This window comes from Phaseolus vulgaris, chromosome 7, assembly GCF_051622355.1.
Source record: "Phaseolus vulgaris cultivar YP4 chromosome 7, ASM5162235v1, whole genome shotgun sequence".
In the NCBI taxonomy this organism is placed as follows: Eukaryota; Viridiplantae; Streptophyta; class Magnoliopsida; order Fabales; family Fabaceae; genus Phaseolus; species Phaseolus vulgaris.
In genome coordinates, this window is record NC_143504.1 from 15,003,461 (window position 1) to 15,075,549 (window position 72,089).

A 72,089-nucleotide genomic window follows, 5' to 3' on the forward strand; every position below is an offset into this window, starting at 1 on the left:
TAGTGCGATTGAGCAATGAGTTAAGAAGCGTCCTAAAAGGCTGGTGCTCGTGCCCATGAGTCTCCTGCTTTGTCCCACCTTGCATGGAACTCGGGGGAGTTCCCCTCCAAGATGACCTTTTGGTGGTAGAGTGAGACTTTTTCCTCTTTTGTCGATCTGAGTTTTCGAGGGGACTTTTTGGGACTCGGCGGTACGTTCTGAGTGACCTTGGTTATCCTGGGTGTTGTTGTTGTTGTCCATACGAGCTATCTGATCATGTAGTACCAACAATTTTGCCCTGTGTTGCTTTCTTAGGGATGCCACATCTCGTTCCATTTTTCTCGGATTTGGCCCAGAACATCTCTCACAGTTCTAGGTAGGTTTTCCTCATTTGTTTTGGGGGGATCCCCTATCGTTTTCCTGTTGGATACTCATATTGAGTGTTGGATACTCATATTGAGAGTGTATGTCTGGATTTTTATAGTGGTCCAGGGAAAAGTTTTACCAAGGCCCCATGGTGGGCGACAAATATTCCCACTGGAAATGAACTCGGGGATTGCAACTCGGTAAGGACTGTGTATTCCTCGGGGAACGAGTTTTCAATTGGTCTCTGATGAGAGAGGAAGGTCCACCTGCAAAAGACTCTACGATGTTTAAGTATGTTGGAGCATAAAGATGATGACAAATTCTTAACAAAAAGCTAAGAGCAAGAGTATAGAATAAAATTTTGTGTGTCCTGTTACTGAGAGAGTCGTCACCTATTTATAGGTCTTGCTGGACTCAGATCATTAAGAAAAACATTGAATGGTTATCATGAGATATAAATGGATTTTATAACAGTAACATATAACCACTTTATGGTCTAATTTATGTGTCTTAAATATAATACGGTTAGTTTTTGTCTGATTTATGTGCCTTAAATATTATATTAAATAAGCAATTATTGGTCTAAATGTACCAAATCTAGGATGGACTAGCAAACTTTAAACTTGTCTTCTGAAAGGAACTTGTCCTATCTTATATCATATTCAATCATCCCTTTCTCTTAATACTTTTTTTTAATATCAATTGGGACATTGTTATTAGATACATGACTTAATAGTACTTTGGTTGATAATTTTGGCATTGAGTTTGCCTTGTATAAATATCTACATGCTACTACATCTGATTTTTGTTATACATTGTACATTCAGTGTGCATGTTTCTATTTATAATAATAGAGTTTATATTTTTAGACAAAATTCTAAAATTAGTTATATATCAAATAGCTATGTTTGATTTTGTTAAGTGGATACTTTTGTTAATGGTCAATTCATTGTAAAAGTAGTTTATTATTGGATTAAATATTTACCATCAAATTAGAACATCACAGTTCAATTGGGAATTATTGAAGACAATCTTGAATAATAACTTGATTCACCTAACTTTTATCACATGATACTAGATACAACAATAATAATTTTTTCTCATATTATTAATAATCAAATTTACGACCTTAACTCAAAAGGAGATCTAATCAGAAAAAAAAATAGCTTTAGATTAGGCTGCTTTTATAGCTTCCAGAATGATCCCAAATAATGTAAGCGAGTGTAATGTCTTTGATGAATGAAATACTCTTCTTTCGTGTATGAATAAAGCATGTATTTACAACAAAAGCATCCATGTTACTGTTGAATGGTATTTTCGAAAGATAAAAAATGAAATTAAAAAATCCAGTACTATCAAAATATATTAGAAGTTATTTAATAAATTGTCCAAAAGTTACTTAATTTTTTTAATCGATAAAAAATTAATAGATTAAAAGATATAAAAAAAAGAACTATCTCAAAAGCACCAAAGGAGTAGAGTACCCTCCTAACACACAAAAAAAAAACCCTGACGAGAAATAACACATCTAAAAATCAAAGGAAACCAACTTGGTAGCCTCATAAAATTGCAACTACCCCAAAAGTTACTTAATAAATACATTATTGCAGTTAATAATTAAAAAATCTAACTGCAATTTACTAATTTAATCAAAATTAAATTAAGGCAATAGAATTTTCAAAATATAAATTTTATTTGATTGTCATTTAGTTATTTTAGTAATGTTGCTTTATTTTATGCAATGAGTACATCCATTGTTTATCTTAAAAATATAAAAAAAGTCATTTATATGTGATTTGTAAATATTTTGCTTAATTAAGTAAGATAAAATATTTTAAAATTTCTTTATTGTTCGCTAATATATTTGTAAGACAATAATTATTTATATATTAAAAAAATCCAGTAACTTTACTCCGAATAACCTTGAACTCAGATAAGTATTTTCTCTTTCAACATTTATTTCGTATTTAAAATGGTTGAACAAGAAATCCAGCTTAGATATATAATATGATTGATTGAGGATACAAACTGATGTCACTTTTGTCCATTAATTTCAATACACATTACAAGATATTTAATAAATAATTGTAAAAACATTTTGACAAATATACTATACTTAGGATTTTAAAAAGTTAACAATGAACCAAATCATAAAAAAAATCTAAAAGAAATTTAAACAGTTAAAATTATAAATATTTAAAATATCAAAATTCTGGCTAAATATATTATTTACTCGTTATTAAAACGTTCTTTTATTTCATGTAATGAAAGTAAATGAAAATAATTAACATATTTTAAAAAAAGAAATTTTAAAATAAGATCGCTCATTAAATAAGTATAATTTAAAAGAAATTAAATTAGAATTATTTAATAGGACAGCTATACTAGGACACTGTGGAGAATATATATTTTGTATGGTATATTGGAATATATATATATATATACATACAAATAATTTTCATAAGATTTGTGTGAATAACCTAACACAGACCCAATAAAGCATAACAAATAAAAGATATATAAATATGAACAGCAATTAGAATTTAATAATTATATATTTTCAAAATCCAATTCATTTTGTGAAATCTAACATTTCTTCTTTTATATTACGCAATTCAGCTGTTACTACAAGTAAGTATAATTTATGTACATTTAATAGAACTTTCTATATTATTGTTATAGCATTCCAAACAATAATTAAGTTTATCTTTTATATAAGTACCCATTATCTTATTATCAGCATTAAGACTAAATACTCATAGAGTTACTATTCATTACTTATTTTGTTCCTTTTTAAATGTTCTTCATTACTTATTATGATGTAAAAATGAAAATAAAAAAATCTTATAAATATTTTATTAAAATCAATAAAATTTATTGTACTTTTTTTAATTTTTCAAAAAATCTTAAACAACACTAAAATTTAATTCAAAGAAAAAATAGCAAGAATTCATTAGTAAAATTTGCATATAAGATAAAACAAAGTCATTCCACTACCTCATCCTAACAAAAACAAAACAAAATCAATTTCACGCAGTTAAGCAATAGATTATTTAAAGAATTTGAGTTAAATATTACTTAAACCAATAACTTAATGGATAAAATTTTATTAAAGAGAAATAAATGAAAGATAAAAAACTAGATTCTGTAAATTGTCAAACATAACCTTAACGGGATATTTGGCTCCATTATTCCTAGTACTTCGAATTTGAAAAACTTTGCTATATATATTTTTATAAAATATGTTATGGATTTTTGTTGAAATGGTTAAAGATATTTTCTTTTTTTAATTTTTGGTTAAAAAAGAATGCATTTTAAAGTTGGAGAGATTAAAAATGGATTTTTTTTTAAATATTAAATTTAAAGTTTTAAACTTTTTTAAAGGGGAAAAAACTCATTTGACCTCTTTTCTTATTATGAAGAAGCATGGGCAGGTAAAAAATCAAATGTAACCTAGAACTTAGAAGTTGGCATGAATTTTAGGTAAGATCCTGTTGTCGATAAATTACATCTGAGACTCTTTCTCTCTCTTTGTCTTCTTCAATTACCTTCCATTCCTTGCGCACTGCGTCTAGCATCAGAAACACAGCCAAAACTTGCTGTTATTCCTTGTTCTTTCGGTGATCCAGCACTTTTACCATTCTCTTCACTTTATACCCGGAAAATCTCCTCACGAAGGTTTATGCTTTTCTTTCATTATGTGTTCCAAATCTGTTTTTCTTGGTACATTTTCTTTTTAGGTATGTTCATTTGCTTGAATTCTGTTTCCTATTTCAAAAACAATATTTTAGGTATTTCTGCTGCCTCTTCATATTTTCGGTCACATTCTTCGTATCCTATTGATTTGTTTTTTTTGCGGTTATGACAGGATTTCTTCGGGATTGATCTAATCTCGGGCACTAGTTACCTAATCTTTGTGTTTTTCATCGCTGAAAGCTTAGATATTTTGTATGGTTTTGAAAGATTTCGTGCTTGGGAGTTTAGTGCTGAGCTTGATTGTATTGATTGAATGACATGGCTTGGACTCCTCTCAAAGGTTCTCCCAGAGCGTCTTCCCATCCAAGGCCTCTTTCTTGGATTGCAGTTGTGGTAGGAGCACTGGCTGTTTTCTTATTTTGTGCTTCCTGGGTTCTTGTATCATCCCCAATTGGTGCCACGGTTCAGGGTTATTTTTATAGTGTAGGTAGTTCAGAAAAGTTAGATTTACCTGTGTCTTCAGGGAATGAGTATTCTATTGATGATGGTCACTTGAATACAAGTTTAGATCAGGTTAATAATAAATCTCCGTCGGAGAATCTGCAGTCTTCCTCAATTTCCAATGAGGTGTCTAATGATAGTGAGAAAGAACAAACTAATACTGAAACAAACTCGCAATCGGACTTGACTGAGTCTACTCCAGTAAACCTGCCAATGACCGAGGAAGTGAAACAAGATCCCGCAGTTTCTAGTTCAGGAGAACCAGTGACTACGGTTGGCGACAATGTGGATGTATCCAATAGTAGCTTACCTGCTCAAGAAAGTGCAGATATAGCCAATAGTAGCTTGCCTGCTCAAGAAAATTCACAAATTGATTCGAATTCAAGTGAAACTATGCCATTGGCAGGTTCCAACTCTTCCAATGAGACAGATAATATTAGAATGCAAGAACCTGCTCCGGTGGCTTTGATCAATCAGTCCACAGTTGTAAGTACCGCATCAAATGAGACCTCTCCGTCTTCTGATGATTCCAGATCAACTGCTGTTCCAGCTTCCATAGAGAAGCAAGAAAGCACATCTCCTGTAGGTAAGCTGGTTTGGTAAATTCAGGTTGCACTTGTAATCTTTAACCTACACTAGCTTGTTGTCCATGTGTCAATGTGTATTAACCTTCCTTTTATTTTGATCTGTGTGGATTTTCAGTAAGGTTAATTAAGAGTGAAGATTTTTTCCAGTTTGCACGATTCATAACTTGGATGATGATGATTCCTATCTAGGAAACTTGTATTTGACTTTTATTTGTATTTTACTTGTATGTTTTGTTTAAGACGCATGATTTTATATTGTTAGTCATAAAATGATTGTTTTATAGGTTTTATCATTTTTAAGAATTTATTGTATATAGATAGTATAAATTATACGGACTGTATGTCAAATCTTACATTAGCAACTATCTTGCTATCTGCTATCTTGTAATAGGGCTTTTGGTTTCAGCCACTGTGTTTCTTCTCAAGATTTAAAACACTTTTTACTGCTAAATATTGTTGTTTAAGGATATTTTTGGGTAAAATTTTGATTTTTCCCTAATTTTATGTGCAATTTGTTGGATCAAATAATAAGTGTGATGTTATTTATCACGAGTTTCTTTATTTTTTAGTATTTCTATATGTAGTATAAATTATGTATCTTTTGTTGTAATATTTAAAGTAACAGCCATCCCACTTCCTACCTTAGAGTTTTTAGGGTTGGTTAAATATGATGGGGAGCATAAAAGTGATTATGTTGTGAGTTGGAATTTTGCCACTGTGCCTTGAGTAAGAGAGTGCTGTCTGAATCATAGTATTATGGAGCTCCAGCTGTCAATGACTTTACCATAGTGGTATATCGTTATACTGATACATTAGAACTTTACTCTTTTAAGGAAAAGGTGATTATGAGGGCTTGCAGTCACATGCATCAGATGCAAATTGTTGAACTCAATGGCCCATTCATTCCCATGGAGATTCATCATTCAGTTCCAGCCAATTTTACCCTTTTTATGGTTACAAGGTTATATGTTTAGACCATAATTATTTTCTGAGTTCCCATTAATTTACCAGCTTTATTGGGTGGTAGTGAAAAATAGAAGGATTTGAATCTCATTGTCAACAGCACTGAAATGCCTAAAAAGAACTTACCAGAATTCTCATAATAAGAATGTAAAGAAAGTGAATTGTTGGAGATCAATGAATTAAAAATATGATCAAATTATAATATATAAGTGAATGTAAATTTTATCTTGCAACTCACTTTTGTAGGGTTAAATTAAGACTAAATTCATTTTCTAAGATAACATCAAAGTCTTATTTGGGCATATCATATTACTTGATGATGGTCCACTATAGGACTACCCACAAATATTGGTCAACACATACAGAGAGACATAGAGTCCGAACCATTGATCTTGCTCTTGTACTTTTTGAAGTGAAGATATTTCATTTGTGTTGCTTCATGTTTTTAAATGTTCTCAAATATATTAATTGTTGGTTATTGGATCTTGTTACTACAATTCCTCATATATATAGGGATAACCTTTTTTCTCAATAATATCGTTTGGTATTACTGTATATTGTGTATTTTTTAATTGTTCCACATTCTTATGTGTTGTAGGTTGCGATCTGTACCACGGACATTGGATACATGATCCATCGGGACCATTATACTCAAACAATTCATGCCCTGTATTGACACAGATGCAGAATTGTCAGGGTAATGGGAGGCCTGACAAGGATTATGAAAATTGGCGATGGAAGCCCTCTCAGTGTGACCTCCCACGGTTTGATCCCAAAAAATTTTTGGAGATGATGAGAGGGAAGACCTTGGCTTTCATTGGAGATTCAGTAGCCCGAAACCAGATGGAATCAATGTTGTGTATTCTGTGGCAGGTTATTTTTTTATTCCTTATTGATCTGATTTGTGTGGAAAATAAAATGATTCCAAGATGATACATATTTTCAGTGTTTTGTTGACTTGTCAGATTAATATCTTCTTAAGGGTGCTACATATTTTTTGTGATTACAATCTTTTAGATACATGTTACTGTATGGACCTAGGTCCATCTCTTTGTAATTCAATGTACATTCTATATATAATATGTTCCTTGGTTGTGCTTGTGAGATACAAGTATTCCATCATATGACTATCTATCATTTATTTATACATGGTAACTAGAGCCTAGTCGAATCCTTGCCCGCCTGGTGGACCTTCATTAGTGCCAAAATTTTTTCTTTCCAAAAATCATGTTTCTTTCTGATTTCTAGCATTCTCTCATCACCGAGACTCCTTTTTTGGCCATTTTACACCATTTCCACCACATCCCTGTCGCAAGTTATAGACAATCTAAAGGCAATAAACTCTTTCAAGGGAAGGACTTCAACATAATAATTCTTTAAAGAAAGATATGGATTGGATAGCTTTAAAGAAATTTGTATCTGGAATTATTGACTTAAACATAATAATTCTTTAAAGAAACAGATGGGATTGTATCATCAGCATGTGAGCATAGTTTTGAGTTTATATTTGTTTGGTTTGGGGTCACCTGAAGAAATAAATTGTCTTTCTTATTGTGATAGATGCTTAAAAAGTCATACAATACTAGTTTAGATTTTAAAATTTCAAGAAAATCTCGCGGCACTCTTCAAATACATCCTTTTTGCATCTTGAAGCAACACCTGATTTCTTTTATTTGAGAAATCTATCTGTGATGCTTGTCCTTGATAAAAATATTTAGAAAGTAAAACAGCTTCAAGTGCATGGAGTATATTTTTCCGAATATTTTTTTGTTTATAAAATTTCAGGAGATGGTCCTCCAGTCCTTGGTTTCGTCCTGACTTTGTTTTCAACTTTTATGTCTTCCATAGTCTTACCCATCCAAATAATATTAAAATTAAAAAAGAGACCTTTTTGCGCACTAGTTGAAGAATTGTCATCGTTTGGTCGTGGTGCTGCACCTGCACCATGCCATGTTCATGATAAAAAATGGTTTGTTGTTGGCAGTCAGTTTCATGCATTTCATCTTTATATATTCATATACACATACGTAGGTTTCTGGATATCGGGAATTATGTGTTAGCCATCCATTTTATGACGGTGAGAAGCTTAACTAAAATTTTGTACTTTCAGGTAGAGACACCGAAGAATCGGGGAAATCATAAGATGCAACGATATTACTTTAGGTCCAGTTCTGTTATGATTGTCAGGATATGGTCCTCGTGGCTTGTAAAACTAATATCCGAACCATTTGATTATGCTCCAGACGGTGTAGATAAGCTCCATCTTGATGCCCCAGATGAGAAGTTAATGGAGCACATCCCAAACTTTGATGTGGTGGTTCTTTCTTCTGGTCATTGGTTTGCCAAGAAGTCTGTGTATATTTTGAACAATGAGATAGTGGGGGGACAGTTGTGGTGGCCAGACACGTCTCGGGAGATGAAGGTTGACAGTGTTAAAGCTTATGGTATATCTGTTGAAACAATTCTAACTGCTATTGCTACCATTCCAAATTACAAAGGGCTTACAATTGTGCGTTCCTACTCACCTGACCATTATGAGGGTGGGGCATGGAACACTGGTGGATCATGCACCGGGAAGGTTAAGCCTCTTGCACCTGGTGAAGGGGTGGAAAACGTGCACACAAACATAATGCATGAGCAACAGGTGACAGGTTTCAACCGTGCTGTTGAAAAGGTGACAAATGGATCGAAGTTGAGGCTAATGGATATTACTGAAGCTTTTCAGTTCAGGCATGATGGTCACCCTGGCCCCTTCAGGAGTCCTGACCCAAATAAGATTACAAAACGTGGCCCTGATGGAAGGCCACCACCACAGGATTGCTTGCACTGGTGCATGCCAGGCCCTGTTGATACCTGGAATGAACTTGTGTTTGAAATTATTAGGAGAGAATATGAAGGTGGAAGTGCATCATGAGATTTTTTATTTTATTTTTACTATTAAGCTGTGGTGTGCTTCTGCACTCGAGTCAATAGGGTGTGACTTGTGTAGAAATGTAACTGTCTTTATTAGAAGGATAAAGGTAGTTGTACCACCACTGGAATCTTTTCATAGAATGATATATATATTTATTTATTATACATAATTTAATTTATTTTTAAAGATTGGGATGTTTCCATGCTGTTTTGAAGGTCAAATCTAAATATTGTTCTTCTTTGGAAAATTGTCTGAAGGGCGAAGAGGAAAATGGTGAATTTCCAATAACCTTTCAAAATATTTTGCTCCCTTTTTAAGCTATCCAACTTTTCGATAATTTGGCAAAAGAAGCCAAATTAAGTTATTCCTTGGTAGTGTTTGATATAATCTATTCTTTGTTTCTTTTCAATAAAATGAGAGGTGAGATCAGGTAAAGGTAATTTGTTTTATGAGAAAATGAGTACTTTTTGTAACAATTTTTTTATTTTTAAAAACTAATCTTAGTAGTTTCTAACTTTAATGTTTTTATATTTTAAATCTTGAGGTATAAAACCTTTACCCAGTAATTATAAAATTTAATTATATATTTATATGTATTAAAATTATCAAACATATTTTTTTAACTTAATTTCTTACTTTTTAAATATAAGTTTCAAATTAAAAAAGAAGTAAGTCAAACATTATTTTATTATTTAAATATGATTAATATAATGTTTTATTGATAAATAATAAACATATAAAAAAATATTGTTTATGTTTTTAATTAAGCTTTGTTTTAAACATCTTAATATGCTGAATGAAAATCAATTGCTTTTTTGTTATCAGTTATCAGTCAATTGGAAATTATTACATGTGTAACTTTTAATAGACAAATTCTTCCTACAGCGAGTTTGTTGAACCTGCATCCTACACATTTTTAAATTTTAAAAAATGTCCTTTATTTCAAAAAATGAAAACCTAGAATTGAAAAAAAAAATATTTCTGAAATAAAATTTAAAAATTAAAATCTCATTTCAAAAAAGTAATTCCAAAATAAAAAAATACAGTTTGAAAAAGAAAATGAAAAAAAAATCTAAAAAGTATTTTTGTATGTATCCTTTTATTTAAGAACATTTTTATCATTTCAATAAAAAAAATGATGAAGTTTCAAATTTGATAGGATGCGAGAGTAATTGCACTTTTAAAGATGATTGTAAAAGGTAAATAAATTTACTATTATGATAATATGTTAGGATCCAACAGAGATTCATTAATTTATTGCCTCCTGAAAGTTGTTAGACGTTACTTAGTTATCTCTTACTCTCACCTATAACTATTTGAAATTCTTTCAGCTACATTTTCACTGGCCACATGCTATAAATTGCTTCTCATTTTTCATCACTTCGTCTGTTTATTTCAATGAGTGGATTTGATCCAGAAGAATAGGATGGAAATAAGAAAAAAAGTGTTGCAATTTCAATTAAGGAAAAGAGAATGAAAAATAATGGGAAAATTGATAGAAATTTTTAAATGATATGAATAAGTGTAATTGATAAAACGAATTATAAAATTGTAATTTTTGTGATTAAAATTAATTTAAAATCAAATATAGTTATTTATATATAGAAGGTGTGTGATTAAAACATTTTTTTGGTTATGACATGTGAATTTAGTTGAAAAAAAATATATAAATTGTGTGATATTGTGAAAAAATGAAGGTAAATTTTGTAAATAATTTTATTGATATAATAAATAAATAAAAAATTATCTGATAAATGTCTAAGATTACTATATTATCTTTGTATTTAAAATAAATGATGATAAATTATTATACATACTGTCTGTATATTTGATTAAAGCATTATTTCCGACCGTGAATTCGGTTATAAAAGACATGCAAATTATTGTGCATATAAAATGTAGAAAAAAAATCATAAAATGAAATTAAAATGAAAATAAGAATAATTATAACATAAATTTATTGACTAAATTATCTTTAATATTATATATGAATTTTAATTACATATAAATTATAATTTTATTATTATTATTATTATTATTATTATTATTATTATTATTATTGTACTGGTAGGCTAAAACCGAGAGGTTCATGCCGAGAACTACATAGTATAACAATTAAGATGTTAGGTTAAAATCGAGAGGTTTTGACCGAAAGCGATGAAGACAAGAATAAAACAAAAATATAAATATTATAAAAGTCCAATTAGATAAAAACTTGCAAGAGGGGTGCACAAATAATAAAAAAGGTGCAGAAAGAAAGCCCAAGAGTAAAGGGGAAAGCCCATTAAAGAAACTCTATAAATAGGAGTTCAGAGATAGAAAGAGGTAAGAGTGATTTTATCTGATAAATATTAAACCTTTTCTGACTTTGGCATCGGAGCGACTTGCAGGTACCCCCCACCTGTTGTGAGGAGAAGCCGAGAGCACCAGCTTAGAGGAGAAGCCGAGAGCACCAGCCTAGAGGAAAAGCCGAGAGCACCAGCCGAGAGGAGAAGCCAAGAGTTCCCATCAAGGAGAGAAATTAAGTACCCAGCCCAAGATAGTGTTCAGCCCAATATTGAAGGATTTGTCTTGTTAACCCATTTCGAGTGTTCTTGGTCCCTGTTGTAAGAACATTTTGGCGCCCACCGTGGGGCCGAGGGTCAATTGAGAAGGGTTAAAGGCAAGATGAGTCAAGGAGGGGAATAAGGTGGAGACCGGGAAGACAATGTTAACATGCCAATGGCGATGTTGGTCCAATTACAAAAAGAATTCGAGATGTTAAAGAAGAATAATGAAGAAGAATTAAGTATGTTGAGAGCCAAAAACGCACACATGAGGAGAAAGTTACAAGAGGAAACGGTTTTGAATTCATCTTTCGAAACTGTTCAACCTAGGATACAAGTGAATGAAAGGCTGTGTCACAACGGAAGTTCCCAAACCAGAAGAAGATGGCTTGAAAATTCTGGGGTTTGTGTAGGGACATCTTCTAGAAAACATCCGTTTTATGATGTTATAATCGATACTCCGTTGCCTGACAATTGGAAGAACTTGACCATTGACAAATATGATGGGAGTACAGACCCTGATGAGCATATTGCAATATATACTACTCAAATCAGCTTGTATACATGGAATGATGCTGTTATGTGCAGAGTATTTCCTACAACTCTGAAAGGGGCAGCATTGAGTTGGTTTACACGCCTCCCACCTTTGAGTATAGATTGTTTTGATACGTTGATAGAAAAGTTCGGCGCTCAATTTGCAACTAGTCGTTCTCATCATTTAACGTCAATCGCCTTAGTGAACATAAGACAAGAGAAAGGAGAGTCCTTAAGAATGTTCATGGAACGTTTTGGAAAGGTTGCTTTGGGAATCCGAAATCTTAGCCCAGAAGTCACCATGCATCATATGATAACGGCATTAAAACCGGGATCGTTTGCCGATAGTCTTTGCAAGAAACCTGCGATCAATTTGGATGAACTAAGGCAACGAGCATCAAAATTTATGCAAATGGAAGAATTAAGGGAGTTTCGAAACCAAGTAAGGGTTGATGGAGGTGAGAAGAGGGTGATAGAAAGAGAACACCCACCTGCTGCAAGAAGAGCCCGAGAAGAATTCAGAAGCCGAAAATTCCAACAATACACACCTTTGAATGCAAACAGAGCTAGAGTTTTACAAGAAGCTATGGCAACAGAAATAATACCACCACCAAGAAAAGCACGAACACCAGAAAGAGCAGATCATACCAAGCGTTGCGAGTATCATAAAAATCATGGCCATCATATAGAAGAATGCATCGGGTTGAAGGATAGAATAGAAGAATTAATTCAAGCTGGGCAATTGAAACACTTCGTCCAAGGAGGAAATGCGAGAATAAGGTTAAGTCCTGAGAGAGGATCGAGAGGGGGAGAAATGGGCCAGAGAAGAGTTGAAAGATTTGAAAGAAGAGATGAAAAAAGAGTTGAAAAAAGAAATGATAGAAGAGATGGGAGGTTAGAAAGAAGAAGTGATAGGGATCATCATAACACTCAATCAGTAAGGCGGAGTCGGGAACGAAGTCTGGGTAGGCCGGTCAGAGGATTTATAAACACAATTTCAGGAGGTTTTTCAGGAAAGGAATCCTCATCAGCAAGAAAGCAACATTGGAGAAGTATCAGAACCATTAATCATATTTTCAAAAGAAGAACCTTGCCACCAATGCTTTTCACAGATGAAGATTTTCAAGAGATTGATCCCGATCACGACGACCCCATGGTGATAACGGTAGAAATAGCCGAATACGCCGTTATGAAAACCTTAGTTGATCAGGGGAGTTCAGTTGATATTTTGTTTTGGGATACTTTCAAAAGATTACATTTAAGAGAAGAAGATATTGTACCTTTCCGAGAGCAGATCATTGGCTTTTCGGGAGAAAGAGTTAATACTAAGGGGTACATTGATTTGATGACCACGTTTGGAAGAGGTAATAAAACTAAAAAGATCAAAATCAAATATTTGGTGGTGGATGCTACTACATCGTATAATGTGTTATTAGGACGATCCTCTTTGAATAAACTGGGAGCAATAGTTTCAACACCGCATTTGGCTATGAAGTTCCCAACAAAAAAGGGTGAGATAGCAACGGTTTATGTCAATCAAAAAGATGCTCGGGAATGTTATGCAGCAGGTTTAAAGATGAATTTAAGAGCAAATCATGATACTGAAAGAATGGTGGCAATGGCCGATTTGGACCCAAGAATAAATGACGAAAGGATAGAACCAAAAGAAGAGACCACAACTGTGGTATTGGGTCAAGACGAGAAGCAATGCACTTATGTAAGTGGAAGTTTGCCCAAAGAATTATTGAGTAAATTCATCACAGTGTTACGTAACAACAAAGATTTGTTTGCTTGGAAACCATCCGATATACCTGGGATTGATCCGAAAGTAGTTTGTCATAAATTGTTTGTATGTCAAGAAGCAAGACCGGTGTCTCAAAAAAGAAGAAAGTTGGGAGAAGAAAGACGAAAAGCAGCAATGGAAGAAACTGAGAAGTTAATGCAAGCTGGTTTCATAAAAGAGGCTCAATACACAACATGGTTATCCAATGTAGTGCTTGTCAAAAAACCAAATGGAAAGTGGAGAATGTGTACAGACTATACAGACTTAAACAAAGCTTGCCCGAAAGATACATACCCATTACCCAACATAGACCGATTAGTGGATGGGGCGTCTGGACAAGAGATGATGAGTTTTCTTGATGCCTATTCGGGGTATAATCAAATACAAATGTATGAGCCAGATGTTCCAAAAACGGCTTTCACCACAGATACCGCGAATTATTGTTACACAGTCATGCCTTTTGGTTTGAAAAATGCTGGAGCAACATATCAAAGGTTGATGGACAAGGTGTTCAAGGATCATATCGGAAAGAATATGGAGGTATATGTTGATGATATGGTTGTGAAATCAGGGGAGATAGAGAAACACTTGGAAGACCTTGAGGAGGTGTTTGCACAGATAAGAAAATACGAAATTCGGCTTAATCCAGAAAAATGCGTTTTTGGGGTAAGAGGTGGAAAATTTATGGGTTTCATGTTGACAAACAGAGGCATTGAAGCGAACCCTGACAAGTGCGAAGCAATAATGAAGATGGGAAGCCCAAAGAATTTGAAGGATGTACAAAGACTAGTGGGAAAACTTAACTCATTATCAAGATTTTTACCAATTCTGGCCGAAAAAACCAAACCAATAGTAAACTTACTAAAAAAATCCGAAACCTTTGAGTGGGATGAGCGATGTGAGCAAGCCTTTTCTCAAATCAAAACTATAGTGGCCGAACCACCAATCTTGGTTAAACCAGTGTTAACCCAACCCATCATAGTCTACCTAGCAACCTCAGCTGAAGCCATAGGAGCGGCCTTGATACAGGAAACCCCAGAGCAAAAACCAGTATATTTTGTGAGTAGATCCCTACAGAGTGCCGAAACCAGATATCCCAAGATTGAAAAAGTTGCCTTAACCCTGGTGTATGCTGCAAGACGTCTTCGACCATATTTTCAGAATCATCAGATAATTGTGAGAACAGATTATCCAATATCCAAAATTTTGAGAAAACCAGAACTTGCAGGTAGGATGGTGACGTGGTCGATGGAGCTATCAAAATTTGGAATCAAGTACGAGCCAAAAGGACCTATCAAAGCCCAATCCCTTGCGGATTTTATTATTCAAATGCCGAAAACAACACAGCAGGAGCAATGGACATTGTATGTAGATGGCGCATCAAGCAAACGAGGCAGCGGAGCAGGAATAGTGCTTGAAGGACCAGATAACTTCCAGGTGGAGATGGCGCTAAGACTTGAGTTCAGAACATCCAACAACCAAGCCGAATATGAAGCTCTTGTTGCAGAGTTACTATTAGCCAGAGACATGGGAGTTGAAAATGTCATTTGCAAAAGTGACTCTCAACTTTCGGTGGGACAGGTGCAGGGACAGTATCAGGTAAAAGATCCATTACTGATGAAGTATTGTCATAAAGTGTTAAATATTATGCAATGTTTTAATAAGGCCGAAATGAAATATATTCCAAGAGAACTAAACATGAAAGCAGATTCATTATCTAAGCTAGCAAGCCAACAACGACAGGGGCAACACAACTCCATCATACAGCAAACTCTTAGTCAGCCGACAGTGAGTGTGGAAGAATGCTTGAATATTGCAACTTCAAAAGATGAATGGATAAAGACGTACATAGAAGTAATAAAGAGCCAAGAACAAGGAGTTGAACCGGATGCAAGAATGGCAAAGAAAGTAGTTAGTTTTGTGTTAATTAGTGATGAATTATACAAAAGAGGATACTTTGTGCCTTTGTTAAAATGTCTTTCAAAAGAACAAGCTGAATACGTAATTAAAGAACTCCATGAAGGAATTTGTGGGTTACATTGCGGAGCTCGAACAATGGCAACAAAGGTTTGTAGAGCCGGTTACTATTGGCCAACAATCCGAGAAGATTGTGAATTTTATGTTAAAGCATGCAAAAAATGTCAAGAATTTGGAAGTTTGAATCACATACCGGCACAGGAGTTGCGCGAAATTGTTTCCCCATGGCCATTTGCAAAATGGGGAATGGATATACTTGGACCATTCCCACTTGGACGAGGACAAACCAAGTTCATGATAGTAGCTGTCGATTACTTTACAAAGTGGATAGAAGCAGAAGCATTAACTAAGATAACAGCTCAGCAGGTCCAATCGTTTGTATGGAAAAATATAATATGTCAATTCGGAATCCCACACACCATTATAACTGACAATGGCAGACAATTCATTGACAAAAAACTTATGGAATTTTATGCAGATTTGGGGATCAAGTCAACAAGCACGTCAGTTGAGCATCCACAAACAAATGGACAAGCTGAAGCCGCAAACAAGGTTATTCTCGGACAGTTAAAGAAGAGGTTAGGAAGTGCTAAAGGACTATGGGCTGAGAAGTTACCAGAAATATTATGGGCATACAGGTGCACACCACAAACATCAACAGGAGAAACACCATTCAATCTCACGTACGGAACAGATGCAATGTTACCAGTAGAAGTTACTGAACCAACACTACGAAGGCAAATGGAAGATTGGAATATCAACAATGAATGCTTAAGAACTGACCTTGATCTTATTGAAGAACTCAGAGAACGAGCAAAAATAAAAGAAGCAGCAGTAAAAAGAAGAGCAATGAAGAGGTTTAATGCGAAAGTAAAGTTCAGGGATTTTAAGGAGGGGGATTTGGTCTGGAGAATGCGTACTGATGCTCGGAAAGATCCACGACATGGAAAGTTGGCATCCAACTGGGAAGGACCATTCAGGATAATGGAAAACTTACACAACGGAGCTTATAGATTAGAAACTCTAGAAGAAAAAGTGATACCAAATACATGGAATGCGAGTCATTTAAAGTTCTATTTTAGTTGAAACAGAAGATGTAAGCCAAAAACTTGTATACATACCGATCATCTAATCAAGAAGAATTATCCAGTAACATCATCTTATTAGACTCATGCTTTTCTTTTCGGTCTTGGATGTTTTCACTACAAGTGAAATCCCTTCCGAAACAATACTTACTACTTTTCGGTCTTGGACGCTTTTCATTTCAGGTGAAATCCCTCCCGAAAAAATTTACATCATTCTTTTCGGGCTTGGATGTTTTCACTTCAGGTGAAATCCCTCCCGACAAAATTATTGACATAACTCTTTTCGGTCCTGGATGCTTTCACTCCAGGTGAAATCCCTCCCGAAAAAAGCGGTCTTTTCGATTCTTTCTTCAATTAGTTCACAAGACATCTCCAAGCAATGGATATAAAACCAAGAGAATCATAGCGTTTAATTCAAACATCGGCAACTAAAGACAAGAGTTAGATCTATCCAAAATAACATTAAGGTCAAGCCCCAAGCTGGTCCACGTTTTTGGTTACTCGCAACAAATTGCAGAGTAGGAAAATTCTCTATTTTGCACTAAAAAATAAAAGCCGAAAAGTAGTTTTTTACTTTTTACGTAATAAAAACCGAAAAATAGTTATGATTTTCAAGCAACAAAAACCAACAGATAGTCATGTTACTTTAAAAGTAGTACAAACCGAAAGGTAGCAATTATTCCAAGGCAATAAAAAACCGAAAGATAAACTTAATGCTTGACGGTAATAAAAACCAAATAATAATCTTGTTACGTTTCTAAATTAACATTTAAAACATTTAACTAAAATAACCGAAAGCACAATCCCAATAGCGTTCGACCGAAAGGTTTATCATACAACCGAGAAGACAAAACCAAGAGGTTCTAATAACATTCAGTACAGTGCCAAAAGTAAGAGTCAACAAATAATACCTAGTGAGTAACAAACAATAACTCAAGGGGAATAATATTCTTTAATTTCTGATAAGATTCCAAGAGGAGATTACAGAAAGGACTCAAACTTCCATATATAAGTTCAACATTTCAAAACCAAATCAGTCTCGTCATGTAAACCGAGAGACTATAAACAAAACATTAACATCTATATCTTTCTAATTTTCGATATTGATATCTTCGGCATCATTATCCGGAATTTCATTAGCAGGAATTAATTCACCATTATAAAAATCCTTCTTAACATCAAAATTCCCTTCATCAATAGGAATCTTGTAAAAATATTTTGCTTGTTGAAGAGCCTTCTCGAAACCCAGTTTATGTTGTTCAAAGATAAAGCTTTCGGCTTCAAAAACGTTAGTCCTCAACTGATGTATCTCCTCATCCATAGCTTTGATGGTGTTTTTGTCGGAATCATTCGCAGAAGATAATGCCGATACCTTTTTGTTCAAGCCTTGATTTTCTTTACACAGTCGAACATTCTCTTCGATAGATTTCAAGTTCTCGTTCTCCAAATCAGAAATTTTCTTCCCAAGACCTTCTATTTCGACTTCTCGTTCTTTTTTATGCTTTTTAATCTCTTCTAACTGCACCGATAAAGAGCTCATTTTTTCTTTATACTCAGCAAAATCATTCTTCAATTTGTCAAACTCAAATAAAGCCACACAGTTTCTATTCTTCTCCTTCATCATCTTTCCAATCAAAAGATTTCTGCTTGATAATTCAAATAACAGAATCTGCCAAAGAAGCAGCATCCATAGTCTTCAGCATGTTGTAAGACGATTCACCAAAAGATGTCTGAACAAACTTCGCATATTTAGTTGTAGCACTAAATATCGTTTCCGAGAGAGGTTCGGAAGAAACATTTTCACTATGGCGATGGCGCCGAGAAGACGAATGCGACCTCTTGCTATTTCTATCACGTTTTTTCGATTTCTTTGAAGGACCAGCAGCCTCAACATTACTTACCAGTTCAACCACTTCAACATTCACAATGGGTTCCACGACTTCTTCCACCACAGGATTCACCACACTTTCACGACGGGGAGTTACATCACCCACCTTGTTCAGCAATTTCGAAAAATACGAGCGAGCTTTCGGATTAGTGCTCGCCATTAAAGCTGAAAATCAATAAAACATTTAGCTAAGTTAAAAAACTCATCCTATAAAGAGCGAAAATGTGGAACAACCACGTACCAATCAGATCTTCTCGAGGATTTGGTGAAGTGTACAGTTGTAGTAAGGCGCGAGTGGGAACCTGGTACGAGAGCCGACTAAAAACTTCGATAACATGACGATCGGCCACACCCATTGAATGAAACGAAATTGAGTTAAACTTCACAGGATCTTTTGTCCAGTACAGAGGAAACCTTGGAGAATCTCCATCAAAAAAATACTCTCTTCCTACAGGCTCTATTAGAATTTTAAAAAAACTCCCCTTAAAATTTTTGTATGATGATGTAAAAGGTTTAAGGAAACAAACATTGGATTTACTAATAAGGGATAACCACCCTGGCCGCTTCCCAGGCCGAGAGCTATAATAGTACAAGAAGGAAGCAGGACTGGGAGAAAGCGATAATAATTTACACAAAATGCTAAATGCTTGCATCGCAGCCCAACCATTCGGATGAAGCTGAGTAGGCGCAACATTAAGAAAGTTAAGGATGCCTATTTGAAAGTTGTTCAAAGGCAACCGAATATGAAGATCTCTAAAAAAGCAAGCATAAAAATAAAAAAAAATTCATAACTATCACCCTCTCGACCATGACAAACATTATCGGCATCTCCAACACGCCGAAAAGAAATAATATCATTTTCAATGTCAGAATAATAAATCTGAGAATAGGAAAGGAAACTACGAAGTTCGATAGCAGAACGGTATTTGGACAAATACTCTCGGACTTTAGGATTAACCCATTGGTAACCTGGACGAAGATTTCTCTAAGGCAATACAATGCCGAATTCTTGAGGAGCATCAACAGTCGGTGCTCCATTTGAATCATTCATACAAGAAGGGGTAGCAGATGAAGACTTCGAGTCTTGACGATCCTCTTCTCGCACCACTCGCCCAGTTGATTCACCACCCGCGCTTGAAAAATCATCAGAAGCAGAAAAACTTGAAAGAGACATTACCTTTGCAAGAACTGGTTACAGATTGAAAATAAGCTTCTTTTCTCAATACACAACGAAACACATTCGTAAAAGTTTGAAAGAAGACCCTATTTATAACCCAAAGATACACCCTAGAATTTGAAACGTTGCAAGCAATCTGAAACCGTTCAAAAATGTATAATCTAACGATTGCAACAACAAATTCACGTCAAATCAACTTAAATCGGCAAGTTAAAGCACAAAAACCGAGGCATTCAATATCAAATCAAATCAAATGTCAAATTTACTATAATTTATTAAGACACGAATATTTTTTAAAAAAAGCTTAAAATATTTTTGTCTTGGGGGGCTAGTGTACTGGTAGGCTAAAACTGAGAGGTTCATGCCGAGAATTACATAGTATAACAACTAAGATGTTAGGTTAAAACCGAGAGGTTTTGACCGAAAGCGATGAAGACAAGAATAAAACAAAAATATAAATATTATAAAAGCCCAATTAGATAAAAACTTGCAAGAGGGGTGCACAAATAATAAAAAAGGTGCAGAAAGAAAGCCCAAGAGTAAAGGGGAAAGCCCATTAAAGAAACTCTATAAATAGGAGTTCAGAGATAGAAAGAGGTAAGAGTGATTTTATCTGATAAATATTAAACCTTTTCTGACTTTGGCATCGGAGCGACTTGCAGGTACCCCCCACCTGTTGTGAGGAGAAGCCGAGAGCATCAGCTTAGAGGAGAAGCCGAGAGCACCAGCTTAGAGGAGAAGCCGAGAGCACCAGCCTAGAGGAAAAGCCGAAAGCACCAGCCGAAAGCACCAGCCGAGAGGAGAAGCCAAGAGTTCCCATCAAGGAGAGAAATTAAGTACCCAGCCCAAGATAGTGTTCAGCCCAATATTGAAGGATTTGTCTTGTTAACCCATTTCGAGTGTTCTTGGTCCCTGTTGTAAGAACAATTATTATTATTATTATTTTATAAACATGTTTTTATTGTTATAATTATTTTAATTTTAATTTTATTATTATTATTTCATTACTAATATTTCTAAAATTAATATTATTAATATTTTATAAAAAAAATCAAATTTATTAATTTTATTATTAATATTAATAATAACATGATTACGTTTAATTATTTATTATTATAACTATTTTTAATACTTTTATTAATATTATTATTATAATTTGATCTTATTTTTAATTTTTTTTTCTTATTATTATTTTTAATTTTATTTGATCATTATTATTTTTAATTATTATTATATTATTATCATTTTTTATTATTTAATAATATTATTATTTTATTATTTTATTATATTATTATGGGAACATGTCTAGAGAAAAGGTTAAAGATTATATTTTTTATAAAGATTGAATCACCCTATTTATATTTATTCATTTTTTATTACTGATAAAAAAAATGTTATATAACATAATCAATCATCAATTATCTTACTGTAAACTAGAATAAAATTATTTTAGTATCTAAAATAATATTTAATTTAGTTAATATTATAATTAATTAAAATTCATCTCTATTTAATGATTTTTTTTAAATTGATTTTTATTTAATAAATTTTTTTTAGTAATAATTGATTATCTTCACCCATTTGTTTTTCTTTATATTTCATTTTCATGTTGTGTTTTAACCACAACATTTACCTATATATGGTCAATCAAGTTAGTAAACTTAATTCTTAATGTAGGTCAATGAAAAAGCCTACCTGAACAACAATTTTCTTTAAATTGAATTCCACGAACCTTAGCTCACCTTAATTTTACCCACAACACAAACTCAACTCAAACCAAGAATCAAGAATCATGAATTATACATGGTACTTTTGTCTTTAGATATAACTTTACCTGAATTTTTTTCCTCTAATTCTTCACACAAGATCAAGATCCTCGCTGAAATATTTCTTTACAGTTTCACGCTTTCACATTTTCGAAAGTTATCATATACAACATGTGAGTATGTGAGTGTAACCCAAATCCATCTATATAAATAGTTCTCATTTGAAAATAAGCAAAGTGTAAATTATAATGATTTATGATTGAATATGATAATATAATTTTTTATATATTATCAATAAATTTCAATTAAAAATATATTTATTCTAATGTTTATAAATATATAATGAATCATAAATGAAAGTTATCTATGTTGCTATAGTGAACTATTTATTATATTTTCTAGAATACGTAATATGATAATTCAACAATCATTTATAATTCCACTTAACTTCATTTTCTTATAATTTACTATAATGCATGATTTAGTATATTGTAAAAAGTACCAAATACAAATTATACAAATATATTAAAATATAGATCTGGTTTTTAACAACAAAATATACATCTAGATATTATGCTTTAACTTCGATATAAATTCCACTGGAATTATCCATGAATGAACAATTGTACCACTTTAGTTATCAATCTAATTTCAAAAGGTTAGAAATATCAATAGTCTCATATTTAACTTTTACTTCTATTTCAAGAAAAATTAAACAAGTGTAAAATTGAAATTTGAAATAAAAATCATTAAAAGTTCGAATGAACATTTTACACCGTTAATAGCTCAACTTCAATATGTTAGAGTGACAAATTACACAGTAATAGTTTTTAGGTAAATATTGAAAATGTGCAAACACAACTAACAATTATTCCTTAAAAAACCTAAAAAATATTAATATCTGTTTATTTAACAACAATACCTTAAAATAAACAAATCAAACGTAGTCCATCTTACAGCAAAAACCTATGCCACTGCAAAACATGACCAACCAAATTAAATGATTCCTAATTTTTTATGTCTATTTAGTTTAGTTATCAATAAATTCAAAAGAATCCCAAATTCGATCCTTTACGTTGCAAGTGTTTAATTGTTATTATTATTATAGTATTAATCCAAGTCAAAACTTAATAACTTTCTCTCTCTTATGAATTTCAAATTCAAATGTCTTCTCTTTAACAAATTTGATTACTTTTTATATTATTTTTTACAAAGGCAGATAGAGAGAAGAAGGGGCAACAATAAATCCAAATCAAAATCAAATCCTCAACGAGCGCTTTTCAAAACGGTCCCTTTCGTCAAAACGGCTATATTCTCTCTCTCTCTCTCTCTCTCTCTCTACAATTCAAACTTCAAACTCATTTTCATTCTCTAAAGGAAATCAACTCATTCCTCTTCTCACTCAGCACCGACGACGGAAAATCTCAACACGAAGCGATTCTCAGATCCCTTGCGTTCTTCAGGTCAGTTCTCGGATCAGTGAAAATTCTCGCTCGCTCTTCACATTCTCATGAAATGCGTCTAGTCAAATTCCTAATTCGAAACTGAACCCTCTGTGTAAATCTAGATACGTGGAAATTCACTTTATGTGTCCTTGTCTAATCTGTTACTCTGTTTCTTGCTTCTTGAACCCACACGAGTTTATGATTCGTTTCTCGCTGTTTTGCAATTTGAACTGCGTAGCTGCTTCCACTTTCTTCTAGCTGAGATCGATGTGGCTCTTATCTGAATCGGATTAGTACGATATATTTTTGTGGTCTTCTCTCCGTTTCAAAAATTTGAGTTCTAATTGGATTCCGGGTTCACTTAAGTTTTTTTTTCCCAATGTTGTTTAGTTGTTTCTATTTCTAAATTTGAGAGGATGGATTGAGAAAATAACGTGCTACTTCAGCAATGGTAGTAATTTCACTCATATAGTGTGTCCTTGTGATAAAGGTGTGGATTTTAGGTTTTGGGGGTCGTTGTAATATATTTCTATATTGCTTTCGAACGTCAATCAAAATTAAAAATCCTTCTCTCTCACAAGTTTTTTGTTAGTTTCTATAAATATCTAGTCAAAATTAGACAAAGAGTTGTTTTGGAATTGGTGTTTCTGAATTTTAATGGAACGTCTCTGGCAGATACAAGTGCCCAAAATGTCCAAACCTCGAAATGATCCCCTTCTGCAATCGGAAACAAGTTGTGGAACACTTCTCTATGAACTTCAGGTACATATTAAGTTTTGCTGTAATCATCCCCTTCCTCACATCTCCATCAGCAAGGTTGCAAAAAAATTTCATTGTTTGCCTCATCTTTCTTTTAGATAATATGGGACGAAGTTGGGGAGTCTGAAACTGACAGAGATAGAATGTTGTTTGAGCTTGAACAAGAGTGTCTAGAAGTATACAGAAGGAAGGTAGACCTGGCAAATCGGTCTAGAGCTCAATTAAGGCAGGCAATTGCTGATTGTGAGGCAGAACTTGCAGCCATTTGTTCATCAATGGGAGAGAGACCAGTGCATATTCGTCAGGTTAGATATTTTAAGAATTGCTATAATTTGTTTGCTGTTGGTTGTAAGGCGTGTCTGTGTATTACTCGAATGGGGTCGAAAAAAGTCCTAAAGTACACACTTTAAGTGGTAAAATCCACATTAGAGAAACTGCATCCCTAAGTGGATTACCATTCTATAGCTTAAAAGCTTGATTTTTTTTCAAGATAATTTGTTTTCCAGTTAGACTGCTAATTGGATTGTACACTATCTCTTTCGTTTTTTCTAGACTGATCAAAATGTTGGAAGCCTCAAGGAAGAGCATGCAAGAATTCTGCCGCAGTTGGAGGAGATGCAAAAAAGGAAATCTGAGCGTAGAAATCAATTCGTAGAAGTTCAAGAGCAGATTCAAAGCATTTCAATTGAAATACATGGTCCTAGAGAGTATATTCCTGCTGTCATAGATGAAACTGATTTATCCGTGAGAAAACTTGAAGAATTGAACAGGCAGCTACATGCACTTCAGATTGAGAAGGTCAATTATCTGCTTATACTTTAGTTTTTTTTAACTGTTTCACTGACTCGTATCATCACCTTATTTATCCTTCCTTTTTGCTATTTGTAATTATGCTCGTATATTATCCTCATGCAGAGTAGTCGCTTAAAGCAAGTCCAGGAGCACCTGTATACATTAAATTCTCTATGTTTAGTGCTTGGTTTGGACTTCAAGCAGACAATTAACGGAATTCATCCCAGTTTATTGGAATCAGAAGGACCTAAGAGTGTAAGTAATGACACCATTCAACAATTGGCCATTGCTATAGAAGAACTGAGGGAGGTTAAATTACAGAGAATGCAGAAGGTAAAGATTGAGTTAGGAATTAATTGCCATTTGTATTTAGTATTTTATGAATTTTGTTGTTTTCCCCTCTGGTTATATTTGTAATAACTTATGGTTTCGTAGCTCCAAGATCTTGCTACTACAATGTTGGAGCTCTGGAACTTAATGGATACCCCTGTTGAAGAGCAACAGTTGTTTCAGAATGTTACATGTAATATAGCTGCTTCAGAACACGAAGTAACTGAACCAAACACCTTGTCAATGGAGTTCATCAATTTGGTGAGTTACAAGTTGCTTGAGTGTAATAGTCTTATATTTCTTGATTTTTATGGTTCAAAATTCATGGAGAAGTGATAATGTCATCCAGGTTGAGGAGGAAGTAGCTAGGTTAGAAATGTTAAAATCAAGCAAGATGAAAGAGCTTGTATTAAAGAAGAGAACAGAGCTGGAGGAGATTTGTCGAAAGACTCATTTAATTCCAGAAATCGATAATGCAGTGGAATATGCTGTTGAGGCCATAGAATCTGGTAACTTTCTACTTTCTACCAAGTTGATTGCAATTATTTTCTTTGCGAACTTAAAAGTATGCCTAATCCTTTTTTATGCAGGTTCTGTGGACCCTGCTTGTGTGCTTGAACAAATTGAACTTCAGGTTGCCCAAGTCAAAGAAGAAGCTTTTAGCAGAAAAGAGATACTTGAAAAGGTTGAGAAATGGTTGGCAGCATGCGATGAAGAGTCTTGGCTTGAGGAGTACAACAGGGTTAGTAATTTGTAACCTGCTTCAACACTGCCAATTTTGACCCACTTTTTAATCATAGCTACATTTGACAATTTAACTATGTATTTTGTGTTGTTTACCCTCCAGGATGATAATCGATACAATGCAGGGAGAGGTGCTCATCTTACTCTCAAGCGAGCTGAGAAAGCTCGTGCCTTGGTCAACAAAATTCCAGGTATTCAATAGTTACCATATTTGTCATGATTTTGTTATTTGTTGCATTATGGCTTAATTTATTGCAACATCAAACTGAATTACGAACTAGGATAGTATTATAGTGGATTACGGATTAAATTGTAGTGTAGTGAGACAAACTAAATTTTGCATGGAGCGTCATCAAAGGTGCCAATTTGGATGTGAAGTTACTGTTTGTGAGTTCCATAAGAAATTGTGGAGTAAGGAGCGCTAGTTTAGTTGTTTTTTTGGTTTGATATTGTTTTCTTCACGCTAAACTATATTCGTCTTTCAACTTCATTTCTCTACTGAGCCATCTGATTCTGTTTGTTGGATGAAACTTATTTTTCCCGCATCTGTGCTTTTATATAATTTTAAAATGGCCTCTCTTTTTTTCGTATAGCACTGGTGGATGGTCTGACTTCAAAAACTATTGCATGGGAGAAGGAAAAAGGCGTTGAGTTCACATATGATGGTGTAAGTGCTCTTTCCAAGAAGCTAGTTCATTATGGTTTTTTAGATATATATTGTGGGGTGTGGGGAGTGAACTGAATATTAGTTTCTTCATAGTTGGTTGTTCAAGCAAATCTGCTTCTAAGTGTCCTGTTTGTGGTTTCCAGATTCGTCTACTTTCTATGCTTGAAGAGTACAATATATTACGCCAAGAGAAAGAGCAAGAACGTCGTAGGCAGCGGGTAATGTCTTCAATATTTACCCTAGTGCAACATTTTTGTGTGTGTATCATTCAAGAAATAGATGTTTCATATTACTAAACAAAACTTGTTAAGATGTTAATTTTTTTTTTCAGGACTTGAAGAAACTCCAGGGACAAATGATAGCGGAACAGGAGGCACTATATGGGTCCAAACCAAGCCCTTCAAAGCCCCAGAGTGTAAAAAAGGGGCCTAGGATGTCAACAGGAGGAGCAACTAGTAGAAGAGTCTCGCTTGGGGGAGCAATGCTTCAAACTCCAAAGCCTGATTCAAAAGCTACTCACTCACGTGCCATGAGAAAGAATGAGAAAGGGCACCAAATTGAGCATTTAAATTATCTGGATGATGGCATTTCAGGTTTATCATCAGGTTGTTTCATTAAACTCTACTAAAAAACATAACCAGTATCAAACTTTTATCCAACTTGTCCCTAAAAACCAGCCTCAAAATTGTTGGTCCATTTATATTCCTTTGTTTTTGTAGAAAAATGCTCCATCTGAACAAGTCAGAACAACATCACAGCCTTGCTGTCTTATACGGAACAGCTCATTCCATTTATGTTTTGTCTTTCACGCTAAGTTGCACAAACATTCGGCATGATGTATTGTTATCTATATGCATTTTGTAACTCATGAACTCGTTTAGAACTAATTGTTTCTTTCCCTATGTTTGAGCAGCTAGAAGAGGGTTGGATATTGCTGGGGTTCCTGTTAAAAAGCACTCATTTGGTGCTGGGACTCAAATCATAGAATCTCCTCTTATACGACAACCTTTTTCTCCCATCTCTTCTAACAATGTAGCTTCAAAAGCTAATGTGGCAAATGCTACAGATGAACTGAATAAACAGGGTGAGAAGTTGCAGAGAACACTGTCGCTTAACAATGTTCCATTCACTACTCCATCCAAGACAGCTACTTTGGTAGATGAAGAGAATAGAACTCCGAAGACAATAATGCCTATTCCTTTCCCAGCTACCCCATCGACAGTATCAGTTCCAATGAATATGGCTATGACTCCAGCTCCTTCTTCAATTATGAAGAATATAAACTTGAATTCAACTCTCACCACATCAGTTCCTTGTGGAAATGACTTGATTCAAGAGATTGAATATTCCTTTGAGGAAAAAAGGCTCGCTTTTATGATGTTAGCATGATTTTTTCTTAGGTGTTTCATTTTACTTACTGTGATGGATTAATCATAAGTCAATTGTAATTGGCTTCCTGATTTTGGTGATTGTTGTGTACATTTGGAGAAGTGAAACAGACGTACTAATTTGAGATTCTGCGGTCTAGTTCTCATTTAGTTTTCTTCATCATTAAGATTGTTTCATTTAAAAATAGCCTTGCTGTATTTTGAATTCAACAAAAATCCACCTTCATGGAGATAGATTATTATTAACAATTTGAATTCAAAATATTTCATCATGAGATTTAGCATTTACTTGCCTTATCGTAATTCTCTTCCGGTGTTTAGCATTTACTTGACAAGGGGTCATATAGGTGTTTGGCAAGCTAACTCCTATCATATCATTCTCTAGCTTTTTCTTTGTCTTCCCACTTTCTCGACTTGTTTCATCAAAATTATTTATTATTGACTTCAACCAATGCTGATTATAATGGCATAGAACATATTCATTTTTCATGGGCTCTTCATTTGTCGCCTTGAAAGCTATGTAAAGTGCTCATATTAGACAACTCCTTAAATTATTGAAAAGAAAATATGTGTGGACATAAATAAAATCGAATAGATTTTTTTTCGTCATTTCCACACATAAAATTTGTTAATGAATTTAGGTAAAATTTCTCCAATAGAATATCATTTGAGTTTTTCAATATAGTAAAAATCTTGCACTTATATTCTTGGTTTAGGGTTCATGTTCTTGCTAGCACATCCGTTAGTGCCCAAAACGTAAGTCAATATTCTATAATTATTATTATTTATTGCAATTACTAATTCTATTCTATTAATCATAATTAAAAATTGATTTTCATATTTTTTTTCCTTTCATGTAAAAATAACACTTTCTTATGACAACTCACCAAATATATTAACAATTAGGAATGAATTTAAATACGTTTCTGCTCTTCAAATTTGAGGTAAATTTGCTTACAGTTCCTTAATTTTAATTTTGTTTTCTTGTATTTTTTAAAATATGTGTTTTTTTGGTTTTTTTTTTCCATAAAAATTTCAGTTATATTATTAACAATTAAAGTTATTTACACTAGGGAAAAATACGCATATATATTCATATTTTTATTACATTGAAGTATAATGGTATAAATAATTTTATTTTTTATGACTAATTAACAATAATTTTACCATTCACGTATCAATTTTACCATAAAATAATTTCTATCAATAATAGTTCTTATAATGTTTATTTTACTACTAGGACCGAGAGGTATAACTGAGAGAATATACCGAGAAGTTATACCGAGAACTATATATATAAAGAATAAAATAAATAAATATATATATATATAATCACTGTAGCAAGGTCCAAATTAATAAGAGTCCAAATTAATGGGTGTGTATAAAATAATAAAGAGGTACAGAAAGAAAGGCCCAAACAAGGTATAAGCCCAATAAGAAAACCCTATAAACAGAGGATCAACCCAAGAGGTAAGGTAGAGTGAATTTTATCTGATGAATGTAAAATTATTTCTGACTTTGGCATCAGAGCGTCTTGCAGGTACACACACCCATCTGTGAGGAGAAGCCGAAAGCCCAACCTGGAGAGAAGCCGAAAGCCCAACTTGGAGAGAAGCTGGAAGCCCAAATCCGAGAGATCATCTAGTGAAGTCTGTGTTGTCAGCTTGTTTGAGTGTTCTCGGTCCTTTTTGTAAGAACATTATGGTGCCCACCGTGGGGTCGAGTGATAATTAAAGAAGTTGAAGCAGAGATGAGTAGAAGGGAAGAGCAAGGTGGAGAGCAGAAAGATAACCAAAATATGATGTCAATGGCAATGTTAATGCAATTACAAAAAAATATTTGAAATGTTAAAAAAAAGTAATGAAGAAGAATTAAGTATGTTGAGAGCAGAAAATGCACATATGAAAAGAAAGTTGCAAGAAGAAACAGTTTTTAATTCATCCTTTGAAACTGTCCAGCGAAAGTACCAGCAAATGAAAGAGTTCATAATAATGAAAGTTTTCAAACAAGGAGAAGGTTACCTGAAACATCTGGAACTTTTACCAGAATATCTTCTAGAAAACATCCATTCTATGATGTTATAGTGAATATTACACGTCTACCACCTTTATGTATTGATTATTTTGTCACATTGGTGGAAAAGTTTGGAGCTCAGTTTGCAACTAGTCGGCCTCATCATTTAACATCGATTGTGTTGGTAAACATAAGGCAGGAGAAGGGAGAATCGTTGAGAATGTTTATGGAATGATTTGGAAAGGTGGCTTTGGGTATTCAAAATCTTAGTCCAGAAGTCACAATGCATCACATGATAACAACACTAAAACCAGGACCATTTGCCGATAGTCTTTGTAAGAAGCCAACAACTAACCTTGATGAATTAAGGCAACGAGCATCGAAGTTTATGCAGATGGAAGAGCTAAGAGAATTTCGTAATCAAGCAAGAACAGATGGAGGCGAAAAAAGGATAGTTGAGAGAGAAAGCATACCTTTTGCCAGAAGAGCAAAAGAGGAGTTTCGAAGCCGAAAGTTCTAACAATATACACCATTGAATACCAACAGGACGAGAATTTTACAGGAGGCAATGGCAGCAAAAATCATACCCCCCTAAGAAAAGCAAGAACACCTGACAGGGCAAATCATAGCAAGCACTGTGAGTATCATAAGAATCATGGTCATCATACAAAAGAATGTATCGGTTTGAAAGATAGAATAAAAGAGTTTATTCAAGCCGGACAGTTGAGGCGTTTTGTCAAAAATGGAAACGTAAGAACAAGACAAAGTCCTGAAAGAGAACCGAGAGGTGGAGAGTTAGGAGAAATGAGGCTAGAGAGGTTTGAGAGAAAAGATAACATGAGAGTAGAAAGAAGAGATGAAAGAAGAGGAGGTAGACCGGAAGCAAGAAATGAAAGAGGTTACCAAAATACGCAATCAGTAAGAAGAAGTAGAGAAAGAAGTCTAGGAAGACCAGTAAGAGGTTTCATTAACACAAACTCAGGGGGATTCTCTGAAAAGAAGTCATCATCGGCAAGGAAATAGTATTGGAGGAATGTCAGAACAATTAACCATGTCTTTAAAAAGAGAGCGTTGCCACCCATGCTTTTTACAGATGAAAATTTTCAGGAAATTGATCCTGATCATGATGACCCAATGGTAATAACGGTGGAAATAGTAGAGTATGCAGTTATGAAAACTCTTGTAGATCAAGGAAGCTTAATGGATATCTTGTTTTGGGATACTTTCAGGAAGTTACATCTAAAAGAAGGAGATATGGTGCTCTTTCGAGAACAGATTATTGGTTTCTCAGGTGAAAGGGTAGATACAAAAGGCTACATTGACTTAGTAACAACATTTGGAAGAGGAAGTGCAACAGGGAAAATTAAAATCAGGTATTTGGTGGTGGATGCTCGAACATAATATAATGCTTTGCTGGAAGATCCTTTCTAAACAAGTTGGGAGCTATAGTATCAACATCGCACTTGGCCATGAAATTCCCAACCAAAAAGGGAGAGATAGCAACCATTTATGTTAATCAAAGAGATGCACGTGAGTGTTATCCAACTGGGTTGAAAATGAATTCAAAAACTAATAGAGAAGATGGCAGGAATATGGTGGTTATGGTGGATTTGGATCCAAGAATGAATGATGAGAGGTTAGAACCGAAAGAAGAAACAACGTCTATCATACTTGGAGAAGATGAGAAACAATGCACATATATAGGTGGAAGTATGCCTGAAGAATTATTAAGTAAGCTGATTGCAGTGTTACGAAGAAATAAAGATTTATTTGCATGGAAAGCAGCCAACATTCCAGAGATAGATCCTTATGTAATTTCCCATAAGTTGTCTATTTGTCAAGGAGCAAAGTTGGTGGCACAAAAGCGAAGAAAGCTAGGGGAAGAGAAACGAAAGGCAGCAATTGAAGAAATCGAGAAGTTATTACAAGCTGGTTTCATTCAAGAAGCTCAATATACAACATGGTTAGCCAATGTGGTACTTGTTAAAAAGCCAAATGGTAAATGAAGAATGTGCACTGATTACACTGACTTAAATAAAGCATGTCTGAAAGATTCATATCCATTACCAAGTATTGACCGATTGGTTGATGGAGCATCTGGACAGGAGATGATGACTTTTCTTGATGCTTACTCCGAATATAACCAAATAAAAATGCATGACCAAATATCTCTAAAACAACTTTTACAACTGACACGGCTAACTATTGTTACAAAGTTATGCCTTTTGGCTTAAAAAATGCTAGAGCCACATATCAAAGGTTGATGGACAAGGTGTTTCGGGAGCAAATAGGGAAGAATATGGAAGTTTATGTTGATGACATGATTGTTAAGTCATGTGAAGTGCATCGACATGTAAAAGACCTTGAAGAAATTTTTGCACAAATAAGAAAGTATAACCTACGCTTGAATCCTAAAAAATGTGTTTTCGGTGTGAGGGGAGGAAAATTTGTAGGCTTCATGCTTACGAATAGAGGAATTGAAGCAAATCCTGATAAGTGTGAGGCAATATTAAAAATGAGAAGTCCAATAAATTTGAAGGAAGTACAAAGACTGGTGGGGAAATTAAATTCGTTAGCAAGATTTCTACCAATTTTAGCCGAGAGAACTAAATCAATAGTGAAATTATTGAAAAAAGCTGAAACTTTTGAGTGGAATGAACAGTGTGAGCGGGCCTTTTCCCAACTAAAAAGTCTGATAGCCAAACCACCTATTCTAGTCAAACTTGTGCTAGCCCAACCTATCATAGTCTACTTAGCAACCTCACATGAAGTTATAGGAGCAGCCTTAATACAAGAAAATCCAGAGCAAAAACCAATATACTTTGTAAGTAGATCCCTCCAAAATGTCGAAACCAGATACCCCTTGGTTGAAAAAATAGCCTTAACACTTGTGTACACAGCAAGACGTCTTCGGCCATACTTTCATAATCATCAGGTAATTGTGAGAATTGATTATCCAATATCTAAAATCTTAAGAAAATTAGAACTTGCAGGTAGAATGGTTTCATGGTCGGTGGAGCTTTCGAAATATGGAATCAAATACGAACCGAGAGGAGCAATCAAGGCACAATCTCTTGCTGATTTTATTATTCAATTGCCTACAACAACAACCGAGTGGACGTTACATGTGGACGAATCATCAAATAAGAAAGGAAGCGAAGCAGGGATAATACTTGAAGGACCAAAAAAATTTCAAATAGATATGGCATTAAGACTTGAGTTCAAAACATCCAACAATCAAGCCAAATATGAAGCTCTAATTGCAGGATTACTCTTGGCCAGAGATATGTCATATGCAAAAGTGATTCTCAACTTACAGTACGACATATACAAGGAGAATATCAGGTAAGAGATCCATTGTTAATGAAATATTATCATAAAGTGTTAAAAATTATGCAATGCTTTGCTAAGGTCGAGATAAAATACATACCGAGAGAACTAAATTCAAAGACAGACTCGTTATCCAAGCTAGCAAGTCAACAACGACAAATTCAACATAACTCAGTCATACAACAAACTCTTAACGAACCTACGGTTGGTTTAGAAGAATGCTTCAATATTACAACAACAAAAGATGACTGGATCAAGGCATACGTAGAAGTGATAAAAAAAATTAAGAACAAGGCATTGAAGTAGATTCTAAGATGACAAAAAAAGTTGTCAGTGTTGTTCTAATAGGTGATGAGTTGTACAAAAGAGGGTTTTCAACGCCTCTATTAAAATGTCTTTCACAGGAACAAGTTGAATATGTGACAAAAGAACTTCATGAAGGAATTTGTTGATTACACTGTGGAGCCCGAACAATGGCGACGAAGATTTGTAGGGCTGAATATTATTGGCCAACAATCCGGGAATATTGCAATCAATATGTCAAGGCATGCAAGAAATGTCAAGAGTTTGGAAGTCTTAATCATATACCAACACAAGAGTTGCAAGGAATTATTTCTCCATGGCCATTTGCTAAGTGGGGAATGGACATACTTGGTCCATTTCCACTTGGACGTGGACAAACTAAATTTATGATTTGTTGTGGATTACTTCACTAAATGGATAGAAGCAGAAGCTTTTACTAAAATAACTGCCCAACAAATCCAAACTTTTGTATGGAAAAACATAATATGTAGATTTGGAATCCCACACACTATCATAACTGATAATGGTCGACCATTCAATGATAAAAAGCTTATGGAATTCTATGCAGATTTAGGGATTAAATCCACAACAACTTCAGTTGAGCACCCACAAACAAATGGACAAGCAGAAGCAGCAAATAAAGTTATTCTCAGACAACTAAAAATAAGATTAGGAAGTGCGAAAGGATTATTGGCAGAGAAATTACCAGAGATATTGATGGAAGAGGGCCAAGCACAACCTTCCATGAAAGGCAAGAGCCAAGTCAAGAGCATCTAGACCCCAAGGCAAGAGCGTCTAGACCCAAGCCAAGCATCCAAGACCAAGCTAGGAGCGTTTAAGATCAAGCTAGGAGCGTCTAAGCCCAAGCTACTAGCGTCTAAGACCAAGCTAGGAGCGTCTAGGACAAGAAGACTTGGATCAAGCTATGAATGGGAAAAGGCCTAATAGCACATATTCCGTGAAGGCCCATCAAGTGTAGTTTAGCTTTAAATGGGGTGTAAATAGCATAACCATGTGGACAATTGTTTAATTTTCTGCACATTAGAATTAAGGAAGCATTAACCTTGATTAGCTAAAGGTTTCTAGAAACCTTTACTAATAAAGGACCATGTGCACCCATGTGCCATGTGCACCCATGTGCTTCACATTTACATTACATTTAGCTTGCATTTCATGTACACTTAGCCTATAAAAGGAGATGCCTAGCTATTGTATTTTAAAGATTATTGTGAGTAAAGTTATGCTGTCAACATTGTGCCATGCTTTGCTTCTACCTAGTTTCTAGGCTCTAATCTTCATCTTCCTTCACTTACCATAGGGCTGGCCGAACCTCCCTAATCCCATACATATCATGCACCTTCAAGATCACCATAGCTCCTAGGAGGATCTTGCACATACACATCCATGGCTTTCGCACCATCTTTCACAAATCCGAGAAGAGCTCCATGAATTTGCCATAAGATATTATGAGCATATAAGTGTACCCCGCAAACTTCAACTAACGAAACACCATTCAATCTTACATATGGTACTGATGCCATGTTACCCATAGAAATTAATGAGCCAACATTGCGAAGACAAATAGAAGACTGGAACATCAATAATGAGTGTTTAAGAACAAACTTAGATCTCATTGAAGAACTTAGAGAAAGAGCAAAAATAAAAGAAGAGGCAATAAAGAGAAGAGCATCTAAGAGGTTTAATGCTAAAGTAAAACTTATAAGTTTTAATGAAGGTGGTTTGGTTTGAAGGATGTAGACTGATGCTCGAAAGGATCCACAACAAGGAAAGTTAGCATCAAATTGGGAAGGTCCTTTCAGAGTTTTAGAAAACTTGAAAAATGGAGCTATTGGAAACATTAGAAGAAAAGGCAATACCAAGAACGTGGAACGCGAGTCATTTAAAGTTTTATTTCAGTTGAAAGATGATGTAAAGGACTTTTTGTGTATAAGATTATTACATAATGAAGATATTTTGCAAGCAACAAAAAATTTGTCTCAATAAAATTCAGTCTACGAGTCTCTCGGTCTTGGATGATTTCACTCCAGGTGAAACCCTCCCGAGAGAAATATCATAATATTTTGGTTATGGACGATTTCATTACAAATGAAACCCTGCCAAAATAAAATACTCTGAAAATCCTTTGGGCTTGGATGATTTCACTGCAGGTGAAACCCTCCCAACAGATATATCATCCACGTATCTCAATTTTGAATGCATTAATGCCTCATAGTAACATAAAGCGTATATTATGAATAAAAAAATGACTTATAATAAACCATTACCCGAAAAAGTTTAACCGAAAGGTTACCATGCATAATGAAACATGCCTTTAGTTAATCACATTAACCGAGAGGTATAACCGATAACAGGTAAGTTAGGAACTTATGTTTATAATCACATTATTCAAAAAGTTTTGACCGAAATGTTACCATGCATAATAAAGAACACTTTTAATAAATCACATTAACTAAGAGATATAACTGATAACATGTAAAGTAAGTTAGAAACTTATGTTTTTCATCGCATTGCTCGAGAAGTTTCGATCAAAAGGTTATCAAGTACAACAAAGCACATCTTTTTAATCACATTAGCTGAAAAGTAACACAAACCCAAAAGTATAACCGAAAGTGGTTCTTAATCAACTTAGTTAAGTCATTTAAATTGATTAAGTTGTTTATGGTAAAAACAAGAATAATAAAAAATAAACGATAAAGCCGAAAATTTTTATATTAAACTGAAGGTATTACATTAGTGTGGCCATAACGGCACTCAAAATGATTTAATTTCCGATAGGTAAGCGGGATCTATAACAAAAAATTGAGCTAATAACTCATTCAGTTCATGATGTTAATATCTGTTGCATCCTCCTACGGAATCTCGTTGATGGGAACCAGTTCACCATTATAAAAGTCCTTCTTCACATCAAAATTTCCTTCGTCAACAGGAATTTTATAAAAATGTTTGGCTTGTTGAAGAGCTTTGTCAAAACCTAACTTGTGTTGCTCGGTGACAAAACTCTCGGCTTCAAACACGCTTGCCTTCAGTTGATTTATTTCTTTCTCCATGAGTTTGATGGTGTTATTGTCAATCTCTTTAGCACTGGATAACTCCAACATTTTTTCCTTCAGGTGTTGATTCTCAGTTTGAAGTTGGTGTTTTCTCTTCATCACTCTTCAACCTTTCGATATTCAACTCAGTAATCTTATTTTCAAGATTCTCCTTTTCAGTCTCACGTTGAGTATTCAAAGCATTTATTTCTTCCACCTGAAGGGTCAAAGACTTGATCTTTTCATGTGCTTCAGCAAGTTCAGTCTTCATTTTGTCAAACTCAGCATAAGAGATACTAATTACACTTTTTTTCTTTCATCATTTTCCCAATTAGAAGAATTCGACTTGAAAGTTCAATAATAGAATTAGCCAAAGAAGCGGCATTTGATGCCTTAAGCATGTTATACGAAGATTCGTTAACAGAAGTCTGGATGAACTTTGAAAATTTAGTAGTAGCAGCAAAAATTGATTATGGAAGTAACTGTGTTGAAACTCCCTCAACATGACGATGACGTCGAGAGGATGAATGAGATCTCTTGCCACTTCGATCTCTTTTCTTGTTTTTCTTTGAAGGACCAGCAGTACGATCATCATTCAAAGGTTCAATGGCTTCAACCCGAGAAATAGGTTCAACCACTTCTACTTCCATCGCATGCTCAACAACCGGTTCAGGACGAGGAGTTACATCACCCGTTTTGCTTATAAGTTTTGAGAAGTAAGACTGCGCTCTCGGATTAGTGGCTGCCATTAAATCTGAAAATCAATAAAACATTTAGCAAAGTTAAGAATATCTTGTTATGTAGCAAAAGTGTGAACAAATACATACCAATGAAATCTTTTCGCGACGTTTTTGAAGTGTATAACCGTAACAGAGCGTGAGTGGGATCTGGTAAGAGAAGTGACCAAAAACATCAATTACACGACGATCATCAGCATCCATAGAGTGGTATGACCAAGAGTTAAATTTCAGAGGTTCGTTAGTCCAATAGAAAGGAAATTTAGGGGTATCACCGTTAAAGAAATATTTCTTTCCATCTTCCTCTATCAAGACCTTGAAAAACCCTCCTTTAAAGTCCTTATATGAAGAAGTAAAAGGCTTGAGAAAACAAGTTCTAGGTTTACTAATTAAAGATAATCAGCCTGGTTGTTTACCAGGCCGAGAGCTATAATAACACAAAAAAAGATTTTGGGCTAGGAGAAAGTGATAATAATTTACACAAGAAGTTAAAAGTTTGTATAGAAGCCCAACCATTCGGATGGAGTTGGGTGGGAGCAATGTTAAGAAAATTGAGTACACCCATTTGGAAATCATTCAATGGAAATCGAATGTGAAGATCACTAAAAAAACAAGCATAAAAATAAATAAAAAAATTCACTTTTTTCATTTTCACGACCATGCAAACGTTATCAACATTCCCGGCACACCGAAAAGAAATTATATCCTCATCAATATTAGAAGAATAGATTTGGGTGTTAGAAAGAAAATCACGAAGCTCATCAGAGGAACGATACCAAGAGAAAAATTCTCGGACTTTAGAATTAACCCAGTTGTAACCAGGATGAGGGGTTCTTGTGGTGCAATCCTTTCGACTCTGTGGGGTATGACAGCAGTAGCGGCTTCATTCGAATCTTCCATACATGAAAGAGTAGCAGATGAGGACTTGGATTCTGGATTTTGCTCAGTTCCTACTCCTCCAGTAGATTCACCACTCGCGCTCGAAAAACCTGAAAATTCATCAAAAACGGAAACAGAGCTCAAAATAAACATTATACCTTTGAAACAATTTGTTGGATCTCTCATAAAAGAACAAGATAAGATCTCTCAAAATAGCAAATGAAGCAAAGTATTTACAGTGGAAGTAAAACCCTAAAATTTGAAACTGTTGAACCAAGTGGTGTTCAAGCTTTGAAGAATCCAAATCCTTTGAAGGATGTTGAAGCCTTTGCTGTGTTTGTTGTTGCTGTGCTGTTTTAGTTTAGTTCTGGGGTAGTTTGGGTGTTGTAATCCACCTTTTAATTAAATCTAAAGCATAGGCATTCTCAATCTTTTTGAAAGTAAAATGTTTTCAAACTAAGTTAAAACAATCGATTGTTTTGTCGAAACAACCGATTGTTTATACTTAGATGTTTTGAGAAAATATTGAAAACTGTTTTTCAAATGGTTGAGCTATTAAAACCAAAACAACCGATTGATTTGAGGAAACAACCGATTGTTTGTTTTGGGACCATAACAAAAAAATTGTTTTATCTTTGACTGAGCTTTAAATGATTTAACTGCTTACGCTCCAGTCATTAAATGCTTTGACCAATCTTTAAATGCAATTTAAGAGTTTGTTAAGATTTGATAACAAACAACATTTTTGAATATATTCAGAAAAACAGTTTTGAGTAACAAGATTTTGAAAAGAGTTTTTGAGTTTTTCAAATAGCTGAGATTGCTTAGAGTTTGTGATTGATCAAAGTGTATGGAATAGGATTCTGCTTGTATTGATTTCAGATTATCTTCTGTAACAAGTGTAATCCTTGTACTCTGCTGAACAAGTTTCGTTTTTGTGTTTGTTGAGATTGGTTGTGTGTTCTTGAGGGGATCAAGATCAACAATCTTAGTGTTGGTGTGTTGGCCAAGAAGATTGTGTGTCTTGAGGTGTTCAAGGTCACTTTCTTGGTTGTGGTGTAAGTGATAAAGTTGTGATTGCTTAGTGGATTTCCTCAGAGGGTTTTTGAGAAGACTGGATGTAGCTCTGGATTTGGAGTGAACCAGTATAAACATCTGTGTGCATTCTCTCTATCCTATCCCTAACTCTTTAAATTCAGTTTTGATATTTGTTAACTGGTATAAACAACCAATTGTTTCGATAAAACAACCGATTGTTTTTACTAGTGTTGTGTCTTTTGCTTTATGTTTTGAAAAACTGATTTCTTAATCAAGGTTTTCTTGAAGTAATTTCATTGAAGGCTGAAAAGTTTTTGAAAACTATCTTTAAACAATTCACCCCCTCTAGTTTAAAGCCATAAACGAGACATTTATTGCAAAATCAAAATGATTTCTAAAACAAGATTTCCTGACACATTTCATAACACACACACACGCACACGCACACGCACACGCACACGCGCACGCACACACCCACACACGCACACACCCACACACACGCACGCACACACACGCGCACACACGCCCACACACACACGCACACACACACGCACACGCGCACACACACAGATCAACTAATGAAGTCTGTGTTGTCAACTTGTTTGAGTATTCTCGGTTCTTTTTGTAAGAACATTTATGAATCAAATCAATTAACACCCACACCAATTTATTAGTAGGTAATCTAACTTAAGAACCAAACATAAAATTTCAAATTTTCCATCTTTCATTTATCTTTTAAATCAAAACAAAATTTAACAGATTAAATTGAACACGTGTTTTTATTAACTTAATTAAGGTGTTTCTAAAGAAATTACTCCAAAACTTGTAAAATTTGTTGAGATCCTAATTCACTTATAAAATAATTGATTCAAAGGTAAAACGCATAACTACGTACATATTAGTCTTTTTAGCTTAGATTTTAAATGTAGTAACAAAAAATAATATCTATACAAATGAAACTAAAACTAAAGAACTAAAGATCTACGGGAAAAAAACTTATTCTAACCAAAATCTAATTAGGTCAAATTATTTTATACTTTATTAATTTCTAATTCATATGCTTTAATCCAAAGAAACTAAAGTAACTAGAGAAGATTAAAAGATTTTAAAATTTAAAGAATAAAATATTTTAAATAAATAAAAAAATAAATTAATTTATATTATATATAAATTTTGTGTCTTTTAAATAATAAGATATTTATTTTTCGTTTAACTTTTATTTTCCCTTTTTAAAATTTTTAAATCAGTGCTTACAAATTTACTATTTCTTACTTATTTTTATGAATTTTTTTCTTGTTTTTTTAAAGAAACATATTTTATTTTGATTTTATAATTTATTTTTATCATGACTAATTCTCTCATCTTAATAAAACATAACTATTTCATCTCATATTAATAATTCTATAAGGTTAATATTTTTTAAAAAATCATTTAACATTGGAATTTTACTTATTGGTTAACTATATAAAGTTACACTAATACAATAAACTACTTGCAAAATTTACTATATTAATCACATTAATATAATGAACTTAGTGATTTATTAATTTACCTAAATTCTAATAAGTTACTACATTATATCTAAAAACAAATCTCAGCGTAGTTATTGGATAGTACCATATTAATAAAGAAAGCATATCAAAATTTTCTATTTTGATAGTTAATTAAATATTTATTTAAAAACTATTTATTAACAATAATAATTAATTTAAATATCAATAATTTTTTTATTAAAATAATATTTAATTTAATTAATATAATAATTAATTATTATTTTTTTATAAAAAAAATATTTTTTTAAAATAATATTTATTTTTATTTAATATTTTTTATGTAGTAAATTTAGCAACACTACATAATTATTTTATCTTTTCATTTATGTAGTTGGTAAAAGATAATTCAACCATTGATACAATAAATAAGACAACCTATTTAGATATACAACTTACTAAATTCAAATAAAAATAATAAAAATTCTGAAATTTTATAGGGTTAAATAATTTCTTGTTAGCTTTAAAACTGATCCTAGTATTGTCAAAATTTTATTTAATACTTAATAAATATGTAGTTTAGTAAGTATAATTACTCTATTTCTTTTGGATTAATGAAATTGATGTACTACTTTTAATAGTATCATATTAATATAATTGTAAATATCTAATTAAGATGATTAGATGTTAGCACCATTAATTTAATAGTATAACAAAACTAGTATTATTATTATGACTAAATTAATAATTCATTAAATGTTAGATGTAAAAAAAATAGAAATTTTAATACAAATGAAAAAACTTATTTAACAATTTTAAGTCATGGGAATTAAATACAGATATCATGAGTTTACATTAAATCTGCACACGATTTATTATCTGAATTTTATTATAAATATATTGACTCTTAAATAGTTGATGAAACATATGACCAGATCAACAAAATTGTGATAGAAACTGGTTTTTTGTTTTAACATATGTTAAATTTATTTTTAATCTTTCTAAATATATAAAAGTTTTGTTTTTAGCCTCTTTGAAACGTATCATCTAAAAACTATTTGTTATTTTAGGGTCACGTAACATCACTTTCACAATAGTAATAAAGACATATATTTTTTGTTCATTCAACTTAAAAATATTTATAAATGAGTATATTGTAAAAAACTAAGAGATCAAATTAAAATATTTTAAATTGACGTATTAATATCACCAAACGCTTAAATCAAATCATACAACATTACTCTATAACTTAATTAATAATTTTGAGTTTGAGATTATTTACTGCCAAAAAACATGCGATCCATTAAAATAAATACAAACTTTAGATTTTAAAATTGAGTTTAGACTATCGAGAAGGTTAAGACTACATTTCATAAACACATTAAGTTTGGATACTCAAAATTTATTTTTAATTTTTGTACAAAAATAAAGGTTATGACAAAATAATTGTTACTTGTTTCCTGTAGTAGGTAAGTCAGAAATGGGCTTTCAAATAGTCAATTTCTGTGAGACAGAATGACTTTCAGGTGACATGAAAGTTATTGGAATTTAATAATTTGTTTGGATTTTAAAATGGTGGGATAGAATTTAAGAGATTTGAAAAAGAAAGTATAAGAAAATGAAATTGTTTAAATTAAGATAAATAAAGTAAAAAGTAAAAAAGAAATTATGAGATTGTAAGTTAAATAATAGATGTGATTGAAATTATAATTTTTTTTATTTTAAAAAATTAAAATTATAAATTATTTTTTATATAAATATTGTTGAGAAATGAATTTTATTTATTTATTTTATTAAAAAAATTGTAAATAGTTTTACCGGAGGTTAATATAACCTTAGAAAATAATTTAATGAACATAGGTTTTTTTATTCTTCGTTAAGTTTCAAATGTTATTTTAAAGCCTCGATAAAATAATGGAGATTTTATTAATCTTCGTTAAATTTTAAAGGTTTATTTTAAAATCTCAACAAAATAACGGAGGTGTTTTTAACCTTTGTTAAATTCTAAAAGTTTATTTTAAAATTCCAGCAAAAATAATGAGGATTTTTTTTAACCTTTATTAAATTCTAAAGGTTTATTATAAAATCTCAGCAAAATAACGGAGGTTTTTTAACTTTCGTTAAATTTTAAGATTTATTTTAGAACCTCGATGAAACACTCAAGATTTTTCAAACTTCTATAAATAAATATAATTAAATCTATTTATAAATAAATAATTAAAAACTACATAGTTTTAATATATTTTATAACTAAATTCTCTAAAATTTTGGAAGTGTAACTTTACATTACAAATAAGTTTTTTGAAGTTTCAAAAATTTATTTTAAAAACTCAGCAAAATAACCTTGGATAATAAGTATTTCAACAACTATCTTAGATAATAAGTATTTCAAAAGTAATTGCATATTTTTTATGATTGATGGTAATTGGTTTATATTATTCTTAGTTTTTTTTTATGAGTTCATACTTCAAAAAACCTGACTTATTTTGTTTTACCTTTTGATGTACGTATATTTTATTTGAAATTTTTAGTTTTAGTTATAATTGTTAATATTTAATTTTCATAATTTTAAAATATTTTAAATTAAGGTCTTTATTTTAAAATGCATCTAATAATTAATTTATTGTGAAAGTGAGAAGTAATAAAGTTAATTTCTCCTTGCAATATGTTCTTGCAATCTTTTAGTCAAGAACACGCATGACTTTGAAGCCCACATCCGATAGATATTGCAATTATTTAGGATATATAAAACAGTGATAAACACTAATTGTTGTCGAGCTAGGTAACAATGGCTTGTGACCCAAGTTGGGGTAGTAAGGTGATGGAAGAAGCAAGATTGGAGTAAGAAGAAGATAATGTCTTCTTTAGTGTTTCTTCTCCTTAGATATAATAAACATAAGTGTGACTGCATTATGATTCCTTGCTAAGACTGTCGGTAACGACCATTGAGTTTGTGCCAGAGAGTAATGTGTCAATGGTGGAAGAGAGAAATTAGAAGGATTGTTAGAGATGGTGGGAAATAGGGTTGAAGGTTATTTCAAACGGCAAGTCATTTTACGAAAATTTTGAAACTCATGGTATTTTATGAAGGTTCCTAAACTCATGGTATTTTACATAGGTTTTGAAACCCATGGTATTTTATGGAGGTTTTGAAACCTCCATAAACACTAATTGGGGTAGTAAGGTGATAAACACTAATTGTTGTCGAGCTAGGTAACAATGGCTTGTGACCCAAGTTGGGGTAGTAAGGTGATGGAAGAAGCAAGATTGGAGTAAGAAGAAGATAATGTCTTCTTTAGTGTTTCTTCTCCTTAGATATAATAAACATAAGTGTGACTGCATTATGATTCCTTGCTAAGACTGTCGGTAACGACCATTGAGTTTGTGCCGGAGAGTAATGTGTCAATGGTGGAAGAGAGAAATTAGAAGGATTGTTAGAGATGGTGGGAAATAGGGTTGAAGGTTATTTCAAACGGCAAGTCATTTTACGAAAATTTTGAAACTCATGGTATTTTATGAAGGTTCCTAAACTCATGGTATTTTACATAGGTTTTGAAACCCATGGTATTCTATGGAGGTTTTGAAACCCATGATATTTTACGAAGGTTATTAAACTCATGGTATTTAACAGAGGAGGTTATGAAAGACATTTTCCGAGATTTAAAGAAACCTCGGGGAACACGTTCCCAATAGATGGTTTAGCGGGGGAAACTGCAACCTTGGATAAATGACTTAATAGAGATTTTAACTTTGGATAATGTAAAAATAAACCCCGCTAAAATCAATTTTTTTTTGTAGTTTTGTGGATTATAGTTGTTTGTAGTTAAAACATTATTTTGGGTATAATTATTTTTGGTATTGTGTTATAGCTAATTTTAGAAAAAAATGAATATAAAATATTTAGAACATATTTATGATTATCAAAAAATTTATTTGACTTAATTAAAAAAATTATAATTGTGTATCGTGTTGGAATTAACTTAGAAAAAAATACAAATTATGTCAAATATTTAGAACATATTTATTATTGTAAAAAAAATTATTTGGTTCAATTAAAAATATTATAAATGTGTAAAGGAAAAACGTGTTTGTACAAAATTGGAAATCCATGGATAAATTGCATGTATAATAAATATTAAACATAATATATATATATATATATATAAAGAATATAAAATTTTAATAATGTTTCAGGAAATAATAACAATGATACATTGAAATATGTATCATTTAAAAGACTCTCTGAAAATCATGAAGTTGTTGTTGTAGGTGGTCAATCCTGTCATGAACTCTATAGAAATGTGTGTTGATATTGAGGTTCATAATCCTAATCAATTCTTGCAATTCTTAAATTTCACTCCAAATTCGTGGTATCATTTTAGATTGATCCTGACTTGGGGCTAAGGTGCATTGCCTCAAAGATCTTTGTCCGAAATGGTTGGGTCAACGTCATCTTCCTCATCCTATAGTTGATATGTCTCATACTATCACACACCTTGTACCTGATGGATATTTAACTTTTTCACTGATTTCCCCCAAAGAAGTGGGACCATCCGAACTTGAGACTTGTTTCGAGCGATAAAGACTTCACACACGTTCATGATCTGTGTGATGTGCATGACAAAGGGAAGAAACATGTTGTTGTCCCAACATTTGATCATGTGCACAATTATATAATAGGGTCAATTAATCAGAATATTATTTTTTGTTGTCCATAACATGAAAACATTTTCATGCAACAATTGAGAATAATCACTTCGTAGTGGACTCAAGATGTGAACAAATGTGTAATGGAGTGGTTTGTTAACAAACCACCTCGAATCCTAAATCACCTGGAGAGTTTGCAACATTCACTTTTAGTCCTTGGTACTTCAATTTAGCAAGTGTCATCCAATTAGGAAAGCTAACAATAATCCATCAAATTGTAAGCAATGTGGACTTGGAAAACAAATTTGGCACAACGCATAAACGAAATCAACCTCATAAAATCAAAATCGAAATCAAACAACCACAAACAAACGTCTATAATGGATTACCAATGATACCAACATCGATTACCAACTTAAAACACACACAATCAATTATTGGATGTGCATAATCGATTATCTCTAAAAAAAACACTCATAATCGATTATGGAAATATGGTAATTACCATTGGAAAAATAGTTCATAATTAGTTATGGGAACATGATAATTGATTACCCTTGCAAAAATAGTTCATAATCGGTTATGGCAAGATGAACATCGTTTATCCTTGAAATAACTATTCATAATCAATTATGGCTCATTTGTAAAACAGTGATAATCGATTATACGTCTACTTGTTGTCATAAAATCAGTTTTCAACTCATGAAATTGAATTACATTGCTTTGGATTCATCAAATCTGACCTCAATACACCAATAATTATGGTTTCACACACAATGATTGTGTGCAAGGTGAAAGCAACACTTTCACACACAATGTTATGGTTCTCCAACAATTAAGACACCGCTTTCAGAAGTCTTCAACTAACTAGCTCAGTAGAACAACAACACAAACTCAATACATGCACAAGCTCCACATATAATGCACAGTTCAAATTTACAATGTTCAACCATATTTAATACTATTATAAAGACACACTTAAACCCCTCAACCACACATGAGCTAGTCAAAGTGACCAAAAAATCTTTAGTGTTGCATGGTCATGCAACTTTTCTTAGAGAAATCTGCATTCTGTTCTCACACGGGTTGATTCAAAGTGAAAGATAACAATATAAAAGACATATAATCTAGGTGATTTTCTTCATATTTTTTTCTTTCATAGAAAGACATAGAAAGAATTTTTCCACTTTTCCGATCGAACTTTAAAAATAAACTATCAAACTTTGACATGTTTTTAATTTAAAAAATTCAGAAAAAATTAAATATTTTAAAAAATTATTAATTGAAAAATATTTGTATAAATATTAAATTATATTATTTTATAATATTGAAAATTTTATTTAATTTAAAAATTAGTAATAGTAATGATAATAATAATAAATTAAAATGATATTAAAAAATAATAAATGTAAAATATAATGAGAGTGAAATGAAAAAAGAGAAGGGCATGTGAGAGAGAGAGAGAGAGAAAGAGTGATGAAATGCAAATTGCAATGGGGGAGTTACCTAAACAAGTGGGTTCCATAAAAGTGGTGAGAGTTTGTGTGTGGTCACTGCTACCAATACCTGCCTACTTTATGAGCACAGTAGGTATCAGAGTTTGAAAGACCTGACGTACTGTAACGGGTCCATCAGATCAGAACAGTACCTACCCAGAATTCAAAGCTTCCAGATTTTCATGATCATATAATAAATCTCAACAAAATATTGTGTGAAACATTAAGAAAAACATCATATTGTCTGTCTTTTGATTATATATTTGGTGCGAAAGAGGGAAAAAGTAGAAACAGTGTCTTGGTCAACAGAAGAAGCTGTAAATGGGGAGGAGAAAGCGGAGAAAAGAAGATGCAGAGAGCATGCGTTGTGTTTATTACAGTGGCATTTGCAGTAGATTCACCAAACCAAGAGGGCATTTTCAAACTTCATTTTTTTGTTTTTGTTTTCAGCTCATGAAATTTAGTTTGTTGGTCAACTTTAACTTAATTTAACTGAAAAGACAAAGAACTTGTCAGTAGTTGGGAAAATGTAATGCCTCCTATCTTAGCTTTACAGCTTTGAATATTTATTTTTTAAGAAAAGCTTTAAATAAATAAATGCCGGTTTTATATTAAAAAACCCATTTTCTTTCCTTTTCAAAAATGTTACGTATTTTTTTAATGCATTCAAATTAAGTATCTGCATTCACAGTCATTTATTAAATCACCTTTATTAAATTTCCAAGACGGACGTGAACCAATTTCTTAACCAAATTTTATACTTTCAATTTTATAATTAAAATATTAATTCATAATTAAATTCCCATTATTTAATTACTTTATTTTAATATTTATTTAATTTTCCAGTTTTTTTATCAACTTTATTTATTTACTCCACCTTTTCCTGGAAAACCCTAAATTCACATACCTCTCCGGAGAATTTATGAACCGGAGTTTGTATTTTTCTCTGTAATTCTACAATTTTTTTTCTCTAAATTTTCTGTTAATTTCGAAGCTTTCTGTGTTCTATGCAATGGTGCAGATTTGAGCTTACAGCACTGCGATTTTCTCGGAGGCCAAGCTCAAACTGCTCCAATTTCGTTTCTGGGTTTCATTTTGCCATTTCATACAACAATTTTTGTGTGCCTTGAAGTTTCCTGTGAGATTGTAAATTTTCCCTGCACCCGAATCCGTTTTCTCTTAAATAAGTTAGCATTTACCCCCTTTGAAAATTTCATTTTTTTTTGTGATTTTTTTGGGTGATTGGGCGTGGAAGAGTTTGAATCTTCAATGGGTAGGGTTTAAGTAAAGTTGTAAGGTTTTGGGGTGTCTTAGTTTTTCTTTGATTTGCATAAAATGGAGGGAAGAGAGAGTTTTGGTGTCGTGGTGGGTGATGAAGCCCCGGAGAGCTTCCATGTGGCTCCTAGAATAATTGAGAACAACTTGGACTTTTCAAGGGCCGTCGTGCCGGTGCCTTCGCCGGCGACGGAGGGGAAAAAGAAGAGAGGGAGACCCAGGAAGTATGGGCCGGACGGGAAGGTGGCTATGGGGCCGGTGACGGCGCTTTCGCCGATGCCGATTTCTTCGTCGATTCCGTTGACCGGCGAGTTCTCCGCTTGGAAGAGAGGTAGAGGAAGGCCAGTTGAATCTATCAAAAAGTCATCCTTCAAGTTTGAGGTTGAAAGCCCTGTTCAAGGTATTATATAGTTCTTCGATCTTTTCAATTGAAGACTTTGAATTGTAGCCTTTTAATCTTTAGTCACCGCTGATGTTTTTAATCTTTTTGGCATGGTTTTATTTTTAGTTTTTTACTGTTACATTTGCAGTATTTTGAGATATGAGAGTATCAGAGTCATAATAAACGAGTGAATCCTTCTAACCCGGTGGCCCTTGTCATTTAGCTATTTAATGGAAGAGTATCGTAATGTTTTTTTTTTGGGAGTTCTAATTGATTTGATTTTGGGGTAAATCATTTGGACGAGTTAGTTATTTACTCTGATATTGTGTTTTAGCGTGCCGTGAACTTTTTGGACTTGGTTTTTGCTTTTGTGAGAGGTTATATAGGGGTGGTGTGGGGGGTGTGAGTGGACCCTAAGCTCTGATTCCTTTTCAGATCTGAATACAAATTGTGAGGTGGATTGGGATATTTTGTGGTTGACAAGTGAGGTTGGTTTTGTTTCAGGGTAGCATATGGTACTCTTTATTTTCCTTTGTGAGGGGAAGAGGATTGAATTATCTGACCATAGAAAAACGGTTAGAGTAAATGAAGGGACCATCTTATTTAGTAGGTTGAGTCCAACAGTGTTTGATAGCTGATGTGCCACGCTTGAACTGGTCTAAGGTCTACTCTAATAATTATTTCTAGCAGCTTCTAAGCTTCCTTGTTGAATATTGGCATGATTGGAAAATGGATTTCGTAATTGAAATCTTGGTCGGAAATATTTTTGAAAGTGGAACTTATTCATTAAGGGACGCGAGAGCGGCTTCTGAGACTGATAGTAACCATTTATATAACATTAAAATGCAATGAAATGATTTTTCAAAGTGCATGCAGGAGATTTGGGGTCTCGTAAGTTTGGAAAGAGGATTATTGAAGGTTTTTTGGGTGGACTTTCCCATGTGTTGACATTTTTATAAAACAAGAGTTAGGACATATGGGATCTTCATTAGGTCATTATTAATTCTCATCATTCAGTTTTTTGAACAATAAAATGTTCTCCCAAATTTTGGGTGATTTTAAACATTGAATCATAGGGAAATAAATAAATCATTACTTAATCCCTCTTTCTCTTATTTTTTGTATTTTATTCTATTTTGCTTTTCTCGGGGGACACCCAAACATATCCCTATGTGCTGTATATAGTTCCACATATGACAGGAGATATGTGAACACTAATTGTCTTGATCAAGATGTTAGACATACTTGTGCTTCATGTAGGTTGGTGGTGAACATGACTTCCATATCTTTCCTGATTCATCATTTACCCTGAATCTAATTCCAGATTTATCATTGTCCTGAACAGGATTGGAGATCAACAAAGGTTTATAGGTTTGGCTCTCTTTAGATTTGATGGTTCTGTATGAGGTCTAGAATATGACATAATGGACTTGATAGGTGAAGTAGAATTCCAGGGTTGGGACGTGTCTTGTGTGGTGACTGGATAGGTGTGCCTTCTAGGATCTACCATATGATGGCATAGTTAACAGTGGTTTAGAATGTCATAAACAACACATAGAAAGACAGTTGTTTATAGACTTACCTGGTGGCACAGAATAGATTAAGGGTAATGATGAATCTGAAACTAATGTTATTATAGGGTGCATTATGTGGCTAAGTCTCTATCGTGTAATATTTTGATGTGTGGGATTCACTATTCTTTCCATTTAATACGAAAGAGGTAGAGGTAAGACGTATGTGGTTTGTTGAATGCATCTTCTATTTCTGGCTAAAGTGTATCAACATAATTTATTCCCCCAAATTTATCTTGTTATTTTGAAACTTATTTCTTTAATTTCATCAATTACTTCATATGACGTTTTGATTATTGCATTTTCTTTCTTTCTTTTTGAACTACATAGATCAAACGTCCGGGACTATATATATAAGTATATTTATTCCCATGTATGCATTTTATAGGTGATGGAATAGCATACTCAGTTGGTGCCAATTTCACACCACATGTGCTCACAGTAAATGCTGGCGAGGTATTCTTCTCATTCTCTTAGGTCTATCTGCTGAAGTTTATTAAGGTAGTTTTAATCCAGTCAATTTGTGTATGAATGCAATATATACATTGTGAATGCGAAGTCCATTAATTTTGGTTACACTTTAATTTTGTTTTCATGAAAACAATTTTTTTTATGTAAATGAGCCAGCATAAAATTATCTAATGAATGTAATAGCTCAAAAAAAGTAATGTGTTCCTTTCTCTATGTTAATTGTCTAAATTCCATACTCGTTTTTGTGCTGTATGTGTGTTCATTGCTCATTCCCTTAATAGTGTTTATTTTATTGTCCTTTACTTTTAATATCTAGTAACATTCCTTGTGATCATTTCTCTGCTCAGTACTAATTATAAGGAACTATAATATAAACTAGATTATTTGATTTAAATGATAATTGTCTGTCAGAGAATTAGCTAGACCTTTTAAATAAACACTTGACAGGTTGTGAGCTTCATTTGATTGGAAGTTGTGTAAAAATAAATGAAACAAGTTATGATTTTATTTTTCATTTCTAATGATCTCTAAGTTACAAGTATGTATTGTACAATTTATCCATAAATTGCGAATAGAATTGTAAGCATATTAACTTTATTACAATGTTTTTATTGTTTTTTTTTTCAAATCTGCAACAGCGACGAGACTAACTTGTGTGGATCATATTTGTAGTTGTGTACAGTGTCATTATGATTGAATTAAACTATTGACTACATGCTTTAATTTCGTTTTTGTGCTGTGTGCTTACTTGTTTTTGTGATTTTCTTATGGTCTTATACCAGGATGTCACCATGAAAATCATGTCCTTCTCACAACAAGGATCACGTGCTATATGCATTCTCTCTGCAACTGGAACAATTTCAAATGTTACACTTCGTCAACCATCTTCTTGTGGAGGTACTTTAACATATGAGGTGAGTTGCATCTTATGTCTTCAGCATAACAAAATAAGTTAAGAAATTTGTTTTTCTACAACAAGTCGGCTTTGTAGTATTGTATTACTAGTTACCGATTCATGTGTTTTGCATGCTGCTCTGCTTATATGGCATTGTAATATATTGATATTAGATATAACATGCTAATTTTTTTAAATATGCCTTTTCTACTTTAAAAAGAAGTGTGTAGTTAGATGGAAATGCAAATGGATGCATCAAATGCTGTTTTTTTTTTAAAACAATTTTAACAGAAATTAATTAAAGAATCAGGGTTTTGCTGGCTAAACATTTTTGTTATATTTTAAAGAATCAAGGTTTTGCTGGCTAAACATTTTTGTTATATCTAATTTGGGCTAGTGTACACAGATAAAACCCTTTTTATTTGATTAAGCTTGTTTGTTGTGCAAAATTATCTGAAAGTCATGTTATTCATTGCATCATTCTTATGCGAGGTGTTTGGTACAAGAGATGTTTTTTCAGGTTTTTGGCAATCATGAATCTTGTGAATCATGATTCTAAGAATGACTAAAATCTGTTTGGTTAGCCAGAAGTATTTTTACGAATACATATACCAGCTTCCCAGAAATTAAAGAGGAATTCCAAAATTATTTGATTGAGTTTCTCTTGCAAAATTATCTGAAACTGATGCTATTAACTGCATTATACTTATGAGGTGTTTGCTACAAGAGAAGTTTTTTTGAGGTATGGCAATCATGAATCTTGGAAATCATGATTCCTAAGAATGACTAAAATGTGTTTGGTTAGCCATAAGTACTTTTATGAATACTTGTACAAGCTTCTCAGAAATTAAAGAGTAATTACCAACAATTTTAGTTTACAACTTAAATCATTTAATAAGTGTAACATACTAACATGGTATTTTTATCATAATATTTTTTAAATTCGGGAAATTTAAATTCACACTTCCCCCATTAGAACAATTTTTTGGTAAACTTAGCTAAAAGTATTCGTGGGAACATTGTTTTGTGGGCATATTATTTGTTAAAGCATAAACTAACATAACATGGTAAAGAAATATTTCCAACTTCCGATTCTAGGAAAACTAAAAATTTCCCTTCTATTTCAGCTAATCAGTTCCTATGATAATGTTGTTAACTAATTTTGAAGTTACATGTGTACAAGGGCTATTGTAATTTGTAACTATTCTTGCTTCTTAACTACACATTCTAGATTTGAGATGCTGTTATGTTTTTACATATTCATGATTTCTTGGTAATTTATTTGTTTGAGTTACCCTAACTGGATAACATAATATCTCTGAAGAGTTTGTCTTTAACTGAATCAAATGGTGTCATGTGATTCATGTAACTAATCTCTCCTAGTGGGATAGGACAGGACTTTGTTGTTGCTTTACCTCTATAGCTCAACACTATTAGTGTAGTGTTTGGCATCATGTTAGTTGAAGACTGTGGATGAATCCCCTTGTAATGTATTTGTTTTTGTATCCACCTGTCCCAGACTTTCACTTTATTCAACCCACCAAGACATGCTAACTTATGACCAAACACACAATTAATTTTAGTTTCCATGCTCTCCACATCTCAAAAGCCACTTTAGACCTCTTTTTTCTTTTTGAAAACTAATGTCTCTTTGAATGTTATACTTGTTATGAGGATTAATTACTTGGTTTCAGGATAAAACTTTTGATTAAATCACTAATTTCCTCAACAAAGATAACTCATCCCTTGTGATTTATTCACTAATATCAAACTGATGTTGCAAATATCTTCAAATTTTGTTTGAGCTATGACCGAAGTGAATTGATTAAGTATGCTCAAACTTAATCTTTTGCTTTTACAGGGAAGGTTTGAAATTCTTTCCTTGTCTGGTTCCTTTATGCCAACTGAGAATGGAATTACAAGAAGCAGATCTGGTGGAATGAGTGTCTCTTTGGCCGGTCCAGATGGTAGAGTAATGGGGGGTGGACTTGCTGGTTTGCTGGTAGCTGCTGGTCCAGTTCAGGTAGGCCTCATGCTACATAGGAAGGGATATTTAATAAAATATTCAAGAACCTTATGAATTGTTAATCTGAGATTTTTTAACCTTTGTAAGGAAACATGATCATATTAATTCAGTGTAGATACTTGTTGTTTCAATTATTCCCATCATCATAAAGCAAGTTTTAATTTGTTTTATTGGTTAGATTACCAATGCTTTTGGATAGAGATTTTGACTTGCTTTTATGCTATGTCAACTTCCACAGAAAAGTAGGAATTCAAAAAAAAAAAAATGCCGTGAACATCAAAATTATGTGTACGGTGGGCATATTTCAGTAGTCACTTTTCTCACGCTCTTCTGCATCAGGTTGTGGTGGGGAGCTTTCTTCCTGGTCACCAGTTGGAGCATAAAAACAAGAAGCAAAGGGTGGAGTTTATATCAACTATTACCCCTTCACCTGTTAATATCATCTCTAGTGAGGAACTAAAAGTCAGTTTTGGTGGAGTAAAGCCTATTATGACACCTGCTGCTTTTCAAGAAGAGAATATTGTTTCTTTTAACAATGGTCAAGACTCTAGGAACTCATCTGCTGATGACAAAGATCCTTTGCCCGACAAGGAGTCTAATCTAAGCCAATCAAAAGCTGAGGCTGCATGCTAAACATATTCCCTGTGAATTATTTGATAACATGCTGAATCAACTCATTTAGGCTCCTCACTCATGCTTGACTGACTGCTGACAGTTAACTTACAACACAACTCTGACGGTCAGATGGGTGTCACGCGATGGTTTTGACTCAAAAGTTGCAATCTTTGGTACTAGGTGTTAGTTGGCAAATCTGTTTGTTAGGTTTCCACGTGTCCTTTCTCCAAATGTATCTTTAGTATTGTTTACTCATTGGTGTAGCAATTAGATATAGGGTATATGTTGTGCCATTTCACCCCTTATTTACATTCTATATGTATGTTAAAAATGTGAGTGGATGTGAGTGTTTCTGAACTGTAACTCTATTATTTGTTGTGAAAGAAATTGCATATCAACCTCCTAGTCTTACCTTGTGGTACTGTGATTTTTTGCTCAAAATTATTATATCAAGGAACGGCCAAACGGGAACTAATAAATATCTCCATTTGCTAGCAAATTTTTTTGTTTCTAATTGAATTATTATACTTTATGTATGTAATTTTAACAGGGATGAGATTCTGTTATTTGTTTTCAAATTTTATGTTTTCATACAACTGCTCAATTTTCAAACTATGAAGTCTGTTTGTTTTCTTGCCTTAACTTGATGAAGACTGCCTAAAATACAACGACATTGAAACTTGAAACAATCTTGTGTATCCGCAACCAAATAATTAGTGGATCAGTCTATTTAAATTTATATTTTTACAACCACTTTAATTTGTCTAGAACATTTAAATTTTATTGGATTATAATAGGTGCAGCAATTTCGCTGCATTTCTTGCTATGCTTGATGCTCTACTACACCTTTGAACTTCTTTTTATCTACTAGACCCAATAACAACACCCTTTCGGCTTAGAGCATAAAGTATAAGGGGAAAAAAGGAAATGAATGTCATGGAACTATTTTCTTAGTGATAACATTTGAAGCTAAGATGAAAAGGAATACATGTTTTTCCATGACATTCTTTTTCTTTCTTTCTGCATATAACTGACTCTAAACTAGCTAGAATAAGCTTCCTAATAGAAAAGATCTATTTATCCTTTTATTGGTGGAGCTCACTCTCTATTTATACACTAAGATTTTAGTTTTCATACATTCTTATAATGAAGAATTTATATTAATTAGATGATAAGTATAAAAATTATTGTAATTATCATATGAAACTCATCAAACTTAGTTTCAGTGTTTACAATATTTAGTTTTTACCAAATCACCAATTCACATTCTGTGAAAGGTATTTCCAAAACAGAAGTAAGGAATTTTCAGCCAGAAAAGTGTAAAACTTTCAATTTCGCTTCAAATGTTTTAAGAATGAGCGGAGTAGATAAACAGAATGACAGATCAAAACTCTCACTCCAAAAGTTCCTTATTATTATTATTTTCACCCCATAACAAACTTGATGAGTTAAAATGCTCTGCTTTCCATCCTTCATTAACTCTCTCTATAAACTCTTCCACTCTTCTCCTCAGCTCATCGTCTTCCTCAGTACTGTTGCAATTGCAATTATCTTTACCTTCCATTTCAACTCTGTCCACCACCACTTCTTCCTTGACATGTGCCACTTCCCTTGCTTGAGGAGTTAGTGTGCTTTTGCTGACTAAACACTTCGATTTGGCTGCTTCTATGCCCTTGTTTGTGATCAGGGACAGAGGGATTTCTTCACTCCCTTGATTAAAACTGAGCTTGGGCTTCAAGTCGACTAGGATAATGACTATGATCAAATTGCAGAAGCAGAAAATGAAAGCATAGCTGGAAGCTGCCTGAGTGATGTACTCCATCAGAGAATCCAACATGGCCAAGTAAGAAGGGGCAAACACAAATGAGAAAGAGAGGGTGAGGGTGGTGGTGGTTGTTGTTGGCTTGAGTTAGACGCAGGTTTAGGCCTTAAGGTGTATTTAAAGTGGTGTTTGGATAGATGCAAACGTGGACAAAGCCTTCTTTTTAATAGCAAAATTTGAGGTGAATGGTGACGGGTGAATGATATCAGAAAAGCACAGGACAACATTTGTTTTAGGGTTGATGATGCATAAATGTACGTGGGATGTTTCATCAACTGTACGTGGAACTTTTATTACATTAAACTAATCATCAAAAGTCTGTTGTAGCAGCGGAGAGCATCACATGCAACTTTATTAATTGGTCACAGCTACAGTGTTCCATGTCATCAACTTATACATAAGACATCACCCACCAAACTTCTATGCAGCATTCATTTTTCTATCTCTAGATCCTTACCCTGATTGGCTAACAAGCCCCTTTTTCCCTTAATAATCATGGGCAGTTAGGACGATAATACTAGATTGATGGCCTTTTTCTGGGTTGTTGAAGATCTTGGACATTTGGACCATCCCCCACTGAAAGGGACCAAGGACCTACCTAACTAATCCTTTTAGATGTTGCCGAATTGTTTTGTCTTGTTTTGTTTGCTTGAAAATGTTTCAGATGATGTTCATATATAGCTTGTCTATAATTGGTGTTCATGCAGTATCTTCATATGAAAGATCAAGACAAACATAACATAATCCCATTGAAGAGATGAAATAAAAAATAGGTATTTAGTGAAGTTAACTTCTGTAAGAAATAAAAGCAGATAGAGATCATAAAAAAAAGAAACAGTTTTTTATCATTGAGGAATGTGTGAGAATTTAGGAACAAGTTTTTCTCCGTTGTCTCACCGAGTCATTGTCATCATAGGAAAAGTCCACACCGTCACTCTTTAACATTTCTTTCTTTTTCTAGATAACTATCTTCAATTTTGATTTCATCTTAATTAGTCTTTTCACTCAAGTATATTCTTAAGTAAGAAAATATTGGAAGATTAAGAAAGCATTTATGAACAAACTTAATTGTGAACCGTGGAATTTTCTCGAAGGAGTGTGCCACGCAAAGCAGCAGTTATTTTTGCTTGAAACGCTATCTGTGGCCAAAACAAACGTTGTCAATTGTTATGCGCTGATTAGGTTTTTCTTTACAGTTCAAATGAGACTCCAACGCTTTATTTTTGTACTATTTCTTTAACGTAATAAAAGAAAAAACAAATTTGATCTTTTGATCAGTTATTATCCTACAACACGTATTCTGGAATGGTTAGCTGAGAATACCAAATTAATGTACACCAGAAAAATGTTCAACGCCCATTTTCAGCAAATTAAAAGAACAAACAAAAAAATAGGGAGGGGTTTGTTGGATAGTGTGTTAGTTGCCAACAAAGTTTTAGATGAGATAAAAAGAAGGAAGAAAATGTGTGTTTTCTTCAAAGTGAATTTTGAGAAGGCGTATGATTATGTAAGATGGGAATTCATTTATTATATGTTAAAAAAAGAAAGTTAACTTCTGCGGTAAATGAATTAGTTGGATAAAGGGATGTTTAGAGTCACATTCGTTCTTGTGAACAGTAGTCCGACTAAGGAGTTCTTACCAAAGAAAGGACTTCGACCCATTAGTTCCATTATTGTTTCTTATAGTGACAGAAAGTTTAGTGGGAGTGTCTAGGATGACGGTTGAGAAGAAACTGATTGATATTTTGGAGATTGGAAGGGAGAAAGTGAAGGTAAACAAGTTGCAGTATGCTGATTATACTTTATTTTTTTGTGAAACAAATGTCAAAAGTGTCTTCAATATAAAGGCGACCTTGAATTGTTTTGAACTCTCTTCCGGGCTCAAGATAGGTGGTTTGGGAGTCGAGCAGATAATGATCCAGCGCTTCGCAGCGATTCTTAATTGTGAAGTGATGATAACCCCTTTTCTATACTTGGGTTTGTCGATAGGAGAGAGCCATAAGAGAAGGGCGTTTTGGGATGAAGTGGTTGTTAGAATGAAGAAAAGATTAAGCAGGTAGAAAGGCAGATTATTGTCTTTGGCAGGTAGGATTTGCTTGATAAAGTCAACATTGTCTACTATTCCATTGTTTTACCTATCTTTATTTAAAATGCCGGTGGTGGTGGCAAACGAGCTTGTGAAAATCCAAAGGATTTTCTATGGGGTGGGATCCGATGAAAGAAAGGTCGCTTGGGCCTCCTGGAAAAGGTGTGTGCAGCTCGCGAGGACGGGGTCTTGGGATAATAGATTTAAGGACTTTCAATTTAGCGTTACTCGATAAATGGGTATGGCGGTTGGGGTCAGACAAGGGTGGTTTGTGAAAGGAGATAATTGATTCCAAGTACGGGGTGGAGAAGTCTAAGAGAGGGAGGGAAAGACAACAAGGACTCTCTTTGGTAAAAAGATTTGAGGGAGATCTGGAGCTTGAAGGGTTGAGGCTGGAATTTCGAAGAAGCCTTAATCTGGAAGGTGGGATCTGGGAAGGAAGTTTTGTTCTAGGAAGATAATTGGGTGGGGAGAGGGGCCTTGAAGACGGTTTTCCCGAGGTTGTATTCCCTGAGTGTGTCAAAAGCTTCTATGATGACTGCATTTGGGGGATTGAACAACGAAAAGTGGGTCTGGAATTTCGTCTGGAGAAGGAATCTATTTGAATGGGAGAAGCAAATAGCAGAACGACTTTTCAGGAAGTCCAAGGTTAGCCACTAAGGCTAACCTGGGAAGACGCGGGATCACAGTTGCAAGCTCCACGTGTAGTCTTTGTGGGGTCAAGGAGGAGACTAACACCTATTTGTTCTTTGAGTGTAGTTTTGCTTGGTTATTGTGGAATCATTGTTGTGCATGGGCGTGCAAAGCGTGTTTCACAATGTCCCATGGTTAAATTGTTACCAGTTTAGGATGAGAAATGCGTCTGCTTCGGCGAATGATGTTTGGGGAGTTATTTGGATCACAGTAGTAAATGAGGTTTGGGGAGTTATTTGGATTGCAATAGTCAACGAGGTTTGGAAGCATAAAAACATGGTAATTTTTGAAGGGGAGTAGTGGATGTACTAAAAGCTTTTGCTTTGGTTCAATTAAATGTTTGGTCATGGATTACATCCAAGTCACAGTTTGCGCATTTTTCCTTTTCTGATTGGTGGATAGATCCGTTGATTTGTATGAGAATGATCTCATAACTTATTCATTTAAGTTAAGTTGTATGATTGTTTGCCTCAGATGTCTTCCTCCGGGTTAGTTAGGAGAGTTCTGTATAGGCAGACTTAAATAAGTCTAATAAGAAAAGTTACAGTTAAGTTTATGTATAAGGATTAGATCACTCATAAAGTAATTCATATTTATTTATTTTTTATTATCAATATAAAAAAAAATAACAAACAAAAAAATTCTCAATAATTCAGTCCCAATTCAACAAACCAAGCTACAATAGTTGAAACCAACTCGGATGTACTTGGTATTTAAAAGCGAACAAAACAAAATAAAAAGAAAACGATTAAGCGAATAATTTGTTTCAGTTTAATTTTAAAATTATTTTTCAATGTAAAATATAATTATTTCCTTGATCCTCTTAGAAGTATGTTTGGAAGACATTGATTTATGATAAATTATAGTTTTTTTATTAAATGAAAAATTTGTTTGACGTGTGGTAAATAAGATTATTTGAGTAATGTAATATATAGTGTTTTGTAAGATCCTAGTAATGCCAACTTTTAATTTTGCTGTAAAAATAATAATTTCTTACACATTTTTTTTTAATCTTTAATCTTGTTTCTCCTTTTCACACTCTTTAGATAAAGTTTTATTAGTTCTTTTTGGTATCTCACCTTCATTCATCTCATGTTGATTCAACAAAATTTATCTTTCAAGTCTCTTTAGAAAGTGAGAACAAGGATAAAGCGTGCACACTTTTATTTATTTTTTAATGGTTAAGTATAAGTCTAGTTATTTTAGATTCTCTAACCAAATTAAAAATCACAAATTCTTCATCTGAAATATAAAAAATACCCTTACTAAATGATAAAAATAACCTTAAATAAAAGAGGTAAAGATAAAAAAAATATATTTTAGAACCTATTTTCTAGAATATATTTATTGATTTAGATTCCCGAAACACATTTATGAATTCTAAAATTTAGTAACCTCGTGAAGATAAAAAAAATATTTCTAGAACCCATTTTGTAAAATGCATTTATTGATTTAGATTTCCAAAACATATTTTTGCATTCTAAAATATTTTTTAAACTACAGTTTGAGATTTTGTATTACAAATTTTCTTTTACGAAATGATTTTTTTTCTTATCAAATTCACTTTTTCGAAATGAGATTTTAATTTTTGAGTTGGATTTTTTGAATTTTAGATTTTAAATTTAAAATAGAAGATAATTTTAAAACTTTGAAAAAATAATAGTGCAAATTGATATGGTACGAAAAAAATTTGTCATTAAGGCTCTGTTTGGATGAGAGAGTGGAAATGAAGGAGTGGATTTATTATGATTTGAAGAGAAAGTGTAAAAAAAGTTAGGGTGTTTGGATTAAGGTAAATAAAGTGGAAAATGTGAGGAAAGTTTATGAAAGTTTGTGAGTGATGTGATGAATGTGATTGAAATTATATTTTTTTAATTAATAAAAATGTAAATTTACTAATTTATTTTTATATTTAGAAATTTTTAATTAAATATTATTTAAATATTTATAATTATAAATATTTAATAAAAACTTATTTTTCTATTAAATAATATTATTATTTTATCTTTACTCTTTTGTAATTAATATAATTATTATATAAATTTATTTTTTATTATTAAAAAATATATTTATTTTTACTATTTTTTATATTTATAATTTATTATATATAAAATATAATTAATTATTTTTATTTTATAATAATTATTTTTTATAATTTTGATTATATTTTTAATATTTAAATTGTAATTTTATTTTAAATAAAATAATAATAATTTAAATATAAATAAAAAGGGTAAAAAAGTAAAATAAAATAAAATAATTAAATAAATATATATGTAAACAACTTTCTTCGCGTATTTACGAAGAAAGTTTTGAAAGTAAAAATTGTCTCGATTTTTGTGTTTTTATAAAAAAAAATTCTTGGTTTTCCAACTTTCTGCGGCCATTAAATCTTCGCCTTTCCATAGTGAGAAACAAACACAGCCTAAAACTAAGTTAGACAGTAATATAAAAAGGGTGATTATATTTTGACATCTCGCTCCAGTTTACACCTACACTAAAATATTAATATTTGTAATAAAAAAAAAATTAAAAATAAGAAAATGTCTTTAATAAAATATTAGACAAAATGTAAAATATTAAAATAATTTTTAAAATTAAAAATAATTTAAATACTAATATTTAGTGGGGTGTAAAATGGAGCAATGGTGTCAAACCATCATTTTCCATATAAAAATAAATTAAAAATGAAATAATTTTTTAATTCTTGAGCTTTACCAGATAGTGCACCATAGTTTGTTTTGTGTAGTACAAGTAGAGTGACATCCCTAGACTTAACTCTATGGTAACAGTTTCAATGGGAGTAATATCACCAACTCAGCTGCATTTGATCCCTCATTGTCCTCCATCAATCTCCTCATTTGTCTTTGCTTCTTCTTCTCTTACCCTCTCATCCAAGGCTAAGACCATTCATCAATCCACAAAATCTTGTGTTCACTCCAAATCACTAGGTAACACTACCTCCAAAACACTGTTATCATCAATTTTATTTTTATTTAGAAAAGAGAAAAAACAGGAAAAGTTAGGTCATGCATAGACATTGTTGTAACTAACCAACAAAAAGCACAGCATGTTGTTGTACTTATAAGAAATGTCAACAACAAATTACTGTTAACAAAAGTTCACTTACATTGTGAATTATCGTTTTTTGTTATTGTACTTGAATCGATGTGGAACTAGGTAGAGTTACTTTGTGTCCAGAGTTGATCTCTCTCGCTTGCAGTAATAATTGTGACTGATATAATTCAGCGGAAGCAATGGGGAGTACATCGCAGTTGGTGCCATTCCCGTCGTTGGCGAATGAGAAATACACAGCAAGCACCATTCCTTGGAGGTTCCCTTCCGACGATCCACACATTCCCACTTCCACCGAGCTATCTTGGATTAATCTCCTCCACAATACCATCCCCACCTTCAAGTATGTTTATCTTCTTTTTTTCTCCCACAAAATAAATCAATGGGGTGTGGCTCAAATTTTTATTTTCATAAAAATAAACAACTTTACATGTGGTTCACAATTCGTTTTTGCTAATCCATATCTTGCATGCCCTTTAGTTGTAGATGGTACACTGACGCCAAACATGGTTGTTCTCGGACCTTAGGTATTAGGATGTAGTGTTGGGAAGAAATTGAAACATCTAGTGAGTACTGGGTCAGAGTGACTGGCAAATATTTAATAGTGAGACCATGGTCATCGATAGTGAAAATGGATCTGCAAACTGAAACAGTGAAGTTTACAACGAATTAATTTTTCAGTTGACTGGTTTTGTTCTGATTTTCTTTATATTGTTAAACACATAAGAAAGTCATTTGTGGTCCCTTGTCTAACAACTTGATATTTTTGGAATAATTGGTTGTTGGTGTGTCCAACAACTTGATATCTTTGGCTTCAGTGTTATCCATCACGCTTCAATTCCAATAACCTAATTTTGCTAGCACGGTGTAGTTGCTGCTTCTCATTATTACATACCGTAAACAGAGAAGCAACTGGTGGAAAACAATATTAATGTAGCCGTTACCTGGTTTGGTGAGGTGTGATTGTTATATTATTGCAGGGATTCTATTATTTCAATTTTTCTTGGTTACATCAAGTTTTAGCTTTGATTTGGTACAGGAAGCATGCTGAGAGTGATGCTTCTGTTCCTGATGCTGCGAATAAAGCTGAAACTTTTGCTAAAAGGTGGGTCTCTTACTGCCTTCCTATGAGAGGTTTGTTGCATGACAAGGACCTCTATATATTTTTTCAATAACCAAATTTGACAGGAATAACGTTTCTTGAGGATCTTAGGCTTATACTGTTTTTATCCACCTCTTGTTAATTTGCGTAATATCTTACTTCAAGTAATTCAAATTAACACGGGAGTTGTTGATTGCAATTAATTTCTTAATACTTTTTCTGGAAAAAGGTATGCTAGAATACTTGAAGATTTCAAGAAAGATCCTGCAGGTCAAGGCGAGCCTCTTGATATCTTTGTACGTTCTTTAGCTGTATACAAATTTTGTTTCAACAACATTCCAGACCCCTTCTGTGTTTATCAAATAATAAAATAAAATGCGGCAGTTTTGGTGCATATATCTAATTTCTTCAGTCTTCATTTTCCTTTATTTTTCTCTCTTTTTTCGTGGGAACGCGTGTTCTAGGTTCTATGCAGACTTCGTGAGCAAGTCCTCAAGGAACTGGGATTCGCAGATATCTTCAAGAAAATAAAGGTAGGGTTAACGAATGGGATTCTGTGGGCTAAAAGCTAATACTATTCAGCTAAAATATTGAAAACAAGCATGAGTATATCTGATTATAGGGGGTTGAAATAATGTAAGATCTCACTTAATATAGTGAAATTTAATGGCATTCTTCTCTTAATGGAGGCCAAATTTATGTTAACCTATTTGAAGAAGCTAAACATCATTAGTTTTCAATAGGGTCTTGTGAGTTGTGACTCTCAATGAACAATGTTGTTTTATTTTGCTCAAGATTTGTAATTTCTCTCTGATTGAATGCTACAGGATGTAGAGAATACAAATGCCATGTCCTTATTTGAGAATGTTGTTCGTCTTAATGATGCCATTGAAGATGAAGAGAAACGCCTAGAGAATTTAGTTAGAGGAATTTTTGCAGGAAATATATTTGATCTTGGTGCAACACAGGTATGTTGATTTTCTATATATAAATTTGTTCACCTAAGGAGTAATGATCCTTAGTATAATAAATCTCAAAAACATTGAAAAGGCTCAGTTAATACGGAGTTGATATAGTGTACCAAATCATACAAGTAGTAAAATTGGAAAGTGCAAAAGTATCGTTTCCTAAGAGATTTGTGTTTGTTTAGCTAATGTGAAATTTTACTAATTTAGACTACAGACTGAAAAACATCTTTTCATTCAAATTTAAAGAGTGATGATAATTCTAAATTCAAACGTTCAAAACAACCTAACCATAGATTATATTACTCAACAAAGAGAAAATATTCACTAGGGTTGGATTGCATGAACTCAACTCAATGTATGCTTTCTAACCAACATATCTCTAACATAACAATACTTATCCTCCACCCATTGATTGTCATAGTAGGAATCAACTCGTTCTTCTTGTTTTGGATGACAATATTCTTCCTTTCTTTGGTACCACATGCACTGGACTAACCCATGCACTATCAAAGATTGGATAAATCATTCCAGCTTCTAAACGGTTAAGTACTTCCTTTCTCACTACTTTCTTCATAGTTGAATTCAATCTCCTTTGCAGTTATGCTATGGGCTTGTAGTCTTTTTCTAACATGATCTTGTGCATGCAATAGGCCGGACTTTTCTCCTTAAGGTCAGATATGTGTCATCCTATATCTCCTTGATTTGCCTTGAATACCTTCACCAACTTCTGTTCTTCAATTAATTCTTGAGAGATAGTTGTTAGTTATGACCGACTTCTTAACTTCTCCGTCTAATAAATCATACTTGAGGTGAGTAAGCAACATTTTCATCTCAAGCTGGCTTTTATCATCACAATTTCCTTTATCCAGCTTCTCCAATTTAACACTGAGCGTTATCTCTTTAAGCTTCTCTAATTGCTTGGTCACCTCTTCAACCTCTGCTTCTTCCAAGGTTAAGTCATCACATGCCTCAATTTACACTCTCTCAAGTGGGGATTTCAAATGCATTTGGTTCTTAGCAGTTTCAATCACTTCTTCCAACACTTCCACTCTAAAATAATTGTCACTATCTCCAGGATGTTTCATAGCTTCTAAGACATTCAAAGTCACTGTTTCATCTTGAACATGCACCTTGAAATGACCATCATCTAGATCAATCAATAACGACTCTAGCAGTCTCCATGAACGGTGTCCCCAATATAAGGTGGGCATCAGAGTCCTCCTTCATATCTAAAATGACAAAATCCATTAGTGAGGCTATTTTTAGGAAATGAATGCAACCAAGTTTTGGCACCACTAGCCAATGAAAATGGAAAAGACTTAGTCGAATAACTTCATTGAGCACCTAATGGATCTTCATCGTGTTACATACCTTCAGAAATATTGCCAAATGAGTATATGGATTCAGACAACCCATGATACTGGTTGTTTTGAACTAGATGTATTAGAGTCAACTTCATTTCCATGTTTGCTGCATTCACCATTGGCCTAGCAATACTATTGAAGTTTAGAGGTTTGAAAAAGTGGCATAGTCTTCCAAAGTACATTTTCCTTGTTGGCGTCCACCATCTCTATTCTGATTCTCTGCCATATCTTCCTTTTCTTGCTTTGTAGAGGAAAGTGGTATAGGTTCAACAGTTGTTGCTGCTTGACTAGCTTCTTTGACTTCCATACTATGCCTTCTTCTTCTACTATTGTTCCCGAGTTGTTCAAAAACTTGTTAACTCCTTGGCAAGTGTACCAAATCCTACAAGTAATAAAATTGAAAAGTCTATTTATTGTTTCCTAAGAGATTTGCGTGAAATTTTACTAATTTGGACTAAATACTTAAAGGCATTAGTTCATTTGAATTTAAAGATTGGAGTCAAAACATTCAAAACAACCAAACCTTAGACTATATTACTTAACAAAGATAAATATTCACTACTAGGGTTCATGAACTCAACTCAATGTACGTTTTCTAACCAACATATCTCTAACAAAACTCTGACATTCACAAGAAGATCACTAGCCCTAATTCCTTAGAGATGATAAACCTTAATGCGAAAATATTAATTCCTTAGTTCTTTTTACACAAGATTTGCATGAAGGATAAGTGTATAGAATGACCAAGAGATAAAATTATGTCTAGAATTAAATCCCTAATTTGTTCAATCTTAAAGACTAAGTTTTAAAAGCATTTTCCAATGTTTAGAAACAACCCAACAAACAATGCAACATAAAGCATCAAGAAAGAACAGAAGAGTCATGTAAAGATATTTATATTGCAGTGGAAAAACTAAATATAGAATAAATTCATTACATCCAACCTAATGAATTGACTAGTTAGCTACTCCTAGACATTTGGAGTACAAAAATTTGCCCAGAAAACGAGGAGCTTGAATTTCCTCTCGTGCATCAGCTCCTTCAACTTGTGTTCCCTCCAAAAGTTCCGCAACACGTTAAGTTTTCACTTTTTAATCCACTTCCAAAAAGTGGACTCTCGTTGGGTGAGAAACAACTTTTTAAACAATGCAAACTTTTCAATCTCGCTCAGCGAATGCACTGCTGGCTCAGTGAGTTGTTCAACGTTCTTCTCGCTGAGTGATGCTCTTGGTTGTTGGTTGAGAAGGTCCCGAATTAACTTCCTCCTTCCTTGGCTTCAAGCTTCCATTCTCTACAAAACAAAAACGATAGAAAATAAGTAGTAATCACTTCTATATCCAAAAAATATTTAAACCATGATTTTCAACATCAAATGAACAAAGTTCATAGCATAAATACAAATAAAGAGGTTCAATTCATATGAATAAACAAGTTATTATCACACTTATCATTACTCAAGGAAAAGTAGCTATAAACATGCATATCAATTACATAATTACATTGAAATTACTTATGCTGAATGAAGTTGAGAGGTGAAGAAGAAAGTTTAGAGAGAAGGAGGGAAAAGGGGGGAGTTCTCACTTCTCTCGGCATTTTCTTCCTTGGTTCTTTTCCCCTTCCGCCAGTGCCTTGAATCCTTTGGTTAGAAATCTTCCTTCGAATGCTTTAAGTTGTAGCAAGCTGATATGAGGCAGCAATTCTTATCCCACATGCTGCAACTGAATTATTTCACTCAGCCTCTCACTTGGAATGTGACTCTGCTTCACTCATTACTTGTCAAAAACTAAAACCACAAGTCTTGATACATATTGGACTGACCTATTTGTTCATGGTTTTTCTTGCTTATTGTTCTTTGTTATTGTACCAAACCTGTATTGCTCCACTTTCCTATTGTTTGGTATGGTTTAGTTAATCTTGAATATTGTAGTTCACATGGCGTGGATACAGTGAATTGACATTGATAGTGCTTGACTAGTTGTTAGTAGTATTTCTTGGTAATTACCTGTATGGACAACTTTGCATAATACTAACTGGTTTTAAGATGAAATATGACAGTACTTACCCATTCTTAATCTATCAACGTTGTCCACAACAATAGGTTCACTACTTGAGTGTGAAATCAGAAATGTGTCAAAATTAACTTCATTCGAAATTTATTTTCCTAATTGAAAAAGACAGATTTTGTTATTTATTACAATCATGCCAGTGTTTGGGGGATCATATAAACTACCTGTAGTTGATGGGTTACCTTTTAATTCCTTCAATTTCTTGAAGCTTGCAGAGGTTTTCTCCAAGGATGGAGTGTCCTTTTTATCTACATGTCAAAATCTTGTCCCTCGACCTTGGGTTATTGATGACCTTGAAACTTTCAAAATGAAATGGAGCAAGAAGTCCTGGAAGAAGGCAAGTGTCATGTGGCTATAATGAGGGACAACTTTATGATATATTTTTGCCTTCTTCTGTATTTTAAGCATGGTCATGCTCTAATTAATTGTTTTACATTGGCAGGTGATAATTTTTGTTGATAACTCGGGTGCTGATATCATTTTGGGTATTTTGCCATTTGCCAGGGAGCTCCTTCGGCGTGGGAGTCAGGTTTTCCGGCATTTCTATTCTCTTTCATATATTTTTTCTGATCAGGCAGTTTAAAACTTATACCATAACTAATTTTGTCAGCTGTAGTCCATCTCTCTTTTCTTATGTTTAATATATTTTTTTTGTTTTGAAATGGGGGAGGGACAGGGAAGGATAGTGGTAGCTTTTTATCATTGAACACAGTGTATCAATGTATTGAAATACTTGAAATTTATTGTGCATCATAAGGAAGTTAGAGGAACTAGATTTCTCTTAATTATTAATAATAATTTAACTAGATTCGCCTAACTATTCTTGGTCATGACATGATTCTTCTTTAACTGCTTTGCAGCACTTCACTTTTAAGTTCTGCTTGAATTTGAAGTTGCTTTTCATGCAGCTCTTACGGTTGCCTGCTTCAATATATTTTATGTGATTTGCATGCAGGTTATATTGGCTGCTAATGACTTACCTTCCCTCAATGATGTCACTTACTCTGAGCTAACTGAAATTATATCAAGGGTAAGGAAAAAAAACAATTAACTCTTGTTGTTTATGATATGACAAAACTCTTTCCTGACTCCATCATGTTGATTTCTAGTTAAAGGATGAAGAAGGATGTCTGATGGGTGTCTCTACTTCAAATCTTTTAATTGCCAACTCTGGGAATGATTTACCTGTAAGAAAATTTGTTATATTAGGAAAGTCTAGTTTCTATATAGTTATTGACCTATCTTGCCAATTCTTCACTTGTATGTATGGTGTCTACTGAACATTAACTATTTGTTTCTTGTTTTGTTCAACGGATTCCAGATTATTGACCTTACAAGGGTGTCACAGGAACTAGCATGCCTCACCAATGATGTAGATCTTGTCATCTTAGAAGGGATGGTAAGCTATTCCTTCATTGTATATACTTTCTGTTTTGTTAACTTAGACTAGTTGCATGCTCCTACAGCTAGGTTAAGCAAGTTTTAAGCTCAAGTTTTGGGTTCTTAGTTTCTTCAATTCTTGCTCCAACTTAGTTTCTCTTGACAGGGTCGTGGAATAGAAACAAATCTCTATGCTCAGTTTAAATGTGATTCCCTCAAGATTGCTATGGTGATGCATTTTATCATTCTTTTTACTTGCTTCTTAACAAATGAAAATTTGATTCTGATGCATCTTAATTATTTTTTTATTGTCATTATTTTATAGGTAAAACATCCTGAGGTTGCAGAATTTCTTGGGTCACGTTTATATGATTGCGTGATCAAATATGATGCAGTTTAGACTTTAAATTAAGAGTGATTCTTTATTCGGATCAATAGCTAAGTAATGCTACATTTGCAATTAGTCAATGTTTATTGATGTTGGGCAAATCGAGGGCACCAACATGAATCAACAACATAAGAAAATTTAATATTATTTTCAACCTAAAATTTTAAGGTTTGGAAGTCTTTATGATTTATATATTATGCGAGGTAATGCCTCCCTTGAAATTTTAGTATTTACTAAAGGGTTCTAATATGAAACTAGTAGAGTGATTTAGTTTAGGGGTATGAGGCACCAAATTTTTATTGAGTTAATTTTAACGTACCTAAAACTCTTGTGTATTACTTTTTATCACATTATTTACTATTAGTTAAAGTTATTACAAATTATAAAATTAGGAAAAATATTTAATAAAATAGAAAATAGAAATGATGCAATAATTTTTTGTATTTTTTTAATAAATTACAATTAATAATTGCTTTAAAAATATAAGTGAAGAAGTGTATTGATAGAATTTCTCTAGATTTTGAGTTCATGAATTTAAATTTTTATTTATTTATCCTCATATAAGACATATGTATGTTGTGACTGCAAATGGCACGAACTATCTTTTATCTTTTAAACGGAATAATATAAAAATAGGAGTTGGCCACATAGAAAAAGAATAAGATGGTTTCATTGAAACCATAAAACTTTTGTAAGTTTGACCATCCATTGGTAATTGGTGGTTTAAGAAGGTCTATATTATAGGTGATTGTATGTACATTTTCTTTATGGTCTTCTAAGAACCATTCGTAATTAAATTCTCCTCTAAATTGGATAACAAATACATAGTCAACATTATCAAATTACTTGTAAATATTTGTATCTATATAAAATTATCTAACGTTTTTAACAGTTCAAAATATTACAATTGATAGAAGAAAAAAAAATAACATACTTGATGTTGGATACTCATGCACCCAAAGAAGACCCTATTGTCTGGTTTGGCCATTGTTTGTGTGCTCAACATTTCTCCTTAATTCAATAATACACAAACAATAAAAATACAGACAATGCAGAGAGATATGAAGAGTATATATAGTCAGGTATTAGATGTGGGTGTAATAAATATCATGTTTGTATTCCAACAATTTCAAGATTGCATGTTTTAAGGATTGTACAGTTTCAAGACGGCACGATTTCAAGAGGGATGGTTGGAGAGTGTTCGCTTTGAATATGGTACGTTTTGGAATTTGTGTGTGGTTACAAAAAGAATTAAATAACATGTATTAAACAAACAAATAAAATAATATATGAATTAAATATACCTTTTATTTTTTTCGTTTTTGGTATCAAACATGGATTTTTATTTTCTATATGAGTCTGATTAAGTTCTTTGACAACTGCAAAAATACAAGATCTTGATACAACATATGAACATGACGTAGTAATGAAGAATCAAAATTTAAGAATAATATATTGGTGTAGCTGCCTTATTTTACATGTTAACCACATGGAAAGAAGTCAACTCATTCTTCATAAGATAGCAAGCCAGAACATAAAATATATAAACCTATATGTGTGAATTAATTTTGAAAACATATGTTGATGACTTCATATTATTAAATAAATAGTTTTGAAATAATGGAGTAGATTGTGAATTATAGCAAAGTATTGTCGGAGAAACAAGGTAGCAAATTTATAACTATACGTAACAAGTACTATATACAACAATTTTGCAATAAGTGGCATGAAATAAGTAAAATTATTTTTACAATAACAATTTCAAAGTATGAGGTATTGGAAAATATATTACATTGATTAAAGCTTTATCAAAGAAGAGCTACTTAGTCATACAACAAAATGAAAAAACAATAGCAAATGGAGTACATAGCTGCTTTTCTTTAGCTGTCATAATATGAGTATTGAGCAATATGATATTAATGTCAACACATATGAATTAGCACAACATGTTAATTACATGACAAAAAAAACTGAAAAAAAAACATATCTACAAACACATATAACCTTATATACCATTAATAACACAAAGAAAAAGTTATAAATTATGAAGAATGATTTAGTACATGTCATAGATTTTGTCTTAGTAGTTTAAAGTAAACATAAAATTGAGGTTAATAGTGTTAGAAAAAATAAGATAAAAGAAAATGATATAATATATTTTATTAATAGAGGTGTGTATTCATTTTTGTCTATACCATACTAAGCAAGTATGTGTGGTACCTCTGCTGCTTGAGTTTGTCAACAAACCACAATATTCCTGAGTTTATGCATTACGACATTTAGTTTTTCAAACTTACCTAAACTTTTAATACATAATTATGTGTATGAATGCATAATGAATGTTGTAAACAAATGTTCATATGCAATGTATTGTTATATGAAACTAAAATAATACAAAAATAATCAAATTTCACACATGACCACTGTTATTATAGAGCAGTATGTAACAAAACCTATGTAAACTATAATGACTGTATTATAGTTTGTACTGGATAATCACAGTTGGGGTTACAAAGCACATTAACATTACTTCGTCTTGTTGAAAAACTTAAAATCAGAAAAATGAAAGAAACCTGTTATTAAAAATAATAATGGATAGAAATTGTTAGCTTCATATACCAGAACAAAGAAATAAAAAATAAAATTATTTATGGATTAAAGAATGTTGATACTTGATATGTATGACTGTAACAATGTTTTAAAGATCTTCAAATATTTCCTTGTAGACCACATTAGTAGTTGAATTACTTGTATTTTCATCTTCATCCAAAATCAAGATTTTCAACCATTTTTTAGATTTAACTTTGGAAACAACGTCATATAATTGCCGATGTGTAAATATTGGACGTGGTGGATATAGGCCAACTTTAAAAAAGCGTTTGATTTGAGCTTTTATTTATTTTCATTGCAAAGCACAAAGTTATTAGGAATTGTCTTCTCTGAAAATTAAAAGGCAGGCCTAAATCAGAAGGAATCAAGTTCATTTTAGGAATAAATATTCTATCACCAATATTTTTCTTGTAATCATTGTGGCACCTAT

General features: G+C 32.9%; 5 protein-coding genes and 1 pseudogene across 9 annotated transcripts; 4 read left to right on the plus strand and 2 right to left on the minus strand.

The window, feature by feature from the left end:
• Positions 1-3,758: 3,758 nt before the first annotated feature.
• On the plus strand, positions 3,759-9,192 carry LOC137828350 (protein YLS7). Of its 2 annotated transcripts, none has more exons than XM_068634875.1 (4): positions 3,759-4,023; positions 4,214-5,128; positions 6,691-6,965; positions 8,203-9,192. In XM_068634875.1, the coding sequence occupies exons 2-4, from the start codon at positions 4,360-4,362 to the stop codon at positions 9,004-9,006; spliced, it is 1,848 nt and encodes a 615-aa protein (XP_068490976.1). In that variant the 5' UTR covers positions 3,759-4,023; positions 4,214-4,359; the 3' UTR covers positions 9,007-9,192. The 2 variants fall into 2 exon arrangements, with proteins under 2 accessions (XP_068490976.1, XP_090161366.1); XM_090305240.1 differs by having other exon boundaries at positions 3,879-4,023; positions 4,214-6,090.
• Positions 9,193-22,952: 13,760 nt separating this feature from the next.
• On the plus strand, positions 22,953-28,017 carry LOC137828538 (65-kDa microtubule-associated protein 3). Its single transcript, XM_068635155.2, has 13 exons — positions 22,953-23,225; positions 23,883-23,969; positions 24,065-24,271; positions 24,519-24,764; positions 24,882-25,091; positions 25,194-25,349; positions 25,438-25,597; positions 25,679-25,830; positions 25,936-26,023; positions 26,426-26,499; positions 26,643-26,717; positions 26,831-27,104; positions 27,413-28,017. Exons 2-13 carry the CDS (start codon positions 23,898-23,900, stop codon positions 27,886-27,888), a joined length of 2,190 nt encoding a protein of 729 aa, XP_068491256.1. The 5' UTR covers positions 22,953-23,225; positions 23,883-23,897; the 3' UTR covers positions 27,889-28,017.
• Positions 28,018-46,980: 18,963 nt separating this feature from the next.
• On the plus strand, positions 46,981-54,503 carry LOC137828349 (AT-hook motif nuclear-localized protein 3). Its single transcript, XM_068634874.1, has 5 exons — positions 46,981-48,545; positions 50,487-50,554; positions 51,352-51,483; positions 53,326-53,487; positions 53,830-54,503. The coding sequence occupies exons 1-5, from the start codon at positions 48,206-48,208 to the stop codon at positions 54,121-54,123; spliced, it is 996 nt and encodes a 331-aa protein (XP_068490975.1). The 5' UTR covers positions 46,981-48,205; the 3' UTR covers positions 54,124-54,503.
• A 904-nt stretch (positions 54,504-55,407) lies between these two features.
• LOC150025802 (uncharacterized) lies at positions 55,408-56,056 on the minus strand. Its single transcript, XM_090305139.1, has one exon. It carries the CDS (start codon positions 55,940-55,942, stop codon positions 55,499-55,501), a length of 444 nt encoding a protein of 147 aa, XP_090161265.1. The 5' UTR covers positions 55,943-56,056; the 3' UTR covers positions 55,408-55,498.
• A 5,395-nt stretch (positions 56,057-61,451) lies between these two features.
• On the plus strand, positions 61,452-69,225 carry LOC137828348 (damage-control phosphatase At2g17340). 4 transcript variants are annotated; one of them, XM_068634872.2, is made up of 13 exons: positions 61,452-61,657; positions 61,956-62,124; positions 62,821-62,886; positions 63,113-63,179; positions 63,348-63,416; positions 63,711-63,851; positions 67,490-67,618; positions 67,724-67,810; positions 68,237-68,311; positions 68,391-68,468; positions 68,603-68,680; positions 68,828-68,890; positions 68,987-69,225. In XM_068634872.2, the coding sequence occupies exons 1-13, from the start codon at positions 61,489-61,491 to the stop codon at positions 69,059-69,061; spliced, it is 1,266 nt and encodes a 421-aa protein (XP_068490973.1). In that variant the 5' UTR covers positions 61,452-61,488; the 3' UTR covers positions 69,062-69,225. The 4 variants fall into 4 exon arrangements, 3 of the variants coding, with proteins under 3 accessions (XP_068490973.1, XP_068490974.1, XP_090161110.1); XR_016523279.1 differs by having other exon boundaries at positions 61,466-61,657; positions 67,497-67,618; XM_068634873.2 differs by having other exon boundaries at positions 61,491-61,657; positions 61,930-62,124.
• Positions 69,226-71,747: 2,522 nt separating this feature from the next.
• LOC150025803 (uncharacterized) overlaps positions 71,748-72,089 on the minus strand; it is a 1,315-nt pseudogene continuing 973 nt past the window's right edge.

Coding starts and splice junctions, on each gene's coding strand:
- LOC137828348 (XM_068634872.2), top strand. CDS start 61,489: ATGGTAACAGTTTCAATGGGAGTAATATCACCAACTCAGCTGCATTTG. Junction 62,887..63,112: donor GCTGAAACTTTTGCTAAAAG/GTGGGTCTCTTA, acceptor TTCTGGAAAAAG/GTATGCTAGAATACTTGAAG. Junction 67,619..67,723: donor GCAAGAAGTCCTGGAAGAAG/GCAAGTGTCATG, acceptor TTACATTGGCAG/GTGATAATTTTTGTTGATAA.
- LOC137828538 (XM_068635155.2), top strand. CDS start 23,898: ATGTCCAAACCTCGAAATGATCCCCTTCTGCAATCGGAAACAAGTTGT. Junction 25,092..25,193: donor AATTACAGAGAATGCAGAAG/GTAAAGATTGAG, acceptor ATGGTTTCGTAG/CTCCAAGATCTTGCTACTAC. Junction 25,350..25,437: donor CAATGGAGTTCATCAATTTG/GTGAGTTACAAG, acceptor AATGTCATCCAG/GTTGAGGAGGAAGTAGCTAG.
- LOC137828350 (XM_068634875.1), top strand. CDS start 4,360: ATGGCTTGGACTCCTCTCAAAGGTTCTCCCAGAGCGTCTTCCCATCCA. Junction 5,129..6,690: donor AGAAAGCACATCTCCTGTAG/GTAAGCTGGTTT, acceptor TATGTGTTGTAG/GTTGCGATCTGTACCACGGA. Junction 6,966..8,202: donor TGTTGTGTATTCTGTGGCAG/GTTATTTTTTTA, acceptor TTGTACTTTCAG/GTAGAGACACCGAAGAATCG.
- LOC137828349 (XM_068634874.1), top strand. CDS start 48,206: ATGGAGGGAAGAGAGAGTTTTGGTGTCGTGGTGGGTGATGAAGCCCCG. Junction 48,546..50,486: donor GGTTGAAAGCCCTGTTCAAG/GTATTATATAGT, acceptor TGCATTTTATAG/GTGATGGAATAGCATACTCA. Junction 50,555..51,351: donor TCACAGTAAATGCTGGCGAG/GTATTCTTCTCA, acceptor GTCTTATACCAG/GATGTCACCATGAAAATCAT.
- LOC150025802 (XM_090305139.1), bottom strand. CDS start 55,942: ATGTTGGATTCTCTGATGGAGTACATCACTCAGGCAGCTTCCAGCTAT.